The sequence below is a fragment of the Lactuca virosa genome, chromosome 3, assembly GCF_052849685.1.
Source record: "Lactuca virosa cultivar CGN04683 chromosome 3, Lactuca_virosa_CGN04683_v6, whole genome shotgun sequence".
In the NCBI taxonomy this organism is placed as follows: Eukaryota; Viridiplantae; Streptophyta; class Magnoliopsida; order Asterales; family Asteraceae; genus Lactuca; species Lactuca virosa.
This window is the reverse complement of record NC_136428.1, coordinates 276,574,328-276,646,416: the sequence shown is the minus strand read 5'-3', so window position 1 is coordinate 276,646,416 and position 72,089 is coordinate 276,574,328.

The window sequence follows — 72,089 nt, the reverse complement described above, 5'->3', positions numbered from 1 at the left end:
TAGGAACACATACACGATAAAATCTAAGTGTCATAAGGTTTCTCTCCGATTCATGAAAATGACGGTGAGGAAACACTTTCATTAAATAGACTTTAAGTAGATAGCAATTGCGATATTTGCATTCTTAAAGTCGTTAGTGGAGCGTGTGTGGTTAACCGGCACACTAACATGGACTTGTGAGAAATGGAAAAGGTCTAAACAATTGAGAATATGATTACGGAATCCCTTTTCATAGTTCTAAAAAATTATTTAGACAAACATGTGAGCTATCTAAGAAAATGTTTATGATTTTGATAAAGTCTTATCAAAACATCTCGTATCAGAAATCTGAACTTTGGTAAGAAAGTCAATAAAGTATTGATTTCTAGAAGTCCAGCTGATTTCTGGATACATGTCAAAGCTAGTGGGAGCATAAGTGTTATGCTAATAATTATCATGTTAGTGGGAGCATGATTATTATGTTTAGTATTGCAAGTTAGCAATGTTAATTATAGAAAACAAAAGAGTTTCAATTCGTGAAGTTGCGGGGGTTGAAAAGTTGTTTTCTATAATTAAGGGAGAGGAAATTATAATTCATTCCAATTCTAAAAGCTTAGATTGTAAGTTTTAATCAAATTTAATCATAATTACATTATTTGCGTTCTAAAATTCGATTATGATTACGACATCCCTTTTCATAATCTGAATTATGAGAACATGACAAATAGAAATAGAAATATTATAGCAAAAGACTGGTCTAGTATCATGTCCTTATGTGAGACATCATGGATCGTGTCCCATATGCTTCAGATATAGGATCGATTACATGTGTTGTAATATTCATTTGTTCTAAATTTTTCCAAATGCCTGGGGCATTAAGAGGGAAAAAGTACTAGAACTGGATATGACTGAAATGATTAAGCAATTGTCGAGGACAATCTGAGGTTTACTAAAGATTGGTTGCTCATGGACAATTGGAAGTATAGTGTTAATTTTGGAAGGACCATATTGACATATTCTGAAAGGAGGCAACTTTTGTTTAGAAGTGATAGTCAAAATGGGAATGTGGAAATGTTTCCATAGGTGGAAGTTATTCATTAAATATGTGTATTAGAAAACTTAATGCAAGAAGGATGTTCAAAGGAATGTACTTTGAATTTGAGACTTCATTTCCATGGAATTTCTCTCCATTGGAATACTTTGTAAATGTCTGTTGCCAAGTCTTTGTGACTTTTACAAGAGGATCAATGCATATAAGTTTAGAATCTAACAGATTTCAGTAAATGGCAAAGAATCTTGTATTCTTACATTTGTGGTAAGTATTTGGGATTGTGAAATGAGCATCATTGGAATCATGTTCAATTGATCTATTTCTTAAAGTAAGGATCATAGACAAACATAGTGTGCATACTTGGAGTATAGCATAACTATTGTTTAGTAAACATAGTGTGCATGCTTGGAGCATGGGACAACTATTGTTTTGATTCAAGTATAAAGTTGATTATTTGAAACATTATGCAATGAATAATGTGTAATCAATATGGTGATTAAATAAAAGGTGTTTTATTTATATTCATAAGTTCTGAGACCATATTGGATTCGATTGTTCTTGTGTTTCACTTTGCATGCTTTGACTTCCCGAATAACTAGGTTATTCAAACTCTCCACAGTCAATCATACTTTGGAAGTAGGTATGAATCAATATTGTCATGAATTGGGCTTGTAGATGTCTAAAGTGTTTAGACATAGCAAAAGTTGCTGCAACATTCATGAGTGCTCCTGGAATGAGATTCGAGTATTGGATTAAACCCACGCTCATTTGACTCACTTCATGGATTTTATCATCAGTGATCATGAGACGATAATATATAATATTCTTCAAACCAAGAGATATGAGTTGCAGTCTAGAAGTCGGTTACACGTTGATTACGTGAAAACGCACCAGTAACTTGGTGTTATGAAACACATTTTTGTGTGTGATTTGATAAGTATATAGAGCAAGCATATGAATAGAAGTTTATCCATTCCTTTTACCCTTAGAGGGATAAAAGCGATATCTGTGGGCCTCTCGATGATTTAGTGATGAAAAACATAAGTGCTCGGCCGGGCCTGGACTAATTTGATTTGCTCAATTAGTCAGTCATCATAAATCAGAAATCGGGAAACAACAGATGGACAGAGAGAATGATTATAATCCATTTCTCAGTCCATATGATATCTAGAATGGAGGAATATATGATCTCTTATCTAATGGACAAGTCATTGACTAGGTAAGAGTTCGACAACGGCTTTTAAGAGCTACGATTGCTAGTCGGGTTTTGGAGTCATACTTGTAATAATAGTTTTAGACTTATCCAAGTGGGAGACTGTTGGATTAGATGTCCAAGCCCATAACTATTATTGGTATGTACCCGACCTAAGAGTAGCATGGTCCATTTGGGTTGAATATCATCAGGACAATTTGTTATGATGGACTTTTGAGAGAAGGTTATATATATGATCTATTAATATATTATAAGTTCTAATATATTAATATGAAATCATATGTTTTAATTAGTATTGATCAAGAATTAATTTGGAATTAATTTACTGATCAAAAGAGACTAATTAAATCTATGGGGACTAATTATGGTAATTAGTTATATTTATATGTGTTGGGCTTATGAGCCATGTTGGACCAAGTTTATGTATGGATACATAAAGAGTTGGGCCACATGAACCATGCATCATAAATCCCATGGGTATGGATTTGGGTTATACCCATGACCCTTAGAATCCTACATATAAATAGGTGAGTACATAGCCAAAACCGTGACTGATGATCTTGGAGTTCATATGGATGGCTTTTGGTGTATGAAGATTCTCTCTCAAATGTCTACCTTTGTCCATGATGTGTTGTGACCTCATGAAGGCCAAATACATCAAGACTTCAAGCTACATAAAAGGTATGTTGCCCTAACTAGTATCTTATATGGTTATGTCAAATGCATGCTAGTTCTAGGTTTAATGCCCTAGAAACAATTTGCATGTATAATTAGTGAAAACATAGATCCAAAGTATTTAGGGTTGTATGTGCACCATAGGATGTTGTAGTATACAAAACCCATCAGTTATTACCGCTTCTGAGCTTGAAGAAGACCCTGTTCCTCCTGTTGCAATTGTTGTCGAGGAATACGTAGCGATGACTAATGTGGAGGTAAATGATGATGGTGACGCGAATGATGATGATGAAGGTGAAGATGTGATGAATCTAGGGGATAATGTATTTGACTGTGATAATGATAAGGATGATGATGCAGCTGATATGGATCAAGGTGGTGATCTATCTAGATTTGATGGTGATAACTTATTCTTCAACTTCGAGCAGGGTGATGATTCCAGGCCAAGTAATGAGGAACTCAATGCGTTTTTTGATGACGTCCATGATGTTGTACAACCTACAACGGAGACTGAGGGAGTTGGAAAAGTTCTCAAAGTGCAGCCTCCAACGACTGATCAGATGGCCGACCCTTCAGCTAATGTGGATTCAACTATAAGGATTCCTCCCCTTACAGTTGCTACTCCAGCCAGTTTGCCATCTGAAGGTGATCTTAGCATGACACAAGCCTCCCAGCCTCCACTCAAAAGGAGAAGAGCCGATCCAAAGCCGGGAATGTTGATTAGGAAATCTTGACATCAGAGTTTCCGAGCTTGAAGAGGAAAATATTCAAAAATCAAAACAGATCTCCGACTTGCAGCTAAATTTGGGCGCATTATCTGGTGGGTACTTCGACCTGAAAAAAAAGCTAATCAGTGAATTTGGCGACAAATTCAAGACACTGGTCGCTGAACCAAAATGCAGTAGAACCTTCTCATTATGCTCCTTCTCAAGCTGCTCAAGATCTTCCTGTTGATCAACCTGTCAGAACCACAACAATTGTTGACCGATTTGAGAAAGAACCGGCTCAAGCCAATCCAAGAGTTACTCTCAAACGACCTCAGAAACAGGTATCTTCACAAAAGTGGGGGAAGTGGCTCTGCATGAAAATTTCAGATCAAAATGTTCGTGGAGACCAGCCCCAACTGACTGTGACTGAGCTCGGAAAGAAGTGGTTCAGAGATAAGTATGGTGACCGGTCAGGAATTCTAATGTGGGGTTTTAAAGACAAATTAAATTGCTGATTGGTAAAGCGCAAGAGCGGAAACGTGGAGTATTACATGCACTAAAATGAATTTTCTTCTTGGACGAAGGTGGACCTCACTGAACTTGCTGATGCTCCATTTTCAAACCCAGCTCATGATCCACGAGGAACAGATTTCAAACTCTTCTTAGAAAATCAAGTAAAGAGGAAATTCAATGGAAGGAAGACAACCGAATCCTTCGTGAAAAGTGCCAAATATGTTTTTGACCTAAGACCAACAAGAGCTTCAAGAATGTAATGTGGCCTCCTACAAAGCAGAAGACACAAATTCCTATTGTTAAGCATTTTTTTGATGGATCGCTGAACAATATGGAATGCTGGGTTTTTGATGAAGCCACAGCCTCTCCTGTCATCAAATTCTCAGATGGTGTCTTTCGTATCGTTGATAAGAAGGATTTTGTACTGTTTAGTGAACGGGATATTCACACTTTGGCTCAACATCAAATCATATGCAAGCATGAGATTCTAGAGGCTGCTGCTAAAGAATTTACCAGCATGATCGCTGAGATTATTGAAAAGAATTTGTGGCTAGGGGCAACGGGAAGGTCTGACGTGCTGGTCATTGAGAAAGACTGAATTCATGCTAGCCTCAAACCAAGGGGGAGACTGTTAGGTCATATTTTGTTGGTTTGGGCTAGGCATTCATTTGTATTGGTCTTGTTAGTCTTCGTTTGGGGTGTTTAAAGTTTGCGGTTGGGTGAACCGAAAATAAGATATTTTCGGTTCAGCTGGTGTTTACTGTTGCAAGGTTGTTTGCGGCTGTGAACTCGTTTACGGTTCATGTTCGCTATATATAGTGTCAGTGTTGTCAGAAGGACGGTACGGTTGTATATGTGTGTCCATTGTACCAGACGTTTGCGGTTCAATAGAAACATGTGCAATTTGGATCATTCTTGCTTCTACTCCTTCTTATTCTCATTGATTATTGCTTGTTCATGTGCTTGATCACTAGTTGGTTCTAGATTTGGGGACTTACAATTGGTATCAGAGCCAATCTAGTGTCAAATTTGTTCAAGCTTAGTTTTCGGTTGGAGTTATTCCTCATTTTTGTGATTGTTCAAGCTTTGTTACTGGGTTTCTGCTGTTGATCGTGATTTCAAGGCCAAAGGGATTGAAGATCTACTCGAAATCAGTTGTTTTCATCAAATTCTGGGTGTTTTCGGTTATAAACTGTTCATTTGTTTACGGCTGTAAACTCGTTTTTCAGCCACAAACCTCTTGTGTTTTCGGCTGTAAACTCTTTTCGACTCCAAACAACCTATTTTCGACTATAAACCTTTGTTTTCGAATGTGAACCTAATTTCATCTGTGATCCGTAAACTGTTCTCAAACCGTGTACGGCCATAAACTCTTTTCGGCCGTAAACCCTCTTTGGCTGTAAATCGTGTTCTTGACTGTGAACTTCTTTTCGATTTTGTTTTCTTTACAAGTTTTATTTTCATTCAATTAAAAAAATTTTAAAAAATGGAACCACAAAACATGACAGTTCATCAGGAGTTGGATTCAATCATGGGAACTACCACAAGAATCCCGCGTCTTCTGTCAGCTGAAGGATTTCCTGAATGGAAGTACAGAATGGAGAAATACATCAAAATGAAGGATTTAAAAATATGGCGCAACATTCTAAAGGTTCCAGTTAGAATCACAACCTCTCTTGAAAATGGAACCATTGTCGATAAAGATTTTGCAAATTACATAGATGAGGATTTCAAGAAAATTGAAGAGCAAGAAAAGGATCTCGCAACACTGGCAATGGCCTTATGCCCAGAAATTGCACAAGGATTTTGTGTGTATGACTCAGCCAAAGCTCTCTGGCAAGCATTGATTGAAGTTTATGAGGGAAATGAAGACATGAAGCAGAGACGGCAAGACATGCTCAGACAGAAGTTCAACATGTTTAATCATATTCTTGGAGAATCATTTGAGGCTCAACTACAACGATTTATTACTCTTACCACTAAGATGAGTTCTGCTGGAATTTCAGTGTCAAGATTAGAGATTAACAAGAAACTGCTGAAGTCTCTCCCCAAGTCATGGGACATGAATGTCTCTGTTATCAAGAAGACAAAGGATCTTAACCGACTAAGTCTTGCAGAAACAATGGCAATCATTAAAGCATATGATCTTGATGAAAAGCAAAGGGAAATTAACCATGTGAACTCTTATTCGACTGCAAATCTGGGGATTTCATCAAACAGTGCCTTTTCATCCTTTACTGCTCCACAAAATCAAGCTTTTGCTGTTCCACAACCACCATCCCATGTTGTTCCACCATCCATTCCTTATCCACATGCAGCCTCCTCCTCAAAAGCTTCTGTTACCACCTCTGCTCCCAAAGAAGCCAAAGAGAACATAGCCCTAGCCTCTGGCCTGGTGAATTGCTACAATGCATTTGTGGTTGGAGAATTGCCTCCTCAGATTTCTTTCGCTGATCTTGATCAGATTCACCCAGAGGATGTAGAAGAAATGGACATTACCTGGCAGATTGCAATGGTAGTATTCAGGGCTAAGCAATTTGCCAAGAAAAGTGGAAAGAATAACTAGGGCATGAATGCATAGAAGAATGTTGGATTCAACAAAGTAAAGTTGAGGTGCTTCAACTGTCACGAGCCTAGTCACTTTGCTCGTGATTGTCCGAAGCCTGATAGAAGAGTAAATCATGAAAGGAAAATGGTGTTGGTTGGAAATAACAGGGGAGCTGCTGCTAACAACAAGACTGCAAATCTGGCGGTGGTAGCTCATTCATTTGATTGGGAAGACCAAATTCAGGCCTTGAACATTTCAGGACTTGAAAATGCATATTTGGCCCAAATTAGTGAAGTCACCGAGGAGAATGTGGGAGAGGATCCTAAAGAAGATATGATGGAGTTGCAGTTTGCCTTCATGGTATCCACTACCCCTGAGCCTGAGAAGAAAGAGGTCAGTGAAATTTCCTGTTCACAAAAATGCATAGATACTGCTAAATTTTTACGTGAACAAATCAAATTATTGCGTAGAGAAAACGAGGACCTTAAGTACGAAGGTTATAACCTTAGGAAGGGATAAAGACCACTAAAAGAACAATTAGAGGCCAAAACTAAGGATTTTAGGAAACTATAGAAAGAGTATAGCAACAAGTGTGAGAACTACAATTTTATCAAGAAACAACTTGCCATTGTGACTGACGAGCTTGACACATTAAAAATTCGATTTGAAAATGCTGATTTTAATTTCAAAAAGTTTTATGTGTCAAGTGAGAGAGTTGCAACCATAATAGAGAAACAAATGAGATGGAAAGACAAGAAGCAGGTAGGTCTAGGGTATGAGAGTGTCCCTCTTCCATTTAATCACAATTAGACAGTTATCCCTATGACCCAGGAAGAAATAGACAGAGAGGAATATCTTGTGTATGGCAAACCTGCTATACCAGTGCTGGAGAGTAGTGTTAGCGAAAAGGATACTAACATTTCTACTTCCTATGCAGATACACCATTAAGTCATGGCAAGCAAGCAACTGGAGAGAGTGTTTCTAATAATAATATTGTTTCAAAATCTGATGTCTCTGTTTCAAACAATGATGCTTTTGTTTCTAACTCTAAAACTGATGTTTTGATTTTTGATGATTCTATGTCAAAGTCTGACGATTCAGATGTTATTGATATGTGTGGTGATGTGTTTGATAAATCTAATGTTCCGGTTACTAGCACATACACTCCATCTACACCTGTCAAACAATCTGAATCTTGCACATGCACTTGTGGGAAGAGTAAGGGAGTCAATAAGAACGCTAGACCAGAAAAGAGAGGTACCAGTCTTTATGCTAAAAAAAACATGCTTTAACTATGGAACTGCTGGTCATATTGCACTCAATTGTCCAAATCGGGCATTTGTTCCTTTTTATGCACAAAGAAGAGAGAACGAGTCACGAGGAAGATCTCTCATTAGAAAATTCTCGAGATCTCGTTCTCGTGATAATGATTGGAATGTCAATAAAGACAGAAAACGAGCTGAGCTTGAAAAGAATAAATAGGTTTTACATGAAAATACAACAGACACTTTAACGAAACCGAACGTGGCTAAGCCAAGATCGGGTTCATCACAGTCTTCATCTGGGTCTTTGGCTAATCTTAGACGGAAACCTAAACGATCAAAACCAAAGAAAAATATTTCAAAATCACCTGTAAATGTTTCTAAACCTAGCTATAAATGGGTGCCCAAACATTTAAATGTCCAATCACGTCAGTCTTCTGTATGTGCGTCTGGTAATCAATCAAATTCAAAAAGTAAAAAGGGAATTTCTGTTTCTAACAAGGGAAAACCCAGTGTTTCAATGACCTGGGTTCCAAAATCTAATTAATCACGCGCATCGTGCAGGAACAACTATGGAAGAATGTCGTCAGACCCTGGTATGTCGACAGTGGTTGTTCCAGGCACTTGACAGGAGACATCTCCCAACTACATGACATTCAAAATTTTAATGGGGGCTATGTTTCCTTCGCGGGAGGACGAGGGTGGAAGATCACCCAGAAAGGAACTGTCACAAACAGAGTGCTTAGCTTTGAGAATGTCAACTATGTTCCCGAGCTGAAGCACAGTCTGTTGAGTGTCTTACAGATCTGTGACAAAGGCTATTCAACACACTTCACTGACAAAGAGTGTCTCATCTTGATGCATGGAATCATTATCCCTGAAGAATGGATCTTGGTGAAATCGAAGAGGGATGGAAATGCATACATCATCGACATGAATCATAATATTCCAGAACAAGTCACCTATCTTTTCTCTAAAGTCTCTGAACACAATGTCCTGCTTTGGTATCGTCGTCTCGGCCACATGAATGCAAAGAACCTGAATCGTCTTGCTAAAAACGAGATTGTGCGTGGCCTTCTTGTCAAAGACTTTATCACTTTTGAAAAATGTGTGGCGTGTGCTCAAGGCAAACATCATCGCAATCCCCATTTGCCAAAGACTGTCAACTCAATCAGCAAAGTTCTTCAATTGTTGCACATGGATTTATTTGGTCCGGTCAATGTTCTCAGCATCAACAAGAGCTCTTATTTCCTGGTTGTGATAGATGACTACTCGCGGTTCACATGGGTTTTCTTCTTATCCAACAAGAGTGGAATCGCTGATCTGATCAAGAAGTTCTTTGTGATGATTAAGAATCAAACTAATGAAAGGGTGAAGGCGCTTCGAACTAATAATGACACAGAATTCAAGAACGTAGTTCTGGATCATTTCTGTGCCGACAACGGTGTACTGCGTCAGTACAGTGCTGTTCGAACTCCTCAGCAAAATGGTGTTGCGGAACGGCACAATGGTACTCTGATAGACGCTAAAAGGACGATGCTCTATGATTCCAAACTACCGGTCTTCTTCTGGGCCGAGGCGATCAACATTGCTTGCTTGTCCAGAACCGTGTCCTTATTAACAAAGAACCGTGTCCTTATTAACAAAGCCCAAATGAACACCCCATATGAACTTTTGTACAATCACAAGCCATCAGTTGCTCACTTCAGAATATTTGGATGTCCATGCACCCTTCTTCACCTAGAATCCAACCCCAAGTTCAACTCGAAGGCCGATGGCTGCTACTTTGTGGGATACGCCGCACGAACTGCTTACAGAGTATACAACAAGACCACCAAGCAGATTGTGAAATCTTTCCATGTGCGTTGGCTGGAAGAGAATGACACAGATGCCCGAGTCGGTCCTGACAGGTTATTTGATTATGCTTCTTTATTTAAATCATTTAATGTGTTTTCAAATGATGTGTCAGGTTCTTGCTCAGGTACGAAGGCTGTTATTGAAGATGAAGAGGAATATGTTGTGTACAGACCACCTTTGGTTCCTCCTACGACTCCTATGGTGGATGAAGCTGTTCCAAGTACGTCTTCAGGTTCTCCACGTCAAAGAATAAATCCTGATGCTGAAGCCACTCTTCTTACTCCTGCTGAAAGAGAATTCATGACCAGAGATACTTCCGCTGCTACTCAATGATTAATGGAGCTTCTTTTTCCTGAACGAATAGCAAATGAGTACGTCGTATTAATGGAGCTTCTCTCGCGGTTCCAGATCATCTGAGGTGGATGATTCAGCAGATGACGGACTCATCAACATCAACAACCTTCCTGTCACATTCAATGACATCAGCCATGAAATTCCCACCATACTTCAATGTGATCATCCAATCGAAAACGTCATTGGTCAACTGGGCGATGGAGTTAAAACGAGAAGTCAGAGTGGAGATGTCAACTCTTGTGTCTACTCTTGCTTCATTTTGTCAGATCGAGCCAAAGAACGTGGAAATGGCACTGAATGAGCCTAGTTGGGTTGATTTGATTCACGAGGAATTTAATCAATTTGAGAAATTGGGGGTATGGAAGTTGGTTGAGCTGCCTAATGGAAAGAAGTCTTTGGACACGCGCTGGGTGTTCCGTAATAAGAAAGACGATTGTGGGGTGATTGTGTGAAACAAAGCACGTCTGGTTGTTCGTGGGTTTCGGCAAATTAAAGGCCTTGACTACACTGAAGTGTGTGCTCCTGTACCGCGCCTTGAACCTATCTGTATCTTCCTGGCTTATGCTTCCTACATGGGGTTCACCGTTTATCAGATGGACATTAAGACCGCCTTTCTATATGGAGCTGTGAAAGAGGAAATTTATGTTAATCAGCCTCTTGGTTTTGTCAACTCAAAATTTCCAAATCATGTCTACAAATTAGACAAGGCTTTGTATGGATTACATCAGGCTTCTCGAGCTTGGTATGCTACTCTAACAGATCATTTTCTTGAGCATGGTTATACTAGAGGCACGATTGATCAGAGGCTCTTCATCAAGCATGTGGATGCTGACCTAATTCTTGTACAGATATATGCTGATGATATCATTTTTGGGTCGACAAACTTGAAGCTGTGCAAAGAGTTCGAGGCAGTTATGAAGAAGAGATTTGAGATGAGTTTGTTGGGAGAAATGACCATGTTCTTGGGGCTGCATGTTCGACAAGATTCAACCAGAATCCTTTTGCATCAAGGAAAATATGTTGAAGACATGCTTGAGAAGTTTGGGTTTAAACATTCTAAAGTTGCCTTGACGCCGATGGCAGAACGACCCTTGTTGACTCCATATCCTGATGCAGAATCCGTAGATCAAACAGAGTATAGATCGATGATCGATCCCTAATGTATCTGACTGCGAGCAGACCAGACAACATGTTTGCAGTTTTTTAATGCGCACGTTATCAGGCTAATCCTAAACACTCTCATTTAATTGTTGTCAAAAGAATTTTAGGTATCTCAAAGGTAGCCCAAAACTGGGTCTTTTGTATCCTAAAAATTCTGTTTTTGATTTTTATGCATTTGCTGACAGCAATTATGGAGGTTGTGAACTTGACAGGAAATCAACTTCAGGGGGATGTCAATTCCTAGGAGAACGTTTGGTGTCGTGGCAATGCAAGAAACAACAAACTGTTTCAACCTCAACAGCTGAGGCAGAATATGTTGCTGCCTCTGCCTGTTGTTCTCAAGTTATCTGGATTCAACACCAACTTTTGGATTACGGTTTGAATTTTCTAGAAACCCCAATCTTTTGTGATAATGATGCTGCAATCCAAATAGCTAAAACCCATGTCCAACACTCCAAAACCAAGCACATCGACATCAAAGTTCATTTGATTAGAGATTGTTATGAGCGTTCGCTCATCCTTTTGGAACAGATTCACACTGATAATAATGTGGCGGATCTGTTCACCAAACTGTTCAACAAAGCTCGATTTGATGTACTTGTGGCCTTTCTCAAAATGATACGTTTTGAAGACTAATTTTTTGTTTTAGGTTAGTTTAAATTTGTGCATTTAATTTCCTTTCTCTCCTATGCACAAATTTAGGGGGAGAAATAAAAACAAAACGAAAATCATAAAATTCAAAAAATAAAAAAAATATGTTCTAATGGAGGTTGTCCGTAGGTAATTAGTTGGGAAGTGATATCAACCAAGTGATAACAAGCAATTTTAATTTGTGTAAGGTACCAATGTTGAATTGTCTAGGCTCTGTGTTCAATGCGCTGGTAGCACGAAAGATTTCAATGGACCAGACTAGGCATAAATTGACATTTAAAAGGACTTGACAAGTATTGAGTTAGATAGTTCCGTTTGGTCTGACAATACGACGCTCGGGTAGATTGAGCAGTGAGATATACATAGGAATCTACGGGCTACACTAAAGTAATCTGCATCTAGAACTGTGGCGTAACTTTTGTATGGACGCATTTCCTTAATTCTGGTACTGATATGGCGACTGGGGAATTCCGTTAAAGTAGGTCTGTAGAAGGTTATTTTCTTGCTTTCTTTCTGTCAGTCATATGTTGCCTCCTCTACGTGATTGGAAGAGATCCGACCTGGACTCCAACATATGCAACTTTATTTCTATGCATCTCCTTCTATATGCAATTCTTTCTGTCTGTTAGTCATATGATGTCTCCTTTGCGTGATAAGTTTTTATCCGACCTGGAACACAGCATATGCAACTATCTATTTCTCAATCCCTCTAATTCAGTTAGTTATATGTTAATCCCTCTGTGTGATTGGAAGAGATCCGACCTGGGAATAAGACATATGCATTTCTAAATCTATCTTCTTCCTTAATAATTGTTTGCTCATCTAAAGTAAGGAGTATTTTGGAAGTCTTTGATTACCGGGGTATATCAGGAAGCGGGAAACACATTCTAGTGCATCTAAAATTGAACATTTAATAGGTTGTCTGTAGATCTCGCTGCTAAATTTAGGTGGACAACAATATCATTGGTCGTCGTCAGCTAAATGGTCCCTCTAGGAGTATTATTTAGGTATATAGGTTCAAAAGTCTTGTCACTTGTAGCATGTCCAAATTCGTCACAATCTTTCGTTTTTAAGTGGACCACAATACCGATGATTGACCAGATCTATTCATGAAGGTGGAGGTACTGAAAAACAGATTATGGTTGTCTTAAAACTTTGATCCCAAAATCATAAAAATAATATTAGTAATGGTGAAGAGAAATTAGTGTTATTTTATTTTATTTTTATTTTTATTTTTATTTTTATTTTCTAAAAAAAATAAACAAAATTAATTTAGTTTAAATTTTTTAGATTATATTTTATTTTATTTTTAATTTTAGTTTTAAGTCTTCAAAGTGTCTTCATTTTTATTAAAGTTGGATGTATTGGGCTTAGACTTGAGGCTTTTGGGTTTGCATCTCATGGTCTATGGGCCGGAAATGGTCCAGAGTATATAAGGTTTAGTTCCCGGCTGAAAACCCTTCAACCCTCATTTTTCAGTTTTCAGCCGTAAACCCCTCCTCAGCTCTCTCTCGACTGTTCTTCAAACTTCTCTCACCGATTCATCATCGATTTGTTTTTTTTTTCTGAAATTGGACTCTGAATCTTATAGGTACATCAATGGCGAACCCCACACAGCTATTCTTCATATGAGTTGGTTTTGTTTTGCAGAATTTGGAAGAAGAAACGATTTTCGGCATCGAACCATCTACGACCGCAAATCGTCTACAGCCGTAAACCGTTTACGGCCGTAACCCGTTTACGGCTGTAAACTTGGTTATCGCCATAAAATTGTTTTTCGTTTAAATCATATTTCATTAAGGCCTAATCAATTGATAATTGATAAAATTTAATTTTAATGGATTAAATTCTTGATTTTCTCACTTGGCCGGTTTGATGCAGAACAAATGGCTGAAGTGAAATTCTCAGAGAACCACAACATTGCTGCTTATCTGTTTGATCCTCCAGCAGCACACCAAGAATTTAGGTCCATGATTCATGGACTTAAGAGATGCTGCCTTGCATATGCTTTCACGTCAAATCCCATCATTTATCAAGACTTAGTGAAGCAGTTTTGGAACAAGGCTTCTGTGAGTAAAGGAGAAGATGAAGAAGACACGGTGGAATCTGTTGTTCAAGGAAAGAAAATTGTAGTGTCTGAGCAAACTATTCGTGAAGTGCTACAAATAAATGACCAGCCACGGTTTCATGCTGAGATTTCTATGGAACAAACTAAAGAGATTCTCGAAAGAATGGGTTATAAAGGAGTGTTTCCACCTACCTTGAAGAAGCTGTTTCCTCCTTACTGGCGATCTCTTGCTCACTCCTTCGTAATTTGCATCTCAGGCAGGAAATCTGGTGCTCATGAGATTTCCCTATTGAACACTGGTGCTAGTGCTGCTCTTGTCATGGGTCTTGAGTTTAACTTTTCAAGATACGTTTTGAATGAGATGATGAGCAATTTAGAAGGAAAAAGGAAGGACAAATTTCTGATGTTCCCAAGGTTTCTACAGATGATATTTGAAAGTAAATATCCGGAGTTTGAAAGAAGAGGTGAAACTTTGGACTTGAAGTCTTTGGGTGCTAATACTTTTGGTCTCATGAAACAAAACCGCAAGGGTACGAAATTTGTATTCCAAGGAAAGTACCCACTAGAGAAGTTTGGCCAGTTTGCGGAGATCAGTGAAGCATCCGAATCAGAAAGCTCCTCAGACAATGAAGATCACGAAGATGATGTTATTACCGCTTCTTGGCATGAAGAAGACCCTGTTCCTCCCGTTGCAATTGTGGTCGAGGAACACGTATCGATGACTAATGTGGAGGTAAATGATGATGATGATGCGAATGATGATGATGAAGGTGAAGATGTGATGAATCTAGGGTATAATGTACTTGACTTTGATAATGATAAGGATGATGATGCAGCTGATATGGATCAAGGTGGTGATCTATCCGGATTTGATGGTGATAACTTATTCTTCAACTTCGAGCAGGGTGATGATTTCAGTCCAAGTAATGAGGAACTCAATGCGTTTTTTGATGACGTCCATGATGTTGTACAACCTACAACAGAGACTGAGGGAGTTGGAAAAGTTCTCAAAGTGCAGCCTCCAACGACTGATCAGATGGCCGACACTTCAGCTAATCTAGATTCAACTATAAGGATTCTTCTCCTTATAGTTGCTACTCCATCCACTTTGCCATCTGAAGGTGATCTTAGCATGACACAAGCCTCCCAGCCTCCACTCAAAAGGAGAAGAGTTGATCCAAGGTCGGGAGTGTTGATTAGGGAACAAGCTTCACCAACCCAATAATCTTTTGCAACTGCTACACTGACCCAACAAGCTCATGTTTTGAAAGAAGGACCAAGTGATGTTCGATCTTCGTATGAAGCCAGGAGTTCCTCAGTTCCTGGGGGTTCCTCTCCACCACAACCTGCGCATGATGTTGCCTCCGAAAGGCTTGCCAGGTTCTTGGCTCAACAAGATTCTGACCATTCACCCCGAGGCAAAGGGATATTGATAGGTGAAGGAAGTTCAGGGGAGCGGACCCATCAATTTTTAGTCCAAGGAGGAGATCGGAATTCTAAATCAAAAGCTTATCGAGAAGGATGTTTTGATAGGAAATCTTGACATCAGAGTTTCCGAGCTTGAAGAGGAAAATATTAAAAAATCAAAACAGATCTCCGACTTTCAGCTAAATCTGGGTGCATTATCTGGTGGGCACTTCGACCTGAAAAACAAGCTAATCAGTGAATTTGGCGACAAATTCAAGACACCGGTCGCTGAACGAAATGCAGCAGAACCTTCTCATTGTGTTCCTTCTAAAGCTGCTCAAGATGCTCCTGTTGATCAACCTGTCAGAACCACAAGAATTGTTGACCGATTTGAGAAAGAACCGGCTCAAGGCAATCCACGAATTATTCTCAAACGAGCTCAGAAACAGATATCTTCACAAAAGAGGGGGAAGTGGCTCTTCATGAAAAATTCAGATCAAAATGTTCGTGGAGACCAGCCCAACTGATTGTGACTTAGCTCGGAAAGAAGTGGTTCAGAGATAAGTATGGTGACCAGTTAGGAATCCTAATGAGGGGTTTTCATGACAAATTAAATTGCTGGTTGGTAAAGCGCAAGAGCGGAAACATGGAGTATTACAGGCATAAAAATGACTTTTCTTCGTGGACGAAGGTGGACCTCACTGAACTTGCCGATGCTCCATTTTCAAACCCAGCTCATGATCCACGTGGAACGGATTTCAAACGCTTCTTAGAAAATCAAGTAAAGAGGAAATTCGATGGAATGAAGACAGTCGAATCCTTCGTGAAAAGAGCCAAAGATGTTTTTTGTAACGCCCGTAGATTCGGGCTAGTCAATTTAGAGACAATAAGCGTCAAAAATGACTTTTTAATAGAAGATTATGTAGACTATATAATCTTATCCAAGTTATAGTATATGCCACAAGGTTCCGTACAAATAAAGAACGCCGAAATCCGAGTTATAACGAAGAAGTTATGACTTATCGAAGTTTTACGGCAAAACCGACACGGCACCGGGAATCGTAAAAACTGATTTTTGATAAACTACTTTTTAGCCATAGATATCTAAATGAAAGTTGTTGTATACGTTAAACTGAGAACATACATAAAAAGAACGCCGAAATCTGACTTCGTATGAGGAAGTTATGATTTTTCTAAGATTTGGCATAGGAGTGCACAACCCGAAATTCAAATTTTAGATCTAACGGTTTTTGGCCAACGTGACCTAAATGAGAATTGAAGATCTCATTATTAGTAGCACAACGGTAAAAATACAGACAAAAACGGACGTCAAATGAAGAAGTTATGAAATATTTAACGGACTTTTCTTGTCCCGGCCTGTTAAAAATATAACTGTAAAAATTAATTCAAAATTAGCCGACAGAGTTTAAAAGAAAGTAGTAGATTATGATCCCACCTACGCGTGGATATAAAGAACGTCGAAAACGGAGCTCGTATGCGAAAGTTATGATTTTTCTAAGTCGGGAATGAGCTGTGCGAAATCGGGTGACGTGGCACAATCCTGACGATTGCTTTCTCCCCAAGGCTTGCCACCAGATGTTGACATGTGGCATGGACTCGGCGAGTAGGATGGACTCTTGATAGAAGGTTATATATGATTTATTAATATATTATAATTTCTAATATATTAATATGAAATCATATGTTTTAATTAGTATTGATCAAGAATTAATTTGGAATTAATTTAGTGATCAAAAGAGACTAATTAAATCTATGGGGACTAATTATGGTAATTAGTTATATTTATATGTGTTGGGCTTATGATTCATGTTGGACCAAGTTTATGTATGAATACATAAAGAGTTGGGCCACATGGACCATGGATCATAAAACCCATGGGTATGGATTTGGGTTAAACCCATGACACTTGGAATCCACCATATAAATATGTTGCTTCATGACCAAAAACATGTGCATCTTTTCTTAGAGAAATAAGGACGATTTTGGGTGCTTGGAATTCTCTCTCAAGAGCCACCTTTGTCCTAGGTGAGTTGTGAGCCATTTGAGGCATTCGTACTTTTGGTGCTAAGCTATTAAGGCCAAATGTAGAAGTGATTAATCGAGTGTATGAAAGAAATCAGAGTAAAAAAAACATAATCAGAACACCAGAAGTAAATAAGATCTTGTTTCAGCTCATTTAAACTTTCAACATACACAGAGAGTATTTAGACAGAATTACAGGCAAAAGTTCTATCTGACTCTGAGTACAACTCCTATTTATAGGAGAATAAGAAAGTATATAAAAAATACTAAGGACTCGACATTCTGACTTCGCTACAAAAATGCCTTACTAAATAGATAAGATGAATTTCGAAACTGACTCAAATGAATTTGACACATTACAAAATATTCGACCCTAACATTCTCCCCCTTTGTAATCAGTGTCGAACTTAGTTTGTAAGAATTTGAGTAGCCATATGCATCGATCTTTGAATCTCAGTATACCAACTCATAACCTTCTTCAGCTCAGCCTTATCTCCTTCGTTGTTTTTCTTGCTGTTATTCATACGAACAATAAAGTTCGTATATTGAGCACTTTTATACCGTTCCACTTCTGAAGTTTGGAAAAAGAACTTCTTGGTTTTTCCTTTCTTGTCTTTTCCTGAGAAACCAATCCCATAGGCTTTAAACATATTTCCCCAATACCAAACTTCTTCAATTCATCTTGACTCTTTACAACTTCAGGAGCAACTTTTACTTTTTTTTCCCAATGTAGTGCACAACTCAATATTAGTTAAGGCTAGACAATCATAGTAATTATCTATAAAGATTTTGATGTGACCAAGACCATGTATCAAAATCTCTTTGCCTGTTCCTTGAAGTATCGAAGCGTCCATATCTTTGAGAATCATAGCCACTTTAATAAGATCATTCAAGTTTATCAATGGAAAATCAGCAACTGAAAAATCACACACCACATTATTTGCCCTTACAACATGATATCGAAAATTTTGTATCATGTTCTCAAACAATACATCCTTAGTCACACTTATCACACAAACAATCTTGATAAGGGGCCAAACTTCTTCCTGATTCTTTCCCACCACAACATAAAACATTATCTTTATATGAAGAAATTCCTCTTCATCCTTGAATTTCTCAATAATTTTGTATTGAACTGTGATGAACATCATTTCATTGATTGGGAAATCAAGTTGATTCATCTCTGTGTTGTCTATTGCACAACTCTTCCTTGGTTTCTTCTCAAATGCATACATTTCATTGTATGACACTCTTGCTTCAATATTTTCATAACTGTGTAATTTTGTTGGATCACCTTTGTTCATTGTAGGTGGATCATTTGCACGAAGCCTCAGAATACTTTGAATCTGTGTTTGCTTTTCCATTTCTGATTCAATTTCTGCCTTGTTTTCTTCCTTGGAATTTTCTATTACAACCCCTTTTCCTTTCCCTTTCTCTACTTCCTTTTGTTTGGGTTTCGAAGAACTCCCTCCACCAGTAGACTCAATTACTGTGCCTTTTGTGATTGGCCTTGTAGTAACTGTAGTTTCCATTACTGGTTCAGCCTTCGAAAATATAGGTTTTGTTGTAGGAATGTGAGTCTTGAAAACTTTACCCACAACCTTTGTTTCTTCATTTGTTTTCTCAGAAAAATTTTCTCCTTTACCAACACCTTCCTTTTCTCCCCCTTGCACCCCTGTGATAACAGGTGGGGCATTCGTTTGTAAGATAGTGAAAAACCGAGACAATGGAGCCATCATTTTTTGAATTGCAGCCTCAAAGTAACGAAACTTCTGATCAACAAACTTAGGAGTAAAGATTGAGGATGAGCCAGACTTCGAAACAATTCCCTTCAATTCTTCAAGCAGAGTAGTAAGTTTTCCAAAACTTGTAACAACAGCAGTTGCTTTCTCATCAAACTTGTGATCAAAAGATTGATGGGTTTTAACAAACGAAGTAACACCATCCGCTATAATATCAACTTTCTCAAGAAGAGAAGAATACTTGTTATCCAACTCACGGAGCTCTGAAGACACACTCACTTTCATTTCTTCAAGCTTTTGATTCACATTTTCACGAACAGTTTTTACATCTTGCACAAAAAGAACATGACGTTCTTTGGCAACACATTGCAAGTCCTTGAGTTCATTATTAAAATTCGAAGATGAAAACTTTACTCGTAACTCAATATTTTTATCCATGACATCAAGCTTGTCTAGAATTCGAGACTCCGATTTGTGAATCAGCACATTCAATTTATTCATAAGACGAAGCTCTTGTGCTTTGACCATCACATCAACTTCAATCCCAGAAACATAATTTCGACCCCCTGCATCTGCTTGTGATTCCAACAAGGAGTTAAGCTTCCTGTTGAGAATCTTGAATTGTTTTCCCCATATAAGCATATGATCCGGAATGTTTTCTTCTTCTGGATCAAATTCCAAATCAACAAATGATCCTCCAAACCCTCCATCATCAATATCATCATCATTATGAGGTTTAGGTTGGTCAGTAGATTGGGACGAAAAGAGAGAAGTAATGGGTTGATTGATGACCATATCAAAAGTAGGAGAATTAGTGATTGTGGAAATAGTGGTGATAATTGGTGGTAACGAAGTATTGGTTTGAGTAGTGGAAGGTTCAAGAATACCTTGAGTAGCAACTGGATGTTCATTGTTCGAGACTCCTTCACCCATGTTGACATTCACATCCGTATCAGATACGTGTATGGAAATGCCCGAGGTTCGAATCTCCTCATAAAATGACTCAGTTAACGAAACCTCGGGTGGTATGACCGAAGTCTGCATAGGAGTCGATACTAGTGTTGATTCACCAAAAATAGTAGATGTGTCCACTATCGAAGTTTCCACAGAGCTACTTAGAATTCCTGTCATTTCGAAAGTTGACTTGACAAGTGATTTCTGTTGAGGTGAAAGATTACCTATTGGAGAATCAGGAACAATTTTGTCTTCTTCATCTTCCTGAAGGATCAACTTTCGCTTCTTTGGCTTCTTAGTCTTTTTGGAAATATGCTTTACAACATCCTCAGCCCTACGCTTCTTCGATGATGGTGACACAGGCATAGGAACTTCACGAAGAACAATGCCTTTCTGAGTGAGATGGGGCTTACGAACCATTGATGGTGAGAAACTAGATGACCTCTCAGGAGATTTTCTGGATCTGTGAGACATCTTTTTGAGACGCTTTAACACACTAGACTTTGTGGGAATTAGCTGCTTGGTATGATCAGATTGTGCAGTCTCCTGAGTTTTTTACAGATTTCTTCGAAACTTTCACTACCTTTATAGGTTTTTTCATTGGTGACTTAGAGACAGTTGTCTCTTGAAATTTTTTCTCAAGAGTTGATACATCAAAAATCTTTGACTTCCGAGATTTCTTCGAAGAGCCTTCATCATGTTTTGTTAACAAAATACCAATTCCATCATTTTTGTTGATTGTAAGTAAATAAGCCTCCAACACAGGATTCGAAGAGTCAACCTTCTTGAGCATTCCATCAGGAATCCTAGCAACTGTTGGAAAAATATTCATATCATCTTCAATCGTCTTGGGATAATGATACTTAAAGAATTCAGCTTTAGGCTCATCAGCAGGCACCAAAATACTTTCCTTTTCATAAGCATATTGAAGTATTAGACTCCAATACCTTGCACATGAAATCCCATCGACCACATTCGTGTTTTCAATGCTCTTCAAGAATTCTGTCCACATCTGAGTTGCATAGTCAACAAGTATATCATAGTAAATACCTGCGACCATAGCATACACCTCCATACGCCCTTTATCTAAACCAACACTTCGACCTGTAAGACATCGAAGGTAAATCCGAAAAATGAAATTCCACAAACTTTGAAGACCAGACTTATTGAATTCACTGATCTTTGAGAGAGTAGGTTGATAACCCATCTCATTTAACATGTGTAACACCTGTTCATTAGTGACTTTGTAGAAAGGTAGAGAATCAGGGATTTGAAGAATCTTGACAAATAACTTCTTGGTAAGGCAAAAATTCTTCTCATTGATTAAATTGAAAGTCACAGTATCCATCGTTTTGCTGTAGGATGCAGTAGAACCCGCCATTTATAACCAAGACATAGGTACTACAAATGCACTGAACATTGCAGTCGATAAAACATAATGTTTTAAAGCCACAATTAGCATCTTGAGTTCTTCAAGGTACACTGTAACATCACCATCCACTTGATAATTGTTACTCTGGATCTTCTTGATGGGTTGTTGAGAAGATGCATCGTCAGTTGTGTTGGATTGAAGAGCGGCCATGATTAGGGTTTGCTTTGAGAATGATGAAGAATCAAGAGAGAAAGAGAGCACAAATCGTTTGGAGAATTTGTAGTACACGTAAACTTGGAATGATGATCCTATTGCCCTTTATATATGTATCCCCTTTTGAATTTCAAACGGTTATCATTAATGATCTTGACACGTGGCCCGTGAAAGATGCACCGGTAACCATCATATACTCCTTGTCAGAAAAAGTATAGGACACGATCTCCGAGAAATATGCACAGTAACCAAACCGTCACATCAAAAGTCTATTCGTGAGTACTTGTGGATAAGGAAAAAACCTTCAGAATAGAGGATGGGCTCGTTCGTTTTTGGGTTTGAAAACGAAGTCATGTACCAGACTTTTGAAATCATCAGCCTGAGTTGGTAATACTCAGAACCTCAAGGATTTCGTGAGTGCAGTGAGTCAAGGAAAAAGATAAGAAGCAATAAAAAAAATTGGATCAGTGATGTCGAAAATAAAATTTCAACATAAAAGCAGTTAAATCCCGGGCAAAGATTGCTTCGCGAATCATCAAGAGAGATGATCAACAGCTTGTGTGATTTCCTGTGAATTACAATCGAATACTTATAGAGAAGTATCGAAGGGCTTCTTTTTATTAGGATTTTCATGGTGGTTGAATGTTTCGTTACAATGCATACTCAGCATAAGTATGACAAGTTGTAAACGAAACTACCTGTTTAACCAGTGTAGTCAGTGACAAGTAAGATTTGAGAAATTTATTAAGGAACGAAGGTTGAGAAAGATTATCAGACGGAAATCATATTCTTGAAACCAAAATGAAGCCTAAATCTTGTTGGAAAACAAATGTCGTGGGTTTCGAACATTTGATCAAGATGACTATCCAAGAAAAGAATATGATTTTGAGTATCGAATGTTGGTACTGAAACAATGGTTTTGTAAGTTCTAGAACACAGTTCCCCGTCAATTCCTTAAAGTGGTTCGACATTTAGGGTTTCACTTCCATCACGGTCTCATGACGTTAGATCATAAACACATAATTTTGATATGTCTAGATCTTCATTGGTTGTACCCGAAATCTCTTGGACATATCTCATTGTGTGTGAAAGTGTAAGAACTTTAGGATGAAAAAGATTTGCTTTCGAAGCAATTGTACCTCTTTTATGTTTGGACCAAGTAATAAACTCTTAACTCCAATGAGAAGAGTAAGGTAGCTCAGGGACTAATGTGAATACAACCTGATTGGGAAGAAATTTTCATAATGACAGAGTTCATTAAGGCTTTCGAAAATACACATTGAGTCAATGGATGTAACACCCGCATATTTGGGCTAGTCAATTTAGAGACAATAAGCGTCAAAAATGAATTTTTAATAGAATATTATTTAGAATAAATAATATCATCCAAGTTATAGTATATGTCACAAGGGTTCCGTACATATAAAAAACGCCGAAATCCGAGTTATAACGAAGAAGTTATGACATGTCGAAGTTTTACGGCAAAACCGGCACGACACCGAGAATCGTAAAAAGTGATTTTTTGATAAACTACTTTTAGCCTTAGAGATCTAAATGAAAGTTAACATACATAAAAAGAACGCCCAAATCTGACTTCGTATGAGGAAGTTATGATTTTTCTAATATTTGGCATAACAGTGCACAACCCGAAATTCAAATTTTAGATCGAGCGGTTTTTGGCCAACGCGACCTAAATGAGAATTGAAGATCTCATTATTAGTAGCGCAATGGTAAAAAGACAGATGAAAACGGACGTCTGATGAAGAAGTTATGAATTTTTAACGGACTTTTCATGTCCCGGCTTGTTAAAAATATAACTTTAAAAATTAATTCAAAGTTAGCCGACGGAGTCTAAACGAAAGATGTAGATTATGATCCCACCTACGCGTGGATATAAAGAACGTCGAAAACGAAGCTCGTATGTGAAAGTTATGACTTTTCTAAGTCGGGAATGAGCTGTGCGAAATCGGGTGACGTGGCACAATCCTGACCATTGCTTTCTCCCCAAGGCTTGCCACCAGATGGTGACATGTAGCATGGACTCGGTGAGTAGGTATTCCGACTCGGCGAGTCCATCAGATTTCCAGCCTATAAATAGAGGTGCGGGGCAGCCTCATTTCTCACACCTTCAAACCCTTCTTTCTCTCTCTAGAAACTCTATCTAAGCCTCCCTAACCCCCCAAAGCCTAGGGTAACTCCCTAGCACGAGGCGGAAGCCCCAGAGCGCCTGACGGCTCCGAAAAGAAGAGCTTCCGGCTCAGAAACACTGCTCAGCAAAGCCTGGTTTTTAATAAAAACCCGCTGTAAGTGAGATACACCTACCGTAATTTAAATATAGCTTATATTTATATATAATATCGTTATTATGAACCTATAAATAAGATTTATCATTGATTCAAAGTCATTATACTAATTGATCTACTTACGGGAACGATGTTTAGGCTGTGATTTAGTGAGGTGTTTAAAGTGAGATTTCCAAGCATTATACTTCGTATACCAAACGGACCCTACTTCCGATATGATCCTACCTGGTTGTTCCTTACTTGATAGATCATGAAGTAGAATTTGAGTTAATGATGAATCTAGACTAATAATTAGTCGCAATAAATCTTAGACTAAAACTTAGCGATAATAATGCTAGGTTTCATCAAAGGAAAATAGAATCGTCAAAAGCGAAGCGCTGCCCGAGTTTGGAATCATCACTTTAACAAGTGAGTGCATAGTTACTTTCATCATAGACATAGATATGAAGTATTTTATATAAATTACGTGCTATTTATGCATATTGTCTGAATAATTGTTGTCTATGCTGGATGAACGATTTTATACATGTTTTAAATTATTTAAACTGTATATGTATTTTATATCTACAAAATATGTTGGGTAAAACATGGGTAGATGAAATATGAGTTGGATGATGAGATGAGAGGTGATACAGACCATGAGATAAGGGTGAGAGACGAACAATAAGAGAAGCCTTTTACCCAAGTGTTGGCCCCGTCATCTAGCAGAGTATGGATGACAACCACGGACTATTCTAGACAGTCTAGTGGAACACTAGCAGGCTCGCAACCTGTAGGTTTTGTGAACGATGTGTTTGCTGGTGTAATCTAAAAACCCATTGACATGTATTGCGAGTAGACTCTCGAAAACGATACAGTCAATAAACGAGATAAAGCCTGGCGACTATGCAGACTTAGTGCTTAAACCTTGGCAGCTGCGCCTAGAGGACAATATCGGCAGCTGCGCCTAAATAGAGAATGTCATAATTCTGGCATCTGCGCCTAAATGATAATATTAGCAGCTGTGCTTGACAGTTGTGTCATTGACAACAACGGACTTCGTACTTATTCCTTAGGATAATCCTTAGGAATAAATGAACGAGAAATAATTGATTCTTAGGGTAAATCCTTAAGAGTAAAGAAGATAATGAGGATGGGTAATTGGGTTTATTGTTTGATGTTTAAACATAATAATTATATTATTGTGGGTTGAAAACCCTATGTACTCACCAGGTTTCCCAACCTGACCCACTCAAGCTTATTTGTATCACAGGTGTCGATATGAAGCTACTTTACACTGAGAGATTTAAAAGAGATGTAGATCACTAGTGTAAATGAATGTAAGTTCTGTTTATGCTTATGTTTATATATTGACGATGACATCCCAATGTTTTAAAAATGAATAAAATTCATTTCTTCGGAAATGATTTGATAACGTATTTATCATGTTTTTCTGGGAACAAATTCCGCAACACATTTCTTTAAAAGATACTGTGATTTTCAAAATAAAGCATAAACAAATCGGTCTTTTCTGGCCGTGAAAATGGGGACATCATAGTTGGTATCAGAGCATTAGTTTAAGCGAACTAGGAATACGGATTTATTTCTAGACTTAAACTTAGAATGCTAAGTGATGATCGTGAGGAGTGTGTCTAATAAAATTTAGGTAATACACCTAGATAGACACAAGCACTTGCTAATTTAGGGAAAATACCTAACATGCTTTTATGTGCTAAATGATTTATGATGCTATCGTCTGATCAGATCTATGGTCTGTTGCCGACCGGATCTGGAAATTTTATGTGTTCAGATTTCTAAACGTTTAATTAAGGTATTAGAACTAGCATGTAACTTTTCGGAGTGATAGGGAAATTTACATGTCGATCGTAAATAAAATCTTCCCTATCCTAATTCTCGTCACTACACACCGAACGTCCGACTTGGTGTATAGATCGACATGGTGAGCACTCGAAGCGGATTTGGAAATGGAAACCCGCAGCCCGAACCACAAGTGATTGATCATGCACCAGGAGTAGTGGTTGCACCTGATCCAATCACGATGGCAGGGGTACATGCAATGGTGCCGATGATGTTGGATAAATAGATGAAAGAAACAATGCGTTTACTTCAAAAAAGTAAGGACGAACTCACTGAGCCAACACGCCAGACACCCACTCTTGAGGCAACCATCTGGGTTGCTAAGTCTATCGAAGAAATGATCAACGATAGGATCGCCAACAAGGTTGAACTTGACAAGAAGAGGAAATTTAAGGGGTCTTCAAGGTCTAACAAGAACAACATGTTCTCAAAGTCTGGAGGAGGAGGTGAAGCAAAATAGTGTGCCAAGTATGGAAGGAAACACAACGGGAGATGCCCTAAGGAGGTGGCCTGCTTCAAATACGGGAAGACTTGTCACTATGCCCAAAAATGCCCAACCAAGGAATAAGTTTGCTTTAAGTGTAGTGAGGAGGGACACTTCAAGCAAGATTGCCCGATGAGAGCTACAAAGCCAAGTGTACCGCTGAAACACTATGGGTGGTGCAACGAAGAAGTGACTTGTTTCAAGTCTGGGAAGACTGGGCATTACGCCAATGTCTGTACATCCAACAAGAGGTTATGTTACATATGTAGGGACAAGGGGCATATGTCGAAAGATTTCCCGAAGAAAAATGAAGCACCAAGAGAAAATGCACCTCCAAAGCCAAAAAGCATCCTTGACGAAGCGAATGACAATGCAAGGAATCAGGAGTGAGGATTGATATCCGAAGATCGAGATATGAAGTAGCTATAGTATCATATGATGTAGCCTATTAGAGGCATAGACTAGGGTGAACTTGAACACCTATGAAATCGTTTCAAGGAATAATATAAAACCTTCGTTTTGTTATTTGATGTGTTAGGTTGTTATGTGATTTTATTGTATGGTGACTTGGGTAAACTGCGAGATAATACTTGGGAAGAGTATGAGTAGGTGTGAATGGTAGTAGAGGCCTATACTACCGGAAGCACAGGACTCGCGCTTGGATCAGGGAAAGTCACAAGGTTACCAAGAAGCCAGTAATTGATTCCGTTTTGTTCATGAATGTCGTTACCATTGTTTCGGTGATGACTAAGAATATGATTGTTATTTCGACCCTAGTGGTCATATCAAATCGAGTCCGACTAATATGAATATGTTACGTAGTTTAAAGAACTAAGTTCGATGTCAGATCTTACTTAAGACAAAAGAATGAAATAAAAGATGATCGAAGCGATCAATAAAAGTATCACAATCATTGTAGGAGCTTGTAGATAGAAGTGCTACATGTTAGAATGCGATTATATCACATTAGAGCATGAAGGAAGTTGTGCTTCAAGTCTGGAATTTGACTCTAAAAGACCTGAGTCTAAGCGTTGCATCATACGACGAAAGATCATTAGAACATGACCCATTGGTCCATGGTGGTAATCAAAGAACTTATCTTAAGTTTGTTAAGTAGAAGGAGTCCCCAATAAGGAATCGAGATTGTGACTTGGAAGTCATAATTGAAAGTCTAACATGAGATAGAAGGTGGATTCAAGATCGAGCACCGACTGTAGTTAAAGAAGTCTAAGAGTTAGATGTTAACTCAAGGGAACAAGAAGTTACGGTTATCACCTAGGATGAAGAGATAACGTGTAGAGTCATTATACAAGCCTTGTTTCGTTGATGATTCTGGGACGTAATCATCCTAAGGGGGATATAATTGTAACGCCCGCAGATTCGGGCTAGTAAATGTAGAGACAATAAGCATCAAAAATGACTTTTTAATAGAAGATTATTTATAATAAATAATCTTATCCAAATTATAGTATATGTCACAAGGGTTCCATACATATAAAGAACGCCGAAATCCGAGTTATAACGAAGAAGTTATGACCTATCGAAGTTTTACAGCAAAACCGGCACGGCACCGGGAATCGTAAAAATTTATTTTTGATAAACTACTTTTTATTCTTAGAGATCTAAATGAAAGTTGTAGTATACGTTAAACCGAGAACATACATAAAAAGAACGCACAAATCTGACTTCGTATGAGGAAGTTATGATTTTTCTAAGATTTGGCATAGTAGTGCACAACCCGAAATTCGAATTTTAGATCGAGCGGTTTTTGGCCAACGCAACCTAAATGAGAATTGAAGATCTCATTATTAGTAGCACAACGGTATAAGGACAGACGAAAACGGACGTCGGATGAAGAAGTTATGAATTTTTAACGGACTTTTTCTGTCCCAGCCTGTTAAAAATATAACTGTAAAAATTAAGTAAAATATAGCCAACGGAGTCTAAACGAATGTTGTAGATTATGATCCGACCTGCGCGTAGATATAAATAACGTCGAAAACGGAGCTCGTATGCTAAAGTTATGATTTTTCTAAGTCGGGAATGAGCTGTGCGAAATCGGGTGACGTGGCACAATCCTGACCATTGCTTTCTCCCCAAGGCTTGCCACCAGATGGTGACATGTGGCATGGACTCGGCGAGTAGGTATTCCGACTCGGCGAGTCCATCAGATTTCCAGCCTATAAATAGAGGTGCGGGGCAGCCTCATTTCTCACACCTTCAAACCCTTCTTTCTCTCTCTAGAAACTCTCTCTAAGCCTCCCTAACCCCCCAAAGCCTAGGGTAACTCCCTAGCATGAGGCAGAAGCCCCGGAGCGCCTGACGGCTCCGAAAAGAAGAGCTTTTGGCTCAGAAACGCTGCTCAGTGAAGCCCGATTTTTAATAAAAACCCGTTGTAAGTGAGATACGCCTACCGTACTTTAAATATAGCTTATATTTAAATATAATATCGTTATTATGAACCTATAAATAAGATTTATCAGTGATTCAAAGTCATTATACTGATTGATCTACTTACGGGAACGATGACTAGGCTATGATTTAGTGAGGTGCTTAAAGTGGGATTTCCAAACAGTATACTTCGTATACCAAACGGACCCTTCCTCCGATATGATCCTACCTGGTTGTTCCTTACTTGATAGATCATGAAGTAGATTTTGAGTTAATGATGAATCTATACTAATAATTAGTTGCAATAAATATTAGACTAAAACTTTGCGATAATAATGCTAGGTTTCGTCGAAGGAAAATAGAATCGTTAAAAGCGAAGCGCTGCCCGAGTTTGGAATCATCACTTTAACAAGTGAGTGCATAGTTACTTTCATCTTACACATAGATATGAAGTATTTTATATAAATTACGTGCTATGTATGCATATTGTCTGAATACTTGCTGTCTATGCTGGATGAACGATTTTATACATGTTTTAAATTATTTAAACTGTATATGTATTTTATATCTACAAAATATGTTGGGTAAAACATGGGTAGATGAAATATGAGTTGGATGATGAGATGAGAGGTGATATAGACCATGAGATAAGGGTGAGAGGCGAACAATGAGAGAATCCTTTTACCCAAGTGTTGGCCCCATCATCTAGCAGAGTATGGTTGACAACCACGGACTATTCTAGACAGTCCAGTGGAACACTAGCAGGCTCGCAACCTGTAGGTGTTGTGAACGTTGTGTTCACCGGTGTACTCTAAAAACTCATTGACATGTATTGCGAGTGGACTCTCGAAAATGATACTGTCAATAAACGAGATAAACCCTGGAGACTATGCAGACTTAGTGCCTAAACCTTGGTAGCTGTGCCTAGAGGACAATATCGGCAGCTGCGCCTAAATAGAGAATGTAATAATTTTGGCAGTTGCGCCTAAATGATAATATTAGCAGCTGTTCTTGACAGTTGTGTCATTGACAACAACGGACTTCGTACTTGTTGTTTAGGATAATCCTTAGGAATAAATGAACGAGAAATAGCTGATTCTTAGGGTAAATCCTTAAGAGTAAAGAAGATAACGGGGATGGGTAATTGGGTTGATTGTTTGATGTTTAAACATAATAATTATATTATTGTGGGTTGAAAACCCTATGTACTCACCAGGTTTCCTAACCTGACCCACTCAAGCTTATTTGTATCTCCGGTGTTGATATGAAGCTAGTTTACACTGAGAGATTTAAAAGAGATGTATTTCACTAGTGTAAATGAATGTAAGTTCTGTTTATGCTTATGTTTCTGTATTGACGATGACATCCCAATGTTTTAAAAATGAATAAAATACATTTCTTCAGAAATGATTTGATAACGTATTTATCATGTTTTTCTGGGAACAAATTCCGCAACACATTTCTTTAAAAGATACTCTGATTTTTAAAATAAAGCATAAACAAATCGGTCTTTTCTGGCCGTGAAAATGGGGATGTCACATTTTTGACCCTAAGACCAACAAGAGCTTCAAGAATGTAATGTGGCCTCCTACAAAGCAAATGACACAGATTCCTATTGTTATGCATTTTTGTGGTGGATCGCTAAACAATATGGAATACTGGGTTTTTGATGAAGCTACAGCCTTTGTTGTCATCAAATTCCCTAATGGTGTCTTTCGTATCGTTAATAAGAAGGATTTGCTACAGTTTGGTGAACGGCATATTCCCACTTTGGCTTAACATCAAATCATATGCAAGCATGAGATTCTCGAGGCTGCTGCTAAAGAATTTACAAGCATGATCGTTGAGATTATTGAAAAGAAGATGTGGCTAGGGGCAATCGGAAGGTCTGACGTGCTGGTCATTAAGAAAGACTGAATTCATGCTAGCCTCAAACCAAAGGGGGACTGTTAAATCATATTTTGTTGGTTTGGGCTAGGCATTCATTTGTATAGGTCTTGTTAGTCTTTGTTTGAGGTGTTTAGAGTTTTCGGTTGGGTGAACCGAAAACAAGATGGTTTCGGTTCAACCGGTGTTTACGGTTGCAAGGTTGCTTGTGGCCGTGAACTCGGTTACGGTTCATGTTCCCTATATATAGTGTCAGTGTTGTCAAAAGTACGATACGGTTGTATGTGTGTGTCCATTGTACTGGACGTTTGCGGTTCAATAGAAGCGTGTGCAATTTGGAACATTCTTGCTTCTACTCTTTCTTGTTCTCATTGATTATTGCTTGTTCTTGTGTTTGATCACTAGTTGGTTCTAGATTTGGGGACTTATAGATTCTCAGGCCTTTCATTCTATTCGCCAAAGAGACGGAATCAAGTCGGTAACATATCAAAATAGGAATCCATCATAACTTTTTGGCATCATACACACCGTAACATAATGGTGTGGTAGAAAGGAAGAATAGAACTCACGTAGAAGCTGCCATGTCCATGCTCAACTTCGGAAACTTGCCTCTTTACTTTTGGCAGAAGTAGTTGCAATAACGTGCTTTGTATAAAACCAAAGTATCATTACCAAACGCATCAACAAGACTCCATACAAATGTTTGAACATTTGTAAACCAATGTTCGTTTTTTTTGTATTTTTGGTTGCAGGTGTTTTGGGGTCAACAACAAGGAGCATTTGAGCAAATTTGCACCCAAACCAGATGAAGGAATATTTTTAGGGTACTCTACAAAGAAAATTGCATACAGAGTTCTGATCCGAAGAACAAAGATAATTGAAGAAAGATTTGACATGAAATTTGATGATTTCTATCGCATGCATTCCTATTTAGTCCAGACCACTCAAGATCGTTGAAGTTAACTGAGCCACTCTTTTTGATCCTGTAAAGACAGTGAGACTATCAAAAGTCTTAGTCTCACCCTCTGAACAATTACAATACACCGAAGACTCTGGACCTTCCTTGTCTTAAAGCTATTCGCATGTGACTTCCACCTCACCGGTTGAGGGGGCAAAGCAATCCCTCTGATCTAATTGATCCAACAATAGTCACAAGCAATGAGGTTCCAGTCATAGACGAAGCTGCTCCAGTTAACAAAAATTTGATCGCATGTCTCTGAAGAATCTAAAGAATGAGAAAAAGATGTTGAAGAAGTCGAAACTGGTGCGTTCCCATAATCCCCAATGCTTTAGTCCAGGGAGAACCATCAACTTTATATGGGGAACGTTCATCTACAACAGAGTAGCCAATTCCTAAGTTTCAAGACTTATTAGCAGGATGTTCCCAAATTAAGGGGGAATATGTTCAAGACGTTCAAAGAGAAATTCCTCCCGAAGTTGAAGACATTCCATACAATGCAGCTATCGAACATCATCAATCACATCTACACATCTGGACAAGAGATCATTGGCCTGGCCAAATAATAGGAAGTCCTTCTGCTGGTATTAGAACTCGATCATCCAAAGACCTAACCAAACATTGTCACTATGCAACATTCATGTCCTTTACTAAGCTGAGAACCATCAATTACCATGCGATTTTCTAGGCAAAAGCACTCATCACTTTCCTGACATGGCGTGCTTTCCGGCGACTGGTACGATTTTCAAGTAGAAACGTGGCAATCTCTTGAATACAAAATTTTGGAATTCAAATCGTGTCTACATATAAAAAGGTAATTGGAGATTTTATCCAACTTTACGCTCACAATACGATTCTCAGACGATTTGTGATTTTATTCTCTCTGTTCTTCAAAGTTTTCTCAAAACCCTAACAATGGTTGCTCATCAATCGCAAACCACTAAAGATGTTTCTTCTCAACCTATTATGAAGATCCAAAGCACCAACTTCCAGGTTCAAGGTGATGTATCTGTTTACCCTGATGAATTGAAGATGCTCGTTGTTGCTCTTCAAAACTCTGTTCTCTCCTAGGCGATGTTCAACTCTTTTGCAGTTCCTCTTTCTTGGCTATCTCTTGCCGGTTCAACGGCTACATACAGCAAGACGATGAACACAGTCACTTTTCAACTAATGAATGAAAAGAAATTCCGACTGTCAAAGAAGAATTTTGCTCAAGTTCTTAGTATTCCAAATGTTGAACCCTTCTTTAAGGTCCCAAATGACCAAATCATTCATGTGTTCAATGAGATGGGTTATCAACCACCTCTTACCAAAATCAGTGAGTTTAAGAAGTCAGGATTACCGTGTTTGTGGAAGTTTTTCTTTAGGATATACCTTCGATGTTTAACTGGACGAACAGTGGGGTTAGAAAGGCATATCGGAGGTTTATGCTATGGTTGCTGGTTTATACTACGATTTACAGGTAGACTATGCAACTGAACTTTGGAATGAGTTTGTGAAAAGTGTGGTGAACACAAATGTCGTTGATTGAATTTCGTGTGCAAGATACTGGAACATCATTCTTCGGTATGCTTTTGAGAAGGAGGGTATTCCAGTTCCTGAGGGTGAAGAAATAGTTGAGTTTTCACTATTTCATTTTCCTTAAACAGTTGAAGATGATGCCGAAGTTTTTCCAACTGTTGCTAGGATTCCAGATGTCATGCTTTGAAAGGTTGATCCTGCTCATCCGGTCTTGGTGAATTACTTGACGATGATCAATCCGGATATTGTAACTGGGGTTTTGTTAAAAACAAGTGAAGGTCCTTCGAAGATGAAACAAGGATCTAAGAAGTAAACTCAGCCAAGTCCTTCGAAAGTTACTCTGGTTGCTAAAGTGGTGGAATCTCCAAAGAAGGTTACTGTCAAAGAAAAACTTTTGAAGAAACGCTCAAATCCAGTTGTTATGGAAACAATCAATCCTTCGAAGGAGGTGGTACGTTCGAAATCGGGAGTATTGAAGAGGCTCTAGAAAATGGCTCACAAACCCCGCCATTCTCCTGAAAGATCTGGAAGTTTTCCACCATCTATTGTTCGAAAGCCTCAATTGGGTCGAAAGGGTGTTGTAATTCGCGAACTACCCGCACCTGTTTCTCCACAATCGAAGAAAAGGAGAGAGCAGAGGATATGGCAAAGAAGATCTCCAAGAAACAAAGGAAGCAGAGGAAATTAATCATTCAATATGATTCAATGGAGGATGAAGTTGTACCAGAATCTCGATTGCACAATGATCAGACGGGCAATTCTTCACCAGTGAGGGATTCTCCAGTTGAGTCGAATATCGAGGAGACTGGAAATCCTGATGGCACTGTGAAAACTTCTTTAGTGGATACAACCATCAATCCTAGTGAACAACCAAAAGTTTCGACTCCTGAGCAGACAACGGTCATACCACCCGAAGTTTTGACTATTGAATCATTTCATGATGAGATTCGAACTTCAGGCATCACTGCAAACGTATCTGATACGGATGCAAATGTCAACAAGGGTGATGGAGAATAGACAAATGAAGCCCAAGGTAACCCTTCTCTTATTGTATCATCTACTTTCGAAACCTCCATTATTGATACTTCAGTTTCCTTACCACCATACATTGTTCCAAATAAATCTTATATCCCTTCATCTACTCATTCTCCTACATTCGATAACATCATACACCAACCCATCACTTCTTTATTCCCGTATCAATCCACTGAAGAACCCAAAAATGTTCATTATGATGAAACGATGATGGAGGGTTTGTAGGCTCGTTTGCTGACATTGAATTTGATCTTGAAGAGGAAAATATTCCTGATCATATGTTAAGGTCTGGGAAACAATTCAAGATTTTGAACCGCAAGCTTAACTCCTTACTCCAACTTCAAGCTGATGCAGGGGGTCGATATTCAGTTTATGGTATTGAAGTTGATGTCATGTTAAAAGCTCAAGAGCTTCGTCTTCTCAATAAAATTAATCAGGTTGACAAGAACAATGAATTAAGGGTCAATGCTCAATTAGAGACCTTTAATGGCAAATTGAAAGACTTGAAAGTTGTTGCGAAGCAACGTCATTTTATTTTTGTTCAAAATGTAAAGATTGTTCGAGAAGATGTCAATCGCAAAATCGAAGAGTTATGCTTAGACATGGAGAAGGAGATCACCACCTTGACAACTACTCATTCTTCTCTTCTCACGAAGGTCGATATAGTTGCTGGTGCTGTAACAAATCTTGCTGAGTATTACAATTCTATGCTTCCGAAGATAGATGCGAAGGCGGAAGTTGATCTAAAGAATTTTGGGAAGATTGATTCGCTTTTGGTTGATTTGAAGGAAATGGTTTCAAAGTCTGGTTCTTCGTCTTTGTTCACTCCTGAGTTTTTAACTCAGAAGTTTCGATTGCTTGTGTCAACAATTCATTTTGAATTAGCTCCACTTTCAATACTCTTAAATTTACTACCAACGGATTCCCCACCCGTTCTCACAGAGGTGCAAGGGGAGAAAGAAAAGTTGTTGGTGTAAGTAAAGGTGAAGGAGCATCTGGAAAGACAAGTGGAGATGAAAGTGGTGATGCGAAGGTTGTGGGAAAAGTTCTGACTACTGAAATGATGGGTTTTGAGCATTCTAACCCTCCTAAGGTGTACATGCAACCCTAGAAACCTTGGATCTATGTTTGTCTAAAATACATGCAAAATTTGATTTCCAAGATTCTTAATCCTATCTAGCATACATGGGGAACTTATAAACATAAAAGATAGTTAGAATTACATACCTTGTAGTTGATTTGATTCCTTGAAAACCTTGAGAGCCTAGCACCCCAAGTGTGATGCCTCAAATGTCTCATACAACACCAAATGCACTTGGAATAAACTTGAGAGAAATGTCACATTACTTGAAATGGCTAGCCCTTTTCTTTCTTGCTTAAATGCCAATTTTGGTGAACATAAGGATCCTTATATAGTGTGTTACAATTAGGGTTACACCATATAAACCCTAATTGTCATGACCTTTCATTTCCATGACCCATGGGTTCTATAACCACCATGGAGCATCCTATGTGTTTTAGCCCAACTTGATAATCCATGGAGCATTAGCCCACTATACAAGTATGAGTGATTTACACAATCAACCCATATATTTAACTAGTCTTGTTTTGATCACGTAATTAATTACGAATTAATTCTTGATCAATACTAATTAAATAATATTATTAATGTATTAGAACTTATAATATATTAATAAACCATAAGTGTTATTTCTCTCATTTTAGTCTATCCAAATACATGATGCCATGCAACCCAAATGGACCATGCCAAACCGGGTCAAGTACATACCAGAAATAGTTATGGACTTAGACACTTTATCCAACAGTCTCCCACTTGGATAAGTCTAATAACTATAACTGCAGGTATGACTTCAGGAACCGATCAGCAATCGTAGCTCTTTTAAGATCTCTCGGAACTGAGATGATGATGATAAGCCATTTAAGATAAGTGATCATATAATCCTCTGTTCTAGATATCAGCTGGACAAATACATGGAACAATGTCTTACTTATTGTCCAGCAGTTTGTTTCTCGATTTCCGATTTGTTTGACATTGAACTCAATTGAACACATCAACTTAGTTCTGACCGGGCCCGGTACATAGGTCAAAACAAAATCATCGAGGGGCCCAGATATCGCTTCTAATCCAAGAAGGAACAGATAAATATCGACTCATATGCTTGTTCTACTACTTGTTGAATCATACACAAAGGCACGTTTTATAACATCGAGTTACCAATGCGGTTTCGTACGATCGATGCATGACCAACTCATAGTCAACAACTCATGTCTCTAGGTTTGATGACTTATATGATATTACCGTCTCACGATCACTCAAGATAAATTCCATGAAGTGATGCAAGTGAGCGTGGGTTGATTCCAATACTCAGACTTATTAGTACTCGTGAAGTGTTGTAGCACCACTTTGCTATGTCCAACAACTTAGACATCTATAGGCCAACCTCATGACAGTCTAGATTCATATCTACTTCCAACATATGATCGAATGTGGAGAATTTGAATAATATGATATACCTAACATAAATATTCTGGAAGTCAAAACATGCAAAAGAAATAATAGTAAACGGTTGACAAAAGATAGCAACACTTTACTAATAAATAAACACAACTTTTATTCATCATCAAATGTCAATTACACTTTACAAATTTCAGAGCTATCTAACTACTAAAGCTAATATCATCCTTCAGCCCTATGCACCTCGCATGTTGGAGATGCTTAACGCTACCCAGTACCTTCGTGAGGGGATCTGCTGGGTTCTCATCTGATGATACACTCTTTGCCACGAGGAGTCCTTCTTCTATTCGATGTCTGATCAAATGGTATTTTCTGTCAATGTGTCTGGATCTCCCGTGATCCCTTGGTTCCTTGGCTAAGGCAACTGCAATTTCACTATCATAGAAAATTTCCATAGGCTCCTTTATAGCTGGTACTAATCCAAGGTCACCAATGAAGTTCTTCAGCCATATCGCCTCCTTTGCGGCCTCGCTTGCTGCTATATACTCGGATTCGCAAGTTGAATCAGCCACTGTCTCCTGCTTGGAACTTTTCCAAGTAATTGCTCCTCCGTTTAAGGTAAAGACCCAGCCCGACTGAGAGCGGAAATTATCCCTATCAGTCTGGAAGCCAGCATAACTATACCCTACAACTCTCAAGTCATCACTCCCACCGAGGGTAAGGACCCAGTCCTTAGTCCTCCGCAGGTACTTGAGAATGTTCTTACCGCAATCCGGTGAGCCTTGCCAGGGTTCCCCTGATATCTGCTGACCATGCTCAAGGCAAAGGCTACATCAGGACGAGTACAAGTCATAGCATACATGATCGAGCCTACAACGGACGCATAAGGTACTCGACTCATCTCAGCTATCTCAGCATCTGTACTCGAGCTCTGAGTCTTACTCAATCTGGTGTTACACTGGAAAGGTAACTCTCCCTTTTTGGAATCCTGCATGCTACACCTCTTCGGCACCTTATCCAAGTAGGTACTCTGACTAAGTCTAATTAGTCTTTTACTTCGGTCTCTCAGAATCATTATCCCCAGAATGTAGGCAGCTTCTGCAAGGTCCTTCATAGCGAAACACTTCCCAAGCCAGGACTTAACTTCGTGCAGAGTTGGGATGTCATTTCCTATGAGTAGAATGTCATCTACATACAGTACCAAAAAGCTAAATATACTCCCACTAGCCTTGACATATACAAAAGAATCATCTTCACTCCTCGAAAAGCTAAACTCTTTGAATTTCTCATCGAAACAAAGATTCCATCTGCGAGGTGCTTGTTTCAATCCATAGATGGATTTCTCAAGCTTACACACTCTATTAGGGTACTCTGCACTGACAAAACCCTCTGGCTGACTCATGTAAACATCCTCAACCAACTTTCCATTAAGGAAAGCGGTTTTGACATCCATTTGCCATATTTCATAGTCATGAAATGCAGCAATGGCTAGCATAACCCTAATAGACTTAATCTTTGCTACTGGTGAAAAGGTCTCATCATAATCAACTCCTGGAGTTTGAGAAAAGCCCTTTGTAACCAGTCGCGCCTTATAAGTGTGTACATTACCATCCATGTCAGTCTTCTTCTTGAAGATCCATTTGCTCCCAACCGTCTTGCGACCTGGTACATAGTCAACCAAGTTCCAAACTTGATTGTCATACATGGATTGTATCTCGCTGTCCATAGCCTCTTTCCATTTAGCATCCTCAGGGCCTGCCATAGCTTCCGTGTAGCTGTTAGGTTCATCCAGACTCACCAGTGTGTTATCACTGATAATTGTTTCACCTTCCTCAGTAATATGGAATCCATAGTAATGCTCAGGTGCATTCCTAACTCTCGTGGAACGCCTCAAAGGTACCGACTCTTCTATCGGATCAACAGGAGTTTCCTCCTCAGGTTGATTGCTAGGGCTTGAGGTTCCTTCACCACTTGACTCTTGAATTTCTTCAATGTCAATTTGCCTCCCACTGTTTCCTTGGCTTATAAACCCTAATAGTCACAATATATAAAGACCCTATAGCTCAAGAAATCGGCCCTAAGGATTCACATGAGAGGGCTAGCTGATTTTGAGCATAAGAACTTTTCTCTCAAGTTATTCCAAGTTCTTGGTGGTGTTGTGTGAGCCATTTGACGTGTCACATTTGGGGCACTAGGCTCTTAAGCTCCATGGAATCAAGCTACAACAAAGAGGTATGTCATTCTACTAGATTCTTGTATTGTATATACTTCATATTATGCTAGTTAGGATGAAACCTTGGAATATTGAATATTTGCATGTATAATAGAGAAAACATAGATCCAAGGTTTATAGGGTTGTATGTGCGCCATAGGGTGTTGTAGTATACTAAAACCCAACAGTGGTATCAGAGCCAAGGCTTGTTTTCAATTATACTTCATGCAAATTGCTGAAAAAATCGATTTTCTGGTTGTCTGGACTGTGGGCTCGCCGAGTCCACTGATGGACTTGCCGAGTCCATGAACAAATTCATCCTACTCATCGAGTAGGTTCATACACTCGACGAGTAGGAGGCCCAGAGTGCAGATTTTCGACTTTTAAGGCTGGAATTGGACTAGAATCATTACCCTAAGCTGTTTTTGAACTTATAAACCTGTTTATGTTGTGGTAATGATCATTATAATTCAATTCGAAGATAATTGTCAAAAGTTTCATGTTTTGTATTGGTTTAATAGTTAGGCTAATTACATGAAAATTGTTTGATTTGAATTGTCTTGTTCATATGAGTTTAATCTAGATCATAGAATTTTTGGCATGTTTGTTAGTTTATTAGATGATCTAAATGGCCTTTAATGGATTCCATAACTTTTCCTCAAGTTATGGAAAACCAAAAGTCTTTCTTGTTAATGAGTATTTAAAAGTCATAAGTTATGCAATTGAAGAGTCTTTTCCCATAAATTGTTTTATGAGGTCCATAACTTGTCCTCAAGTTATGGATTTTCAAGAGTCTTGTCATTAAAAGTCATATTAAACTCATATGTTATGGATTCCAAAATTTTTTTGAATGGTTCAAAACTTTCCCTCAAGTTTTGGAATTTGTAAAGTTACCCCCCAGGTATACTTTAATTCCAACCCTAGAATTTTAAATGTTTAATATTCAACCCTTATACTATTATAATATTATAGGTTTAATATTTATATATATATATATATATATATATATATATATATATATATGTATAAGAGTAAGTCAGTCTTACCGTAAGTAGGCCTCATTCACGAAGCTGGTCTATAAGGGGGGGTATAAGGTTACTGCCTATAAAATGGCAGTTTAATGGGTGTCCACTCTCACCCACCGCTTCCTTGACTGGTGGATGTTCGTTAGCCGAACGGGTAGGACAAGGACTATAATTCTCATTAAAAGTATAATGATAAATATAATGTACCTAAACCTTTTATAAATTCCCAATCTTAGTTACTTTAGGAAAATGTGAAATTGGTGCTAACCCATAAAATTACACTTTGTACCTTACCAAGTCGTTGGTTGAGCGTGTGTGGGTAACTGGCACACTAACATGGACTAGTAAGAGTGGCAAAGGGTGACTTAATATTTATCATAGATCGGTGGAGCGCATGTGGGTAACCGGCCCATCGATTAGGTGATAAAATTAAGGGTACCAAGTTAATTTGCATGGTTATTCACACCTTGTTTGTGATCCTCGGCATCCCAGTCACAAACTTGAGAGGGCACAATCAAGATTTAAACATGGCATTGAGAATTTCAATGAATCTCAAAGGATCTAGGAGTTTCAATCCAATAAAAACCTAATACCTATTTCGTTTTTCATGGTGGAAATTGGTGAATCGTCATTCGCCTACCTTCAAATACTTTATAGCTTGGATTACGGCATCCCTCTTCCAAGTTATAAAATATTGTGTTGGGTCCTAGCCTTAATATTTCATATTGGGTGTTATATTAAGGCCCTAAATCAACTAACTTGAATTTCTCCCATTGTAGATGTCTGGTTCAAACAACTATGATCTTCCCAAATCCCTTGGAACAAGCTTTCCTAATGAAGATGATGTCCCATGATTGGATCATGGAAATCATACTTCTCTCCTTCCACCTCCTCCAATTATTCTCCCTAACCCACAAGTTCATGAAAACTTCAAGGTCACTCAATCCCTATTGGCAAGCAAAGTCTATATGTGCCTACATCTTGGAGATGAAGTTACATATTGACATGCTGGGAGACTTGGGTGTCGAAGTCTCGAAGAAGTTGGCTATTGACTGGGTTCTTTAGTCACTTCCTGATGACAGATCACGGCATGACCCTTAATGATCTTACCTATTTGTTTGTTGCTGCTGAATCAACAATGATTTAGAGCACTGGTAAAGAAAATTTAATTGGAAGATCTACTTCCCAAACTTCTATGGACATTGAAAATGGTGACATTGGAAATCCAGAAAAGCTTTCTCTTCCCAATGGAAATGGATCCGCCATAGTCAACTCGGTTGACCAAATTGTAAAGAGAAAGGCTAAGTCTGAGATAGTCCCGTGTACCATTCCCAAAGAGTCCATATGTTTCTATTGCCAAAAAGAAGGGACATTGGTTTTGAAGCTGCCCTATTTACCTGAAGAATCATAAAGATTGTAAAGTCAGAATGTATGACTCTACTTCAGGTAAGTCCACTATCTAACTCTGTTAAGTTCCTATTTGGAGGTTCTTATTACATGATGTGACTAGGTCGCATTTTGATGTTTTAAGAATCAAAGAAAAGAGAGGAAGCTTAAAGGAAGAATATGCTGATTCTGATCGCGAAGATGGATTTCGATTGCATGGTTCCGTGATCAGAATTTTGAGCTGTTGCTTAAGAGTTATGATACATTGCGTAGGAATAAATAACAACATTGTTTTCATATGCATTTGCATTGTAAGGATAAGTTTTTTCCGCAAGTTTTAAAATAAAATAAAAGGCTTTAATTTTATTTATTTTAAATATCCTTACAATGGCATTTGTGAAAAATTGTTGTTTATATGATTCCATTAATAGCAATATTGGAAAATGGATTTGATTCTTTCGTTTCTGGTAGTGTCATGATTTACCAAATAAGGAAAGATTCCCATCACCCAAGTTTCAGTTGGATAGAAACTTGGAATAATGCAACTTGTATTGTATGATGAATGAGAATTTTCATCTTTGGGAAATTAAGACTAATTCCTTGTTCACATGTATATGTGAGTCAAGTGAAGGACTATGCGATTGGGTACACTTGGTTGTGCACTGGTCAAGTCCACCACAAAGATGGATGAGACTATTCGCCATGATTTTCTAAAGTTTAGTAAATATGGTTATGCTTACAAGTTTAAGTGTAATTCTGAAACATTGGAAAAGTTTCAATGTAAGGCAGAACGGATCAAAAGAATCAAAGTAGGCAAAAAGATAAAAGTTTCTTCAATCTGAAAAGATGGGAGAGTACTTGAGTATCTTGTTTATGGTTATCTTATTGATTATGAAACCATATCACAATTGATTCTCTAAGGACATCTTAGTGCATTTGTTTGGCTAAGAAGAGGAATCGTGAATTGTTGAAATTGTTAAATCAAGAAGGTTAATCGTACTTCGTTCCAAAACAATTCTTAGAGTGATGCTCCAAGATTGTAACCTTGAGTGACATAAAGAAAGGTTTAAAACACTTGTCAAATGTAAAGTAAGATGTTTTCTTAATCTTGTACATTTGAAATTGGTAAGTTGTGATGTTTTGGATAAAACAAAGACCAACTAAGGCCAATTATGTGAAGTGTTTGTCTTGATAAGAATCCGCACTAACTCTTGAATATTTGCTTTGTCAAGGAATGGTTCTTGACAAGAGAATATTATATGTCAAGAGGTCAGTGGGAGTCTTAAAGATCTTGAAAAGTTTCAAGAACTAATCAAGAATAAAACTATTGTTTATCATTGGCACACGACTTGAGCTTTGTAATCTATCGTGTTGACATATTCTTGTTTTTGTGCCCATTCCAGTTAAAAGTTGACTATGCATGTGAGTTCTATGAGTTCTCAATTGTTTGCATCACAACCTGGAAGCAATGGTAGGCCCTTGTGCTGCCAAGTGGCAAGAAGTTAAAATTACACAAGTTCAGTTCATATGGGTTTGGATTTGATACTAACCTTATCTTGTGATTATGGTTTTGACAAATTCACATGGATAGGAACACATACACCCTAGAAATCTAAGTGTCATAAGGTTTCTCTTCGATTCATGAAAATGATGGTGAGGAAACGCTTTCACTAAGTAGATTTTAAGTACATAGCAATTGTGATATTTGCATTCTCATAGTCGTTAGTGGAGCGTGTGTGGTTAACCGGCACACTAACATGGACTAGTGAGAATGGCAAAAGGTCTGAACATTATGATTACAACATCCCTCTTCATAATTGTTTAGACACACATGTGAGCTATCTAAGGAAAGGTGTATGATTTTGATAAAGTCTTATCAAAGCATCTCGTATCAGAAATCTGAACTTTGGAAAGAAAGTCAATAAAGTATTGATTTCTAGAAGTCCAGCTGATTTCTGGATACATGTCAAAGCTAGTGGGAGCATAAGTGTTATGACAATAATTATCATGTTAGTGGGAGCATGATTATTATGTTAAGTATTGCAAGTTAGCAATGTTAGTTTTAGAAAACAAAAGTTTCAATTTGCAAAGATGCAACGCTTGAAAAGTTGTTTGCTATAATTAAGGGAGAGGAAATTATACTTCATCCAAATTCTTAAAGCTTAGATTGAGATTTTAATCAAATTTACTCAAGTATATATATGAATGTTACGTTGGAATGGTTCAACATAAGGAAATTTTATATATGGGAACATTATTTGCGTTCTACAAATCGATTATGATTACGACATCCCTTTTCATAATTCTTAGTATGAGAACATGGCAAATAGAAATAGAAATTTTATAGCAAAAGACTGGTCTAGTATTATGTATTTATGTGAGACATCATGAATCGTGTCCCATATGCTTTGGATATAGGATCGATTACATGTGCCATAATATTCATCCGTTCTAATTTTTCCAAATGCCTAGGGCATTAAGAGGGAAAAAGTACTAGAACTGGATATGACTAAAATCATTAAGCAATTGTCGGGGACAATCTGAGGTTTACCAAGGAATGGTCGCTCATGGACAATTGGAAGTATAGTGTTAATTTTGAAAGGACCATATTGACATATTCTGAAAGGAGGCAACTCTTGTTCAGAAGTGATAGTTAAAATGGGAATATGGATATGTTTCCATAGGTGGAAGTTGTTCTTCAAATCTGTGTGAGATTAGAAAACTTAATGCAAGAAGGATGTTGAAAGGAATGAACTTTGAATGTGAGACTTCGTTTCCATGGAATTGTTCTCCATTGGAATACTTTGTAATGTTTGTTGCCGAGTCTTTTTGACTTTTGTGCATAGTCATTACAAGAGGATCATTGCATATAAGTTTAGAATCTATCGGATTTTAGTAAATGGCAAAGAATCTTGTATTCTTACATTTATCATAAGGATATGGAATTGTGAAATGAGTATCATTGAAATGTTTTTCAATTGATCTATTTCACAAAGTAAAGACCATAGACAAACACAGTGTACATGTTTGGAGCATGGCATAACTATTGTTTTAATTTAAGTAAAAAGTTGATTATTTGAAACATTATACAATGAATAATGTGTAATCAATATGGTGATAAATAAAAGGTGTTTTATTTATATTCATAAGTTCTGAGACCATATTGGATTCGATTATTCTTGTGTTTCACTTTGCATGTTTTGACTTCCCGAATAACTAGGTTATTCAAACTCTCCACAGTCAATCATACTTTGGAAGTAGGTAGGAACCAAGACTGTCATGAATTGGGCTTGTAGATGTCTAAAGTGTTTGGACATAGCAAAAGTTGTTGTAACATTCACGAGTGCTCCTGGAATGAGATTCGAGTAATGGATTAAACCCATGCTCATTTGAATCACTTCATGGATTTTATCACGAGTGATCATGAGACGATAATATCTTATATTCTTCAAACGGAGACGTGTGAGTTGTAGTTACGCGTCGGTTGCGCATTGACATATGTAAACGCAACCAGTAACTTGGTTGTTATAAAACCTATCGTTGTGTGTAATTTGATGAGTAAGTACAAGCGAACATTTGGGTCGAAGTTTATCCATTCCTTTTACCCTTGGAGGGATAAAAGCGATATATGTGGGCCCCTCGATGATTTAGTGATGACAAACGTAAGTGCTCAGGCGGGCCTGGACTGATTTGATTTGTTCAATTAGTCGGTCGTCATAAATCAGAAAATGGGAAACAACAGATGGACAGAGAGAATGATTAAAATCCATGTCTCAGTCCATATGATATCTAGAATGGAGGAATATTTGATCACTTATCTAATGGACGCGTCATTGATTTGTTCAGAGTTCGACACCGGCTTTTAAGAGCTACGATTGCTAGTCAGGTTGCAAAGTCATACTTGCAATAATAATTATTAGACTTATCCAAGTGGGAGACTGTTGGGTTAGTGTCTAAGTCCATAACTATAATTGGTATGTACTTGACCCGATTTGGCATGGTCCATTTGGGTTGCATGGCATCAGAACAATTTGGATAGACTTTTGTGAGAAAAGGATATTTACGATTTATTAATATATTATAAGTTCTAATATATTAATATGAAATCATATTATTTAATTAGTATTGATCAAGAATTAATTTGGAATTAATTATGTGATCAAAAGAGACTAACTAAATATATATAGGGATTGATTATGTAAATCATTCATTCTTATATATGTGGGCTTATGATCCATAGTTCTAATGTTGGGCTAAACCCATGGGGTAACCCATGGATACTCCATGGAGGTTAAAACCCATGGATCATGAGGAATATGGAAAGTCATGAGTTACATGGTGTAACCCTAATAGCCACAATATATAATGACCTTATAGTTCAAGAAATCTGCCCTAAGGATTCACATGAGTGGGCTAGCCGATTTTGAGCATAAGATCTTTTCTCTCAAGTTATTCCAAGTTGTTGGTGGTGTTGTGTGAGCCATTAGAGGTGTCACATTTGGGGCACTAGGCTATTAAGCTCCATGGAATCAAGCTACAACAAAGAGGTATGTCATTCTACTAGATTCTTGTATTGTATATACTTCATATTATGCTAGTTAGGATGAAAACTTGGAATATTGAATATTTGCATGTATAATAGAGAAAACATTGATAAAAGGTTTATAGGGTTGTATATTTACCATAGGATGTTGTAGTATACTAAAACCCAACACGATGTTCTGCCAGGAGTTTGCTTCTAAGCAAGCTCAGATGTCACGTTATCTGAGCATGCTCAAGACTGACATCCATCAATTTGTTGCTACCCATCGATGTGAGACTTTTCTGGATTTACCGGAGGCCGCTAGGCGGCGTGAGTTTGAGATTGAGCTGCAGTTGAGGGAGCAGCGGCAGGCCCCGTCACAGACACAGTCGGCGCCAAAACGGTCCAAGACCGTTGATACTAGGTTTGGAGGTTAGTCGCGCAGCACTTGTGGGAAGTGCGGGATGGCTCATTCGGTGGTTTGCCGATCGGGGAGCGCATGCCACAGATGTGGCAAGCAGGGCCACATTGCTAGGGATTGTAGGCAGCAGACTCCAGCTTCTGGGGTCAGATTATGTTACCATTGTGAGCAGATGGGCCATATGAAGGCCTAGTGTCCCCTACTAGCTGCCAAGCTACACTGAGGACTACTGACGAGAGTCAGGGTCGAGCAGCGCCCCCGAGGGCTTAGTGACGCGCCTTCTAGCTTACAGCAGAGGAGGCCAGGGCAGCACCAGACGTTGTTGCCGGTATGTTTCTATCCCTTATCTTACTGATTTTATCTGTTTTATGCTTATATAGTTGTACCTGTGATTAGATGCGTTTTTAGTGAGCTCCTTACCTTCTTTGGTATTATTCGACTCGGGGGCGAGTCGGTCGTTGGTTCTCAATCTTTCAGTAGGGAGTTCGTGTTGCCAGTGGGAGAGTTAGATTGTCCATTGCGAGTCTCTATCGCCAATGAACACAGGATTTCTGCTTCTTCGGTCTATCGGGGTTGCGTGTTGGAGATCTTCGGGGTATCTTTCCCGATAGACCTGGTCCTGATTCGCATGGGTAATGTATGTGTGATTGTGGGTATGGACTAGCTTAGTTACTTCGGTGCCATGATCGACTGTGAGGGTCAGTGAGTGGTACTTCGAACCCCAAGTAGGGGAGAACTGATTGTTTATGGCGAGGGAACCAGATTGGGATTAGGGTTTTGTTCGGCTACCAGGGCTCGACAGTACATTCAGCATGGGTGTACGGGTTATCTAGCGTATGTGGTGGATACGCAGGTCAGGGATCAGGTTTTAGTATCAGAGGTTCCATTGGTCAGAGAGTTTGCTGACGTGTTCCCGGAGGAGTTACCCGGAGTGCCTCCGGAGAGGCAGGTCCAGTTTAGGATCAACCTAATGCCAGGTGCGGCCCCTATCGCCAAGGCTCCGTACCGGTTGGCACCAGTAGAGATGCAAGAGCTATCATCACAGTTATAGGAACTATTGGGAAATCAGTTCATTCGTCCTAGTAGTTCTCCATGGGGAGCGCCGATTCTCTTCGTGAAGAAAAAGGATGGTTCACACCAGATGTGCATTGACTACCGGGAGTTGAACAATTTGACGGTGAAGAAATGTTATCCTCTCCCGAGGATAGATGATCTTTTCAATTAGTTACAGGGAGCGTATTGGTTCTCCATGATAGACTTGAGGTCTGGGTACCATCAGGTCAGGGTTAGGGAGGAGGACGTGGAGAAGACCGCGTTTTGAACTCGTTATGGACACTACGAGTTCATGGTGATGCTTTTTGGACACACCAACGCGCCAACAATATTTATGTACCTGATAATCGGGTCTACAGACCGATGCTCGATCGCTCGGTCATCATGTTCATAGACGATATCTTGGTGTACTCCAAGACCCGAGAGCAGCATGAGGAGCATCTTCGGGAATTATTGGGAGTTTTGAGGTGAGAGCGGTTGTATTCCAAGTTCTCGAAGTGCAAGTTTTGGTTACGAGAGGTTCAGTTCCTTGGACACCTCGTTAACCAGGAGGGGATTTTGGTTGATCCGGCCAAGATCGAGGCGGTTATGCAGTAGGAGGTTCTGAAATCTCCCTCATATATCAGGAGCTTCTTGGGATTGGCAGGGTACTACCGGAGATTCATACATGATTTCTCCAAGATTGCAGTACCCCTCACTCGTCTGACGAGGAAGGGGATGGATTTCCGTTAGGGCCCCGAGCAGCAGAGGGCATTTGAGACCCTCAGACAGCGACTATGCGAGGTTCCAGTCTTGACTCTTCCGGAGGGAGTTGAGGATTTTGTGGTGTTCTGTGATACATCCATCACGGGACTGGGAGTGGTCCTCATGCAGAGAGGACGGGTGATAGCCTACGCATCGCGGAAGTTGAAGTCGCATGAGACGAGATACCTTACTCATGATCTGGAGTTCGGAGCGGTGGTATTCGCTCTCAAGATTTGGAGACATTACCTCTATGGGGTCAGTTGTACCATATACATAGACCACAAGAGCCTGAGACACATCATGGATCAGCCGAACCTGAACATGAGACAGCGCATATGGTTGGATGAAGTCAAGGACTACGACTGTGAGATCCTTTACCACCCAGGTAAAGCGAACGTAGTTGCGGACGGCTTGAGCTGCAAGTCAGCTGGATCATCCACTCCAATGACGTGCATGAGGATTTTAGTGGATTCTCCACTTGTGGGCTTGATCAGGGAAGCCCAGGCAGAGGGTTTGCGTCAGGAGAAATGGAAGCTTGACAGGATTAGGGTTGAGAACACCCGGTTTGTTAAGGATAGTCAGGGATTATTGACCCGTTGTGGTCGGGTCTGGGTTCCGATGTCAGGTGGGGTCAGACAGACTATTTTGGAGGAGGGTCAGAAGTCTCGCTTCTCTATTCACCCGGGGGCCACCAAGATGTACCGGGATTTGCAATTGAGTTACTTGTGGCCATGCATGAAGCCAGAAATCGCTTGGTACATGGAAAGGTGCCTGACCTGCAGGATGGTCAAGGCTGAGCACCAGAGGCCGCATGGAAAGTTGCAGCCTCTGGAGATTCCCATGTGCAAATGGGAGCAGATCACGATGGACTTCATCACCAAATTGTCGAGGACGGCAAAGGGGTTCGATGCCATATGGGTCATCATGGATCAATTGACCAAGAGTGCTCACTTTCTGCCAATTTGGGAGAGCTCGTCGGCCGAGAAGCTAGCCGATGTGTATATACGCGAGATTGTTTCTCGCCATGTGGTTCCAGTCTCTATCGTTTCAGACCATAATGTTCGGTACACCTCCAGTTTCTGGCAGAAGTTCCACGAGGATCTGGGCACGCGGCTGCACTTCAGTACAGCCTATCATCCACAGACTGATGGCCAGAGTGAGCGGAACATACAGACTCTCGAGGATATGTTAAGAGCCTGTGTTATTGACTTCGGTGGGAGTTGGGACTCCTACCTACCCCTTGCAGAGTTCTCCTATAACAACAACTTTCACTCCAGCATTGGTGCTCCACCTTATGAGTTGTTGTATGGACGGAGATGTCGCACCCCAATCTGTTGGGGCGAGGTTGGTCACATGGAGATGGGTCGGACTGAGGTAGTCCAACAGACTACCGAGATGATTCAACAGATTAGACAGCGACTGCAAACCGCACAGAGTCGGCATAAGAGCTATGCTGACCAGCGCCGATCTGAGTTAGAGTTCCAGGTCGGTGACATGGTACTCCTGAAGGTATCACCCTGGAAGGGTGTGATTCGCTTCAGGAAGAGGGGAAAATTGGGTCCCCTATATATCGGGCCATTCAGGATCGCTGCCAAGGTTGGCAAGGTAGCGTATAGATTAGATCTCCATGAGGAGCTTAGTCAGATCCACAGCACTTTCCATGTTTCACAGTTGCGGAAGTGCATTCTGGACGAGGAGCAGTAGTGTCATTAGATGATATACAGAACCATGAGCGACTGAATTACGTGGAGAGGCCGGTGGCTGTTCTTGGGAGGAAGGTGAAGGTTCTACAGAACAAGGAAGTACCTTTGGTAAAGGTACAATGGGAGCACAGGAGGGGATCCGAGTGGATGTGGGAACCGGAGGCAGAGATGCGGGAACACTATCCAGGGTTGTTCGCCGCAGCAGACTTCGAGGACGAAGTCTAGTTCAAGTGAGGGAGAATTGTAACACCCCGACTCCCAGGTACAAGTTTTAAAGCATTATATTCATATTTGTAACATCCCAATTTTCAAGACCAAAAATTTTGTTTTTAATTAAGTAACTTATAAAATAGTTTACTGAAAAACATCAACGATTCTTATCATTTTATAACACCTCGGTCACTTGTCTCAAAAACCATAACATAAAATAGTAATAATGTCAGAGTACGAATCCCATGGATCTCAAAATGTGGTAATCATGTGTGTGCAATGCGCTGCTACTGTGCCGGCTCCTTACCCTTCGTTGAAGAGGTACCTGAAACAAAATTGAAAATTGTAAGCACGAAGCTTAGTGAGTTCCCCCATCATATCACATACCACCTAATGCCTGTTCCTCGGTATCTTTCAACCGGTATCTGTCTGGCATAACTGGGAGTTGGGCTCCCCTTTGGTATCTTTCAACCGGTAACCGGGAACTAACCTCCCCTTCGGTATCCTTCAACCGATAATCGGGAACTAACCACCCCTATGGTATCTTTCAACCGGTAACCGGGAAATAACCTCCCCTTCGGTATCTTTCAACCGGTAACCGGGAGCTAACCTCCCCTTTGGTATCTTTCAACCGGTAAATTGGGGACTATTTCACCCCTACCACTACCACATAATAACATAACATAAACATACTACTGGGCATGCATGGGTTCTAACGACCCCTTCGGTATCTTCCAACCGGTAACCGGGGACTATTCCCCCCTACTACCACTATCACATAACATCATATCATCCTCACACATAAAACATATCGGTAGTAGCAAACCTAGATAATTATCACAAAGACAATCATCTAGCAACCAACTCCTACTAGTGGGCTGGCATTGTGGTGGTAGACACACTGCTACTGGAAGGTAAGCCACCTCAATGTCTTGAAGTGTCTGAACTGTCCACGCTGTCGGGATCAACTCCTATCAGTTCCTATATGTAACAACCCTCCTTAATTTACCATTACATACTCTTAACCCTTACAAGGGTTACTCAAGTCAAAACCAAAGTCAAGGTCAACACCTTGGTCGAAGTCAATTTTGGATCAAAGTCAACGCCCGGTTGAATCGACTCGCCGAGTTGACCCCACAACTCGTCGAGTCCCCAAATCCTCAAAACACTAAGACCTCCATCTTACTCGCTGAGTATTGCACACACTCGCCGAGTTCTCCATCAGACAAGTACGGGACCTTCTTCATCTGGCTCGCCGAGTTCATCCTTGAACTCGTCGAGTCCTTCTTCATGCAAGAAAGCACATTTAGCCCTGGACTCGTCGAGTTCCTTATGAACTCGTTGAGTACGCCTTCATATAGTTGGGTCTTGCCTTGAACTCGTCGAGTTCTGTTCTTGAACTCGCCGAGTTCTGTTCTTGAACTCGCCGAGTCCCATGATTTCCAGGTCCAATTTCACATCTACTTTGTTGAGTCCTCTTCTAGACTCAACCAGTTCGATCCAAGCAGAAAAGGGGTTAGGGAACCATACCCCGACTCATCGAGTCCCATGAACGACTCGCCGAGTCCCCTAAGGTCCATGTCCATACAGTTGATTCCAGTCGGTTTTAACACATCCAAAACATAGATCTGGCCTCCTAGGGTGCATAATACACGTAAAGTTACAAACTTGACGTTCATGCATGGGGTTTTTTGCTCAAAAGGCTCTAAAATCGGCTTTATATGATGCATGGGACTCCCATGGCCATAAAGTTGGCACCTTTATGCCATGGGAACTCCCAATAGTTCCAGATCTGAAGTAATACCCCTCTATAACCACAAAATCCCGAGAATGGCACTTCTAAGGCTTAGAAAAGTTAGAAATGAACCCTAACTAGAGATCTAAGAGATAGATGGTCAAGGTTTCAGTTTTATACCTCAAGTGAGTTGGAAATGTGCCAAAACCTATGGATCTTCTTGCCTCATCTTGATCTCTCAAGCTTCCTTCTTCTACTCTATCTTCAAATACACACAAAAGGAACCAAGAAGCTCAAGAACACTCAATAATTGATTAGTGTTTCGAGTTAGGGCTTTTCTGGACTGGGAGGGACGATGGAGGATGGGTTGGGGCAAGTTAAGGCGTTTAAATAGGGTGCAAACCATAAATATTAAGGTTTCATCCAGGAAGTCCTACTCGCCGAGTTGGGCTCCCGACTCGTCGAGTAGGTTACTTAAAACCCGCGTCCAAATTCTTGTCTACTCGACGAGTTGGGCCTCCAACTCGCCGAGTCCTATTGTAAAAACATACAATTAATCAAATTTAATACGCACTGGGAACCGGACGTTACAATATTTATGGATCTACTCGACGAGTTGGTTGCCCCCAACTCGTCGTGTAGAGGCGGGTTAACCCGCGTGAATTATTGGATCTACTTGACGAGTCAGAGGACCCGGACTCGACGAGTAGGAGTTGGGATATGAAATCCAAATTTTTAGGGTTCGCACCCTATTTAAAGGACCTTAAGTCCTTTCCTCTAGTCCCTTATCACCCCCTTGACGGCCAGAAAAAACCCTAATCGCCATTAACCTTACCCTTGAGTGAATGTGAGGCTAAAACAGTGATTTTGGTGCATTTTTGTGAATAAGGTGTGAAGTATAAAAACCTTGGAGAAAAGAGGAACTTCTGGATCTGACTCTACTTCAACTTGGCATCATTTGGAAGGTATCAAGTCGTTACCTTGGCTTACCTTTAATTAGATCCCTTCATGTCTAAGCTTAGTGCCATCCTTAGGATATTTGGAAGTCATTTCGGGTATTGGGTCAAGATATGAAGTTGTATCTTCAGATCTGGACTCCCCTTAGTCCCTTTAGCCATAAAGTGATGAGATTTGGCAAGCTTGGGTCTTTCCCTTTGAGTTAACCTTTCCCTTAGTCTAGTTTTGGCATTTAGGACCATGCATGTATGTAAAGTTTGCAACTTTACGTGGAAACCATGCCCTAGGAGGTTGGATGTGCAATATAGAGCTTTGGGGTGGCTTAAAAACATTTGTATAAAAAATGGACTGCATGAACTCGACGAGTCGCATAGACGACTCGGCGAGTCCGATGAAGATTGACTGTGGTTGGGTTCTGCATGGACTCGGCGAGTCAGTAAGGGGACTCGACGAGTCAGTAAGGGGTTTCCCCGAATTCTGGACACGCATGGACTCGACGAGTTGGTTGGAAACTCGGCTAGTCAGTTAGGGTTTCATGACTTCCTAAGTTCTTAAGGAACTCGACGAGTTGCTAGCTGCACTCGACGAGTCGGGTCAATATGGACCATTGAATTTGACCTTTGACCTTGACCAAGGGTTGACCAGTTGGACTCTTTAGAGTATTTTGGTAAATTGGGATTCTAATGGACTTGGTCCTATGGTGATGATAGGTGGGTGAGTTCGTGGCTGCAATTCGAGAGTTTTGCATTATCACTACAGTTCGACATCTGTGAGGTGAGTTTCCTCACTATACTCAAGGATCTAAGGCACCAAGGCCGGCCCTTTGGATTGTTATCCTGATATGTTATGCTAGTATGATGTGCTAGACTAGTATCCTGGTACATATGACGGTATTATGTTGTGATGATGTGTTAGATCAGTATCCTGGTAGATAGGATGATGCTATGCTAGTATGATCTGTTAGATCGGTTTGCCTGTCTATAGACTGCTATATGACTATTTGATATATGTGCACATGTTTGGTTGGTGGTTGAGGCTTATCTGCTTTCTGCGAGAGCCAATAGACCTCGGCATTCCAACCCGATGGTTATGGGCCGTGAGTATTCCATCTCGAGGATGATTGGACTCGTAGTATGTGGGCATTCCAACTCGATGGTTGTGGACTGAGGGTATACCATCCCGAGGATGACTGGACCCATAGTATGTTGGCATTCCAACCCGATGGTTGAGGGCGTGGGGTATTCCAACCCGATGGTTGATTGGACCCATAGTATGTTGTTTGTGTTTACGTATATGTTGATGTGTGTATGGGTATATTGTGGGGAACTCACTAAGCTTCGGGCTTACAGTTTCAGTTTTTGGTTTCAGGTACTTCTGATGATCGTGGGAAGGAGAAGGCGTGATCATACAACTGCTCATGATTTATGATTTTGGTTCTGGGAAACTCTGACATTAAACCATTTGAAAACATGTTTGTAATAATCTTTGGTTTTTAAATGACTTAAAAAGTTTTAAATTGGCTTGAATTTTATGGTTGTTACATGCAAGGACACCCCAAATTTCAAACCTAAGAACTCCCAGGACAATGGAGGAATACTACCCAAGAAGCGAAAGTTCTGAAACAAGAAAAAGGGCCGTCCGACTCAAGGACCTACCAAAAGAAAACAAATTGTGGTAGTCCATACCACCACTGTCCCTACTGCCTCAGAGCCGACAAGACCATATGCTGGGACACTCCCAAAATGAAGTAGGTGCAACTTTCATCACTATGGAGTCTGTCGAGAGATGCATTGCAATAATTGCAACAGAAAAGGGCATACAGCCCGTTTCTGTTGGATTCCAACTCAACAAGCCACCCAAGCCACCAATGTTGGAGTGAGCCACACCTGCTACGGTTGTGGTGAGACAGGCCAGTTCAAAAGGGAGTGCCCAAGGGCAAGTGACACAAATGTGGTGGCAATGTAAGGGTACTTATGATCACTACAGGAGAGAATCTCCCGGAACCACCTGTGGTTATCGGTATGTTTCCTAACGACAATGTTTAGACTTCGAATTTTTACTAAAACTAGTGCCAATTAAAGCTTACCGGCCATAGGTTTCGAAACGCGACAAAACATAGTCATAAATTGCCCCCTCACCCGAATAAATCACATCATTCAAAAAAAAGGGAACCCTTACTGGGTGATCTATGACGGCTTAGTGTATACGTTAGAGTTATATATAACTAAGATTCTACGGACTTAAGGATTTGTGCTTCCACTTTAACTCATGTTCCTTGTTTGGTAGTGAGCTTATGGTAGAACCACTTATTCGTCGGTCTATTCGATCTTGATTATAGATGACTTGTATACACCAAGCGATTATAGAAGGACCTGGTAGGGATCATACTACAAAATTTCATTACTAATTATCGAAGCCCTTATACTACCAGTACTTACCCAATTGCGAAACGAAATATTTGCAGTAATAATGACAAATGGTAAAAACCAAAAGCACTAAAGATGTATACATAGGAGCACTCTAACCCTAAACAATCACTTCTTCCAAATCGACTAAATGCCTGTTACAATAAAAAGTTTTGACGTCATCATTGGTGTGGATTGGCTAGGTCCTCACCATACCGATATCATATGTTATGAAAAGGTTATACGCCTTAACCTACCGACTAACGAAACCCAGTCATCTACGATGATAAACCTGGCACAAACCTCCGAATCATCTCTTGCTTCAGACTTAGAAGTACCCACACGAGAGGTACCATGCCTTCCTGGCCCACACCATGGATGAGAAACAGGAATCGAAAGACATCAGGGATATTCCAGAAGCCCGCAACCTTCCCGATGTATTCCCAGAAGACCTTCCGAGAATACCACCCGCACGACAAGTCGAGTTCAAAACCAACTTAAACGCAGTAGCTATGGAAAAAGTATTTGTAATTACCTTCTCAACCAAATTAATCACATCACTCATGTACACAACTAAGGACCCATGCTGGTAGTTTATGATTACTAAGTGTATACGTTAGGGTTGTGTATAATTAAGATTCTACAGACTTAGGATTTATGATTCCGCTTTAACTCTTGTTCCTTGTTTGGTTGTGGGCTTAGGGTAGAATCACTTATTCGACTGTCTTTTCAATCTTAATTATATACGACTTTTATACACAAAGCGATGATAGATGGACCAGGTACGGGTCATACCACAAACTTCATGACAAAGTTACCCAAGACTGCAGGTGGACACATCACCATTTGGGTAAACATATACAAATGAACCAAAACCCACACACTTCCTACCGATCAAAACACGGATGAAATAAAATACCCACATCTTTTCCTAATCCTTGAAGTCCCACTCAAAATGCTAATTTCAGAACTAAATTGCTTCTAACAGGGGGATGATGTGACAACCGTCAATTTTGGTCAAGATAAGTCAACGAGTCATCTCGGTCAACTCAACTAGTACTAGTACGTTAGGCTTTTTCGCTATGTTTCCTAATGTACAACTTATTATTATAATAAAAAGTATCACTCGGAAATTTCAAAGTTTCAAATATAAACCCTAAATAGGGTGAGTAACGTAACAACTCGATAGATTCAACTATGTATCCCTTAGGGATTGATAACAATCATAATGCGACGTAGTAGAGTCCATAATCTTAGCACTACGGGGAAAAGCCATAACATAGGCTACAAACACAATCTCTCTCTATCTATCTCTCTTCATCTCTCTGCCTCCTAAATCTCTCTAGAATCTCTCCCAAATATCTCTCAAATCTCTCTAGAATCTCTCCCAAATCTCTCTAGAATTTCTTGTTGGGTTTTAGTATACTACAACATCCTATGGTGCACATACAACCCTAAAAGCTTTGGATCTATGTTTTCTCTAATTATACATGCAATATTGTTTCCAAAGCTTTAAGCCAACAACTAGCATACAAATGATATAAACAACATAAAATACTAGTTAGGAGTTTACCTCTTTATGTAGCTTGTAGAACTTGTTGTATTTGGCCTTTAAGAAGTTAGAACCAATAGTATGAATGCCTCAATTGGTTCACAACACATCTAGGACAAAGGATGACATTTTGAGAGAGAATCTTGAACCCAAAATCGTCCATGAACTCCAAGAACTTGCTCAGTGGCGTTTTAGGTTATGGAGCTTGTATTTATATGTGGGATTTACGGGGTCATGGGTATAACCCAAATCCATACCCATGTGTATTATGATCCATGGTTCATGTGGCCCAACTCTTTATGTATCCATATAAAAACTTGGTCCAACATGGATCATAAGCCCAACACATATAAATATAACTAATTACCATAATTAGTCCCCATAGATTTAAGTATTCTCTTTTGATCACAAAATTAATTCCAAATTAATTCTTGATCAATACTCATTAAACCATATGATTTCATATTAATATATTAGAACTTATAGTATATTAATAAATCATATATAACCTTCTCTCAAGAATCCATCCTAACAAATTGTCCTGATGATACGCAACCCAAATGGACCATGCTACTATCGGGTCAAGTACATACCAATAATAGTTATGGGCTTACACATCTAATCCAACAGTCTCCCACTTAGATAAGTCTAAAACTATTACTGCGAGTACGACTCCAAAACCCGACTAGTAATCGTAGCTCTTAAAAGCCGCTGTCGAACTCTGACCTAGTCAATGACATGTCCATTAGATAAGGGATCATATATTCCTCCATTCTAGATATCATATGGACTGAGACATGGATTATATTCATTCTCTGTGTCCATCTGTTGTTTCCCTATTTCCGATTTATGATGACCGACTAATTAAACAAATCAAATCAGTCCTGGCCCGGCCGAGCACTTACGGTTATCATCACTAAATCGTCGAGGGGCCCACAGATATCGTTTTTATCCCTCCAAGGGTAAATGGAATGGATAAAGTTCGACTCATATGCTTGCTCTATTTACTCATCAAATCACACACAACAATGCGTTTTATAACACCAAGTTACTGGTGCGTTTTCATATTATCAATGTGCAACCGACTGGTAGACTGCAACTCATATCTCTCCGTTTGAAGAATATTAGATATTATCGTCTCATGATCACTCGTGATAAAATCGATGAAGTGATTCAAATGAGCGTGGGTTTAATCCAATACTCGAATCTTATTCTAGGAGCACTCATGAATACTGTAACTATGTCTAAAACATCTAGACATACTACAGACCCATTCATGACAGTCTTGCCTCAATGCCTACTTCCAAAGTATGATCGACTATGGACGGTTTGAATAAGCTAGTTATTGGGGAAGTCAAAACATGCAAAGTGAAACACAAAAATAATACTAATCCTATATGGCCCCAAAAATTTGAGTGCCATATTGATTTCTCATTATTCATTGTATAATGTTTCGAATAATCAACTTAATACTTGAGTTAAAACAATAGCTGTCCCATGCTCCAAGCATGCACACTATGTTTGTCTATGGTCCTTACTTTGTGAAATAGATCAACTGACAACACTTTAATGATGCTCATTTCACAATCCCAAATCCTTACTGTAAACGTAAGAATATCAAATTCTTTCCATTTACTGTAATCTATTAGATTCTAAACTTATATGCAATGATCCTTTTGTAATGACTATGCACAAAAGTCACAGAGACTTGGCAACAGACATTACAAATTATTCCAATGGAGAGCAATTCCATGGAAACGAAGTCTCACATTCAAAGTACATTCCTTTGAACATCCTTCTTGCATTAAGTTTTCTAATCTTACACAGATTTAAAGAATGACTTCCACTTATGGAAACATTTCCATATTCCCATTTTGACTATCACTTCTAAACAAGAGTTGCCTGTTTTCAGAATATGTCAATATGGTCCTTTCCAAATTTACACCATACTTCCAAGTGTCCATGAGCAACCAATCTTTGGTAAACCTCAAATTGTCCTCGACAATTGCTTAACCATTTTAGTCATATCCAGTTCTAGTTCTTTTCCCTCTTAATGCCCTAGGCATTTGGAAAATTTAGAACGGATGAATATTACAACACATATAATCGATCCTATATCTGAAGCATATGGGACACGATTCATGATGTATCACATAAAGACATGATACTAGACCAGTCTTTTGCTATAATATTTCTATTTCTATTTGACATGTTCTCATAATTCGAATTATGAAAAGGGATGCCGTAATCATAATCGAATTTTAGAACGCAAATAATATTTCCATATATAGAATTTCCTTATGTTGAACCATTCCAACATAAAATTCATATATACTTGAGTAAATTTGATTAAAATCTCAATCTAAGCTTTTAGAATTGAAATGAAGTATGAAGTCATCTCCCTTAATTATAGCAAAACAACTTTTCAAACCCTGCAACTTGGTGAATTGAAACCTTTGTTTTCTATAATTAACATTGCTAACTTGCAACACTTACCATAATTGATTATGGTCCCACTAGCATAATAATTACTTTACTAGCATAACACTTATGTTCCCACTAGCTTTGACATGTACCCAGAAATCAGCTGGACTTCTAGAAATCAATACTTTATTGACTTTCTTACCAAAGTTCAGATTTCTGATATGAGATTCTTTGATAAGACTTTATCAAAATCATACACCTTTCCTTAGATAGCTCACATGTGTGTCAAAACAATTATGAAGAGGGATGCCGTAATCATAATGTTTAGACCTTTTGCCCCTTCTCACAATTCGAATTATGAAGAGGGATGCCATAATCATAATCAAATTTGAGAATGCAAATCCCACAATTGCTATCTCTTTAAAATCTACTTAGTGAAAGCGTTTCCTCACAATCATTTTCATGAATTGGAGAGAAACCTTATGACAGTTAGATTTTATGGTGTGTATGTTCGTATCCATGGGAATTTGTCAAACCAAAATCATAAGACAAGGCTAGTGACAAATCGAAACTCATATGGACTGAACTTGTTCAATCTCAATTTCTTGCCACCTCGCGACACAAGGGTCTACCATGTCTTCCAAGTTGTTATGCAAAAAATTGAGAACTCATAGAATTCACATGCATAGACAACTTTTAACTGGAATGAGCACAAAAATAAGAATATGTCAACACAATAGGTTACAAACCTCAAGTAGTGTGCTAGTGATAAACAACATGTTTTATTCTTGATTAGTTCTTGAGACCCTTTTCAAGATCATTAAGACTCCCACTGACCTCTTGACATATAAGATTCTATTATCAAGAACCATTCCTTGACAAAGCAAATATTCAAGAGTTAGTGCGGAATCTTATCAAGACAAACACTTCACACAATTGGACTTAGTTGGTCTTTGTTTTATCCAAAACATCACAACTCACCAATTTCAAATGTACAAGAGTAGAAAACATTTTACTCTACATTTGATAAGTGTTTTAAACCATCCTTAGGATTATGTCACTCAAGGCTCGATCTTGGAGTGTTACTCTAAGACTCAATTTTGGAACAAAGTATGATTCATCTTTTGATTTAACCATTTCAACAATTCACGATTCCTCTTCTTAGTCAAACAAATGCACTAAGATGTCCTTAGAGGATCAATTGTGATATGGTTATTCATAATCATTAAGATGATCATAAAACATGATACTAAAGTACTCTCCCATCTTTTCAGATTGGAGAAACTTTTATATTTCTGCCTTATTGAAACTTTTCCAATGTTTCAGAAATACATTTAAACTTGTAAGCATAACCATATTTACTAAACTTTACTAAATCATGACGAATAGTCTTATCGATCTTTGTGGTGGACTTGACCAATACACAACCAAGTGTACCCGATCCCCTAGTGAAAGACCCACACTTTCATACTTGACAATTGTTACTCTGAAACATGCTACATGTATATTCATAAAAACAATATTTTATATTGATAAAGTGATTACAAACTACTGGATACAAACCAACTATTTCAAAGTGTTATATATATATTACATAACTTCCCAGGATTCTATTGTTTTATACATATGGGACTGCAAAATACAATAGTTTCAAACTATTCGAAAATCTTCTATCAATACAATAGTTTCAAACTATTCAAAAATCTTATATCAGTATATAACTATACTGGATGCTTATGTCCTGCAAATTAGTTAAACATTCAGAGGGGTAAGCGGTGACGCTTAGTGAGTTCAATAATAGATACAATATAACATTATGCCATATATATACTTCAATATGGCAGAGGCAAAGAGGATCAAGGAACAACAAAGGCATATGTGAATCATGTGACAAACTTTCCATATCAATCATTGATTTGATTCAAAGATATACAATCAATGAGACATAACAATTTCCATACTTGATATACATCAATAAAGCTTTGGCCCAAATGGCACAGAAGACATACAACTTCGGATTAACCTTTTGGTAGATTTCAGGCTTATAGCCATGTCTAACCTTCTGCCAATACCATAGAATAGAAATCATTCTCTTATGGAGACATGTTTTACATGGCCAGAGGCTACATACCAGTACCAATATGAATCTAAGTCCTTTCACTGATCACATGGTCAAAGGTATTTCTTTTGCTACTAAAAATAACGAATAAAAATAACACGGGAAAATAAACCGGAATAATAACACTGAAAAGCACGTAGCACATATAACACATAACATACAATTGTTCCTATATATTAAACTCACCGTGAAATAACCAGGGGTTAAAATAGTAATTTCGGCAGCACTTCGTTACTATAATTAGCTTTCTTCGTTGAAAAAACCGAAAGTTTTCTTGAAAACCGGGCTCCGTGAAGGTAGAGCTTCAAAACCGAAAAGATAAATTTTTTGGGCTTCTCGGCAACTTCAGGACGTGTTTCGGGCATTGGAATTAATCTCGGGGCTTTGGGGGAAGTGGAAGTAGAAGAAATATAAGTTTAGGGGTGAAATTTGCCAAATTTCTAACATTTACCCGGGAGGTCTCGCACCCCTTATATAGGTGCGAGCTTCGGATCTCAAGCAAGAGGGAAGGGCCAGGTTGCAGCGAAGCTCGGACACGCGGCAGAAGGGCGAGGCTCGGATGCGAGGGTCAGAACAGGTGTGCGCTTCGTATTGGTCGGATGTCGCAGCTACTCGCTTCGAATCGGGCCAGCATCCTAAGTCGAATCAGGAAACGACACGCGAGTCGGGCACGAGGGATGCATGCGAGGATCACGTGATCGACTTCGGACACCTGTGCGACACGCGTCACTTCTCATACGCACCACGCAGCTACTTCGGATACGTGGCCAGCTCAGAGCGAGGGTGACGTGGCTGGCACTATTCATGCGAAAATTCTCGAAAATTGTGCCAAATCTTGTAAAATCCATAACTTTCTCATACGGGCTCCGTTTTTGACGTTCTTTATATGCACGCGTAGGGAAAATTATGCTCTACGACTTTCGTTTAGACTTCGTCGGAAAATTTTGAATTTATTTTTATATTATTATTTTTAACAGACCGGGACTGGTACATCCGTTAAAAATTCATAACTTCTTCATCCGACGTCTGTTTTTGTCATACTTTTTACCGTTGTACTGCTAATGACGTGACTTTGGATTCTCGTTTAGGTTGTGTCGGCTAAAAATTACTCGATCTAAAATTCGAGTTTTTAGCTGTCTACTGCTAAGCTGAAACTTAGAAAAATCATAACTTCCTCATACGAAGTCAGATTTTGGCGTTCTTTTTATCAAAATTCTCGGTTTAACGAATACTATGACTTTCATTTAGATCACTAAGGCTAAAAAGTAGTTTATCAAAAACTCACTTTTTACGTCATTCAGCACCGTGCTGGTTTTGTCGCGGATCTTCGATTGGTCATAACTTCTTCGTTATAACTGGGATTTCGATGAGGTTTTCGCCTAAATGTTTCTAACGAGATTTTCTACAACTTTCAATAATAAAATTTTACTTATTTCAAATTTTATATTTTCATTAAATTTCGATATTTTAACTTTTAATTGGAATCTCATAAAACTTCCAATATTTTCCGAGTGATTCTAAACATAGTTTTACCTTATTTCTAGTAAAAACTATATGTTAGAACTCAATACTCAATATCACATAATATTTCATAATATTATTTACTTAAAACACGATTTCAAAACGTGTATGTAACAAATACCTCCTCATTTTGAGAATTTCGTCCCCGAAATTACATCGATTAAAATAAATGGGGATATTTCGCTCTTATCTCATTCTTATTCTCCCAAGTATAGTTCGGGCCTCGATGGTGTTTCCACTTGACAAGCACCAACTCTACTTCTTTATTACGTAGTTCAGTCGTTCTTTTGTTTACGATTTCTTCAGACTCTTCTACATAAGTTAACTTATTTTCCAGTTTCACCTCGGATAATGGAACTGCTTCATCATACATTCTTAAGCATTTGCGTAGATAACTCACATGAAAGACATCATGAATATATGCCAAGTCTTCAGGCAATTCCAAGCGGTATGCTTGTTTACCAATCCTCTGGAGGATTTTGAAAAGACCAACAAATCTAGGACTTAGTTTTCCTTTCTTTCCAAATTGCATATGACCTTTCGATGATGATACCTTCAACATTACGAAATCACCCACCTAGAATTCTATTGATCGTCTCCTCTTTTCTGTATAGGACTTTTATCGATCCTGGGCCGCTTTCATTCTTTCTCGTACAATTTGAATCTTGTCGGTGGTGTCTTGAATCATTTCAGGGCCTCCACGGATTTTCTGTCCTATTTCACGCCAACATAATGGAGTACGACACTTGCGACCATATAATGCCTCATATGGTGGCATTTTGATTGAAGCCTGGTAACTGTTATTATACGAGAATTCGACAAGAGGTAAGTATTTATCCCAGTTACCACCGAACTCCAAGACACATGCACGAAGCATATCTTCTACTGTCTGGATTATTCTCTCTGTCTGACCATCTGTATAGGGATGATAAGTTGTGCTGAGAGCAACTCGAGATCCCAATTCACGTTGCATACTCGCCCAAAAGTGAGAAGTGAAACGAGTATCACGATCAGAAATGATCTTTAGTGGCACACCATGTCTTGAAACAATTTCATCCAAGTATACTTGTGCGTATTTCTCCATTGGAGCCGTTTCACGCATGGCAAGAAAATGAGCGCTTTTAGTCAGGCGGTCGACGATTACCCAAATGCTATCATGCTGTCTAGCAGTCTTTGGCAATTTGGTAATAAAATCCATGGACAGTTCTGTTGGGTTTTGAGCATTCTAACACTCCTATGGTGTACATGCAACCCTATAAACCTTGGATCTATGTTTTCTCTATTATACATGCAAATATTAACTATTCCAAGGTTTCATCCTAACTAGCATATTATGAAGCACCTATACTACAAAGTTCTAGTTAGATGACATACCTTTTGATGTAGCTTGATGTCTTCGAGCTTTAAGAGCTTAGCCCCAATAGTGTGGAAGCCTCAAATGGAATCACAAATCACCAAAACACCTTGGAAGAACTTGAGAGAATATGTATGCACACTAAAATCGGCCCACTCTTATTTTCACACACTTGTGCCAATTTTGTGAGCCAAGGACCCCTTTATATATTATGGGGGATTAGGGTTACATCCATGTAAACCCTAATACCCATGACCTTTCATTTACATAGGATCCATGGGTTAAAAGCTCCATGGACCATCCATGAAAGCTTAGCCCAACCTAAATGAACTTGGCCCATTCCATATATATAAGAGTCCATATTTAATTAGTTCTTTTTGATCACTTAATTAATTCTAAATTAATTCTTGATCAATACTAATTAAATAATATGATTCCATATTAATATATTAGAACTTATAATATATTAATATAAATCATAAATATACTATTCTCAAAAGACTATCCATATAAATTGTGCAGGTGAAGTGCAACCCAAATGGACCATGCCGGGTCGGGTCAAGTACATACCAAATATAGTTATGGACTTAGACATTAATCCAACAGTCTCCCACTTGGATAAGTCTAAAACTATTATTGAGTATGACTTCAAAACCTAACTGGCAATCGTAGCTCTTAAAGCCGCTGTCGAACTCTGACCTTGTCAATGACTTGTCCATTAGATAAGGGATCATATATTCCTCCATTCTAGATATCATATGGACTGAGACATGGATTATAATCATTCTCTCTGTCTATTTGTTGTTTCCCGATTTTCGATTTATGATGACTGACTGATTGAACAAATCAAATCAGTCCTGGCTTGGCCAAGCACTCACATGTGTCATCGCTAAATCATCGAGGGGCCCACAGATATCGCTTTTATCTCGAAGGTAAAAGGAATGGATAAACTTCGACTCATATGGCTTGTTCTACTACTTGTTGAATCATACACAAAGGCACGTTTTATAACATCGAGTTACCAAATGCGTTTTCGTGCAATCAATGTATAACCAACTCATAGTAACAACTCATATCTCTAGGTTTGAAGAATATAAGATATTATCGTCTCATGATCACTCGTGATAAAATCCATGAAGTGATTCAAATGAGCGCGGGTTGAATCCAATACTCAGAACTTATGAGCACTCATGAGTGTTGTAGCACCACTTTGTCCACCAACTTGGACCTCTACAAACCAACCCATGACAGTCTTCATTCATATCTACTTCCAACATATGACCGACTGTGGATGGTTTGAATAACTTAATCATTCAGGAAGAGCGACTTAGTTATTCTGGAAGTCAAAACATGCAAAGTGAAACAAAAGAATAAATGAATCAAATATGGTATCAAACCCTATGAATATAAATAAACACTTTTATTTATCACCATACTGATTACTCATTATTCATTGTTTCAGTTTTATCAACTTTATACTTGAATTAAAAACACTAGTTGTCCCATGCTCCAAGCATGTACACTATGTTTTTCTTAAACAATAGCTTTGCCATACACCAAGTATACACTCTATGTTTGTCTATGATCCTTACTTTGTGAAATAAACCAATTGAACATAATTTCAATGATTCTAATTTCACACTCCCAAATCCTTATCGAAAAATGTGAGAATTTCAAATTCCTATCATTTATCGAAATCTGTTTAGATTTTAAACTTATATGCACTGACCCTCCTGTAATGAATATGTACAAAGTCACAAAGACTTGTCAACAGTCATTATAAGGTATTCCAATGAAGATCAACTCCATGGAAACTAAGTCTCATATTCAAAGTACATTGCTTTGGACATGCTTCTTGCATTAAGTTTTCTAATCTTACACAGATAACTTCCACCTATGGAGACAACTCCATATTCTCATTTTGACTATCACTTCTGAATAAGAGACGCCTCTTTTCAGAATATGTCAATATGGTCCTTCCAAAATTAGCACTATACTTCCAACTGTCCCTGAGCAACCAATCTTTGGTAAACCTCAGATTGTCCTCGACAATTGCTTAATCATTTTAGTCATATCCAATTCTAGACCTTTTCCCTTCTTAATGCCTCTGGGCATTTGGAAAAATTTAGAAATGAAAAATATTATAACACATGCAATCGATCCTGTACCCAAAGCAAATGGTACACGATTCATGATGTCTCACATAAAGACATGATTCTAGACCAGTCTTTTGCTACAATATTTTTATTTGCCATGTTTTCAAATTTTGACTATGAAGAGGGATGCCGTAATCATAATTGAATTTTGAGAACGCAATATATAGAATTTCCTTAAGTTGAACTAATCGAACATGAAATTCATATATATATTCTTGACTAAAGATGATTAAGGTCTCAATCTAAGCCTTTAGAACTGAAATGAAGTATATCCTCTCCCTTAATTATAGCAAAACAACTTTTTCAATCCCTGCAGCCTCACGAATTGAAACTTTTGATTTCTATAATTAACATTGCTAACTTGCAAAACTAACAATAATTATCATGCTCCCACTAACATGATGATTATTAGCATAACACTTATGCTCCCACTAGCTTTGACATGTACTCAGAAATCAGCTGGACTTCTAGAAATCAATACTTTATTGACTTTCTTACCAAAGTTCAGATTTCTGATACGAGATGCTTTGATAAAACTTTATCAAATTCATACACCTTTCCTTAGATAGCATGCATGTGTGTCTAAACAATTTCAGAACTATGAAAAGGGATGTCGTAATCATAGTCTCAATTGTTTAGACCTTTTTCCATCTGCTTCAAATCTACTTGGTGGAAGTGTTTCCTCAACATCATTTTCATGAATCGGAGAGAAACCTTATGACCCTTAGATTTTATGGTGTATGTGTTCTTATCCATGTGAATCGTCAAAACCATAGTCACAAGACAAGGATAATGACAAATCCAAACTCATATGGACTGAACTTATGCAATCTTAACTTCTTGCCACCTGGCAGTACAGGGGCTGCCATTGCTTCCAAGTTGTTACGCAACCAATTGAGAACTTTCAGAACTCCTATGCAAAGCCAACTTTAACTGGAATGGGCACAGAATATGTCAACACGATAGGTTATAAACCTCAAGTCGTGTGTTAGTGAAGAACCTCAGGTTTTATTCTTGATTAGTTCTTGAAATTCTTTTTAGGATCTTTAAGACTCCCACTATCCTCTTGACATATAAGACTATCTTGCCAAATATTCAAGAGATAGTGCGGATTCTTTATCAAGACAAACACTTCACACAATTGGCCTTAGTTGGTCTTTGTTTTATCCAAAACATCACAACTTACCAATTTCAAATGTACAAGAGTAGGACACTTTTACTCTTACATTTGACAAGTGTTTTAAACCTTTCTTTAAGATATGTCACTCAAGTTACAATCTTGGAGTATGACTCTAAGAATTGTTTTGGAACGAAGTATGACTCATCTTCCTGATCTAACCATTTCAACAATTCATGACTCCTCTTCTTAGTCATAAGAATGCACTAAGAAGACCTTTAGAGGACTAATTGTGATATTATTTCTAAATCATTAAGATGATCACAAACATGATACTAAAGTACTCTCCCATCTTTTCAGATTTGAGAAACTTTTATCTTTCTGCCTAATTTGATTCTTCCCATTCGTTCTGCCATACATTGAGACTTTTCCAATGTTTCAGAATTATACTTAAACTTGTAAGTATAACCATATTTACTAAACTTTAGTAAATCAAATAGTCTTAACGAGCTTTGTGGTGGACATGACCAGTGCACAAGAATGTGTACTCGATCCCTTTAGTCCTTCACTTGACTCACACATCCATGTGAACAAGTAATTAGTCTTGATTTTCCAATGCTTGAAAGTTCTCATTCATCATACTATTCAACTTGCATGATTCCAAGTTTCGGTCCAATTGAAACTTGGGCGATGAGGAACTTTCCTGATTTGGTAAATTTAGACACTACCACAAATGAAAGAATCAAATCGATTTTCCAATATTGTTGTCAGTGGAATCATATAAGCAACAATTTTCCACAAATGCCATTGTAAGGATACTTCAAATAAATAAAATTAAACAATTTTCTTTTATTTTAAAACTTTGCGGAAAAACTTATCCTTACAATCCACATGGAAAATTGTTGTTATCTATTCCTTAGCAATATATCATAACTTCTTAAGCAACTGCTCAAAATTCTGATGCGATCGAAATCCACCTTCGCGATCAGAATCAGCATATACTTCCTTTCAGATTTCTCTCTATTCTTTGATTCTTTAAACATCAACATGTGACCCAGTCACATCATGTAATGAGGATCTCAGAATAGAACTTAACAGAGTTAGATAATGGGCTCTACCTGATGTAGAGTCAAACTTATTGACTTTAACATCCTTATGTAAATTTGGCAGCTTTGCAATCAACGCCCCTTCCTTTGGCAAAATAAACATATGGACCCTTTGGTAATGGGACTATCTCAGACTTAGCCTTTCTCTTTACCATTTGGTCAACCGGGTTGACTATGGCCAATCCCTTTCCATTGGGAAGAGAATGCTTTTTCTGGATTTCCAGTGTCACTATTGTCACTGTCCATAAAGTTTTTGGGAAGTTGATCTTCTAATCAAATTTGCTTTACTATCGTTCCAAATCATTGCTGATTCAGCAGCACCAAGCAAATAGATATGATCCTTAAGGTTCATGTCATAGTCTGTTTCATAGTAGTCCCAAAGGAACTCACTATGTGACTTAGAAAGTGATTGAACATCCAACTTTCTCAAGACTTTGACACCCAACTCTCCCGGCTTGTCAATATGTGACTTCATCTCTAAGATGTGATCACACATAGACCTTGCTTGCCATTAGGGCTTGAGTGACCTTGAACTTGTGGGTTAGGGAGAATAATTGGAGGAGGTGGAGGAAGAGAAGTATGATTTCCATGAGCCAAACTCGGGAAGTCATATTCATTAGGAAAGCTTGGTTTGGGAAGATCATTGTTGTCTAAACCAGACATCAACAATGGGAGAAATTCACGTAAAGTTGATTTAAGTCCTTAATATAACACCCAATATGATATATTAAGGCTAGGACCCAACAAACTATTTTATAACTTGGAAGAGGGATGCCATAATCCAAGCTATAAAATATTTGAAGGTAGGTGAATGACGATTCACCAATTTCCACCAAGATAAACGAAATGTATTATTAGGTTTTAATTGGTTTTGAAACTCCTAGATTCTTTTGAGATTCATTGAACTTTTCAATGGCATGTTTCAATCTCGAGTATGCCCTTCAGGTTTTGTGACTGGGATGCCGAGGATCACAAAACAAGGTGTGAAGTAACCATGCAAATATACTTGGTACCCTTAATATTTACCCCTCAATCGATGTGCCGGTTAACCACACACGCTCCAACGATACTATGATAAACATTAAGTTACCCTTTGCCTACCTTGTTAAGTCCAGGTTAGTGTGCCGGTTAACCACACACGCTCCACTAACAGCTTAAACAAAGTGCAAAGTGTAATTTCATGGATTAGCACCTTATTCACATTTTCCTAAGTAACTAAGATTGGGAATTTATAAGTGTTTAGTTACTTAGTATTTATCATTATACTTATAATGAAGGGAGAATTATAGTCCTTGTCCTACTTGTTCGGCTAACGACCCTCCACCGGTCAAGGAAGCGGTGAGTGAGAGTGGACACCCATTAAACTGCCATTTTATAGGCAGTAACCTTATACCCCCCTTATAGACCGGCTTCGTGAATGAGGCCTACTAATGGTAAGACGACTTGCTCTTATACATATAATATATTAAACTTTTAATATTATAATAGTATAAGGGTGTATTTTAGACATTTAAAATACTTGGTGGTTTAATCTATTAATTAAACTATACTCTTAATTTAATTAAATTTAAACCATGTCATTATGGAATTATTAATTCTCTTTTAATTAAACACTTTAATTATCTATTAATAAAGTCCATAAGAGTTAATTGAATTATTCAATAAAACATCATAATTCCACTTATTAAATTCAAAATTAAAACCATTTAATTAATTGTTTAAGTTATGAACCCAAGAGTTTTAGAATTCAATTCTTTTTTTTTATCATAAAAAAGCTTTTTCCAAATTCCAAAACTTGAGGGCAAGTTTTGTAACTCTTGAAAACTTTTGGATTCCATAACTTATGGAGTTAAATACTTGTTTTATGATGAAACTTTTCATGTTCCATAACTTAAGAACAAGTTATGGAATTCTTTAAAACATTAAGACCAAGTTTTGTAACTCCATAAAAAACTTTGAATCAATTTTTTTAAAAAACCTTTTCATATCCATAACTTATGGAGGTTTCAAAAAAATCTTTAGATCAAACTTTTAAAACTAATAAAATAATCATATCATTTTATCTTTTACTAAATTTGACCTAATTCAACTCATATAGCAAATGATTCAAATTTTACAAATAATTAGTTTTTCACAAAAACAAGTAATTATCTTAAAATTTGACAAACGTCATGTTTTTTTTCTTTTTTTTTCCAACTTTGAAAATAAAACATTTGCATCAATATAACAGAAAACAACCCATGGCTCTGATACCACTGTTGGGTTTTGAGCATTCTAACACTCCTATGGTGTACATGCAACCCTATAAACCCTGGATCTATGTTTTCTCTATTATACATGCAAATATTAACTATTCCAAGGTTTCATCCTAACTAGCATATTATGAAGCACCTATACTACAAAGTTCTAGTTATATGACATACCTTTTGATGTAGCTTGATGTCTTCAAGCTTTAAGAGCTTAGCCCCAATAGTGTGGAAGCCTCAAATGGAATCACAAATCACCAAAACACCTTGGAAGAACTTGAGAGAATATGTATGCACACTAAAATCGGCCCACTCTTATTTTCACACACTTGTGCCAATTTTGTGAGCCAAGGACCCTTTATATATTATGGAGGATTAGGGTTACATCCATGTAAACCCTAATACCCATGACCTTTCATTTACATAAGATCCATGGGTTAAAAGCTCCATGGACCATCCATGAAAGCTTAGCCCAACCTAAATGAACTTGGCCCATTCCATATATATAAGAGTCCATATTTAATTAGTTCTTTTTGATCACTTAATTAATTCTAAATTAATTCTTGATCAATACTAATTAAATAATATGATTCCATATTAATATATTAGAACTTATAATATATTAATATAAATCATAAATATACTATTCTTAAAAGACTATCCATATAAATTGTGCCGGTGAAGTGCAACCCAAATGGACCATGCCGGGTCGGGTCAAGTACATACCAAATATAGTTATGGACTTAGACATTAATCCAACAAGTTCTTCCCATTTCCATACAGGAACACTAAGACTTTCTGGGATTCCGTAAGGCTTTTGGTGTTCTGTTTTGACTTGTAAGCATACTAAGCATTCTTGTACATATCTTCCAATGTCTCTCTTTATTCCAGGCAACCAATAATCAACTCTTACATCATAGTACAACTTGTACCAGCATGTATTGACAGTTTAGATTTATGAGCTTCATCTAAAATCTTCTTTCTTAATCCACCAATCTTTGGAATCCATAGCCGATTCTTGAATACCTTCAATCCTCTTGGATCATCAAGCAAAACATCAATATAATGTATCATCCCTTCTTTCTTCACATTTTCTGGCTTTAGGGCCTCTACTTGCCATTTCTCTAGTTCATCTAGAATAGTGAACTTTACTGTAGTGTGAGTAATAGCATAACACATACTATTACGATAAACCTTTCTGCTAAGTGCATCGGCAACTACATTAGCCTTTCCAGGATGATACAGGATTTCACAGTCATAGTCTTTGATCAGCTCCATGGCTCGTTGTTGCCTCATATTCAGAGTTTGCTGACTGAATATATACTTGAGACTTTCGTGGTCGGTAAACAATTGGCATTTTGTACCAAAAAGATAATGTATCTAGAGTTTTAGGGCGAACACCACTGCAACGTGTTCGAGATCATGGGTGGGATAATTC